Below are 68922 nucleotides of genomic sequence, written 5' to 3'. Positions count from 1 at the left end.
CCATCTCATCCATGCATCCATCTATCCATCCATCTATCAACCTACCCATCATGTACCATCTATTCACTCATCCATCCATCTCATCCATGCATCCATCTATCCATCCATTCATCTATCAACCTACCCATCATGTACCATCTATTCACTCATCCATCCATCTCATCCATGCATCCATCTATCCATCCATTCATCTATCTACCCATCACCTACCATTTATTCACCCAGCTATCCTTCTCATCCATGCATCCATCTATCCATCCATTCATCTACCTACCCATCATCTACCATCTATTCACCCATCCATCCATCCATCTAATCCATGCATCCATCTATCTACCTACCCATTATCTACCATCTGTTCACCCATCCATCCATCTCATCCATGCACCCATCTATCCATCCATTCATCTACCTACCCATCATCTACCATCTATTCACTCATCCATCCATCTCATGCATGCATCCCTCTATCCATCCATTCATCTACCTACTTAACCATCACCTGCTATCTATTCACCCATCCATCCATCACATCCATGCATCCATCTATACATCCATCTACCTACCTACCCATCTATTCACCCATCCATCCATCTCATCCATCTCATCCATGCACCCATCTATCCATCCATCCATCCATCCACCTACCTACCCATCATCTACCATCTATTCACCCATCCATCACATCCATACATCCATCTATCCATCCATTCATCTATGTACCCATCACCTACCATCTATTCACCCAGCTATCCATCTCATCCATGCATCCATCTATCCATCCATTCATCTATCTATCTACCCATCACCTATCATCTATTCACCCATCCATCCATCTCATCCATGCATCCATCTATCCATCTACCTACCTACCCATCATCTACCATCTATACACCCAGCCATCCATCTCATCCATGCATCCATCTATCCATCCATCCATTCATCTACCTACCTATTATCTACCATCTATTCACCCATCCATCCATCTAATCCATGCATCCATCTATCTACCTACCCATCATCTACCATCTGTTCACCCATCCATCCATCTCATCCATGCATCCATCTATCCATCTATTCATCTATCTATGTACCCATCATCTACCATCTATGTACCCATCATCTACCATTTATTTACCCATCCATCCGTCTCATCCATGCACCCATCTATCCATCCACTCATTTATCTACCTACCCATCATCTACTATCTATTCACCCATCCATCCATCTCATGCATGCATCCATCTGTCTATCCATTCATCTACCTACCTACCCATCATCTACCATCTATTCACTCACCCATCCATCTCATGCATGCATCCATCTATCCATCCATTCATCTACCTACTTAACCATCATGTACCATCTATTCACCCATCCATCCATCCATCCATCTATCCATCCATCCATCTACCTAAGTACCCATCAGCTACCATCTGTTCACCCAACCATCCATCTAATCCATGCATCCATCTATCCATCCATTCATCTATCTACCTACCCATCATCTACCATCTATTCACCCATCCATCCATCTCATCCATACATCCATCTATCCATCCATTCATCTATCTACCCATCATCTACCATCCGTTCACCCATCCATCTCATCCATGCATCCATCTATCCATCCATTCATCTACCTGCCCACCATGTACCATCTATTCACCCATCCATCCATCTCATCCATGCATCCATCTATCCATCCATTTATCTATCTACCCATCATCTACCATCAGTTCACCCATCCATACATCTATCCATCCATTCATCTATCTACCTGCCCATCATGTACCATCTATTCACCCATCCATCACATCCATGCATCCATCTATTCATCTTCCTACTGACCCATCATCTACCATCTATTCACCCATGCATCCATCTCATCCATACATCCATGTATCCATCCATTCATCTACCTACGTACCCATCATCTACCATCTATTCACCCATCCATCCATCCATCCCATCCATGCATCCATCTATCCATCCATTCATCTATCTACGTACCCATCATCTACCATCTAGTCATCCGTTCATGCATCTCATCCATGCATCTATCTATCCATCCATCCATCTTCCTACCTACCTATCATCTACCATCTATTCACCCATCCATCCATGTCATACATGCATCCATCTATCCAACCATCCATCTACCTACCCATCACTTACCATCTGTTCATCCATCCATCCTTCTCATCCATGCGTCCACTTATCCATCCATCTTTCTAGCTACCTACCCACCCATCATCTACCATCTGTTCATCCATGCATCCAGGAGAACCGGAAAAGGCCCAGGTGATACATCCATCTATCCATCCATCTTTCGATCAAATCTTCTTCTCCCTGTCTGTCCGCCCTGCATTAAGTCTCTGTCTCTCTCCCCTCCCCTATCTGTGTGGGCCCCCTGGGCAAGGGTTCTCGGCTGCCTCTGCCCACCGTTCTGAGCTCCTGTTGCCTGCTGTGTCCCCTGTGTCCCGCTGAAGGATCGCCACCTGGCTGGCCAGGACTCCAGCTCTCTGCTCTCTCCCTCAGGGGCCGGCCTGCTGCTGGTGGAGATGCTCCTGGATGAGGAGAAGAGGGTGGCGCAGCGCGCCCTGATGCAGTCGCTGAACATGCTGGTGCAGACTGAAGGCAGGGAGCGGAGCCCGGGCGAGTATCAGTGCTTGCTGGAGCTGCACGGCTTCCACCAGGTGCAGGTGGTGCACTTGGGGGGTGTCCTGGATGCTATCTTGGCCACCAAAGTGGCCCCCTGAAATCCAGGCAGCATGTTCATTATAGGGATGTCCTCCCCCAGGCTGCAGGTGGACTGCCCGGTCCCCAAGTACCATAGGACAGTCACATAGGAGCGTGTAGTTGTGACTGAATAAAGAAAGCAAAAGCCTGTCCGTGCCTCCTCCGTAGGGGTTTTGATGAGAGAGAAGGCTGCATTTAGGGAGGAGGAGAGAGAGGCTGCATTTTGGGAGGAAGAGAAAGAGGCTGCATTTGGGGAGGAGGGGAAGGAGGCGGCATTTGGGGAGCAGGGGACAGAGGCTGCATTTGGGGAGGGGGAAGGAGGCTGCATTTGGGGAGGACAGGAGGCTGCATTTGGGGAGGAGAGGAGGCTGCATTCGGGGAGGAGAGGATGGAGGCTGCATTTGGGGAGGAGGGGAAGGAGGCTGCATTGGGGAGGAGGGAGGAGATGGAGGCTGCATTTGGGGGGGAGGGGGAACAGAGGCTGCATTTGGGGAGGAGGGGAAGGAGGCTGCATTTGGGGAGGGGGGAAGGAGGCTGCATTTGGGGAGGAGGGGAACAGAGGGCACATTTTGGGAGGGGGAAGGAGGCTGCATTTGGGGAGGAGGAGAAGGAGGCTGCATTCGGGAAGGAGGAGATGGAGGCTGCATTGGAGGAGGAGGGGAAGGAGGCTGACTTGGGGAGGAGGGAGGAGGTGGAGGCTGCATTCAGGGAGGAGGGGAAGGAGGCTGCATTCGGGGAGAAGGGGAAGGAGACTGCATTCGGGGAGGAGGGGAAGGAGGCTGCATTCGGGGAGGAGAGGAAGCAGGCTGCATTTGGGGAGGGAGATGGAGGCTGCATTTCGGGAGGAGAGGAAGGAGGCTGCATTTGGGGAGGGGGGAAGGAGGCTGCATTTAGGGAGGGGGGAAGGAGGCTGCATTTGGGGAGGGGGGAAGGAGGCTGCATTTGGGGAGGAGGGGAACAGAGGCTGCATTTGGGGAGGAGGGGAAGAAGCCGGCATTTGGGGAGTGGGAACAGAGGCTGCATTTTGGGAGGATGAGAAGGAGGCTGCATTCGGGAAGGAGGGGATGGAGGCTGCATTGGAGGAGGAGGGGAAGGAGGCTGACTTGGGGAAGAGGGAGGAGATGGAGGCTGCATTTGGGGAGGAGGGAAAGGAGGCTGCATTCGGGGAGGAGGGGAAGGAGGTGGCATTTGAGGAGGAGGGGAAGCAGGCTGCATTTGGGGAGGAGGGGAAGCAGGCTGCATTTGGGGAGGAGGGGAAAGAGGCTGCATTTGGGGAGGGAGGAAGGAGGCTGCATTTGGGGAGGAGGGGAACAGAGGCTGCATTTGGGGAGGAGGGGAACAGAGGCTGCATTTGGGGAGGAGGGGAAGGAGGCGGCATTTGGGGAGTGGGAACAGAGGCTGCATTTTGGGAGGGGGAAGGAGGCTGCATTTGGGGAGGAGGAGGAGGAGGCTGCATTCGGGAAGGAGAGGATAGAGGCTGCATTGGAGGAGGAGAAGGAGGCTGACTTGAGGAGGGAGGGAGGAGGTGGAGGCTGCATTCGGGGAGGAGGAGAAGGAGGCTGCATTTGGGAAGGAGGAGACAAAGGCTGCATTTGGGGAGGAGGGGAAGGAGGTGGCATTTGGGGAGGAGGGGAAGGAGGCTGCATTGGGGAGGAGGGGAAGGAGGCTGCATTGGGGAGGAGGGGAAGGAGGCGGTATTTGGGGAGTGGGAACAGAGGCTGCATTTTGGGAGGGGGAAGGAGGCTGCATTTGGGGAGGAGGAGGAGGAGGAGGCTGCATTCGGGAAGGAGGGGATAGAGGCTGCATTAGAGGAGGAGAAGGAGGCTGACTTGGGGAGGAGGGAGGAGGTGGAGGCTGCATTCGGGGAGGAGGAGAAGGAGGCTGCATTTAGGAAGGAGGAGACAAAGGCTGCATTTGGGGAGGAGGGGAAGGAGGTGGCATTTGGGGAGGAGGGGAAAGAGGCAGCATTTGGGGAGGGGGGGCCAGAGGCTGCATTTGGGGAGGAGGGGAAGGAGGCTGCATTGGGGAGGAGGGGAAGGAGGCTGCATTGGGGAGGAGGGGAAGGAGGCTGCATTGGGGAGGAGGGGAAGGAGGCTGCATTTGGGGAGGAGGGGAAGGAGGCTGCATTTGGGGAGGAGGGGAAGGAGGCTGCATTTGGGAAGGAGGAGACAAAGGCTGCATTTGGGGAGGAGGAGAAGGAGGCGGCATTTGGGGAGGAGGGGAAGGAGGTGGCATTTGGGGAGGAGGGGAAGGAGGTGGCATTTGGGGAGGGGGGGCCAGAGGCTGCATTTGGGGAGGAGGGGAAGGAGGCTGCATTTGGGGAGGAGGAGAGAAAGGAGGCTGTATTGGGGGAGGAGGGGGAAAAGGCTGCATTTGGGGAGTGGGGACAGAGGCTGCATTTGGGGAGGGGGAAAGGAGGCTGCATTCAGGGAGGAGGGGATGGAGACTGAATTGGGGGAGGAGGGGATGGAGGCTGCATTTTTAGAGGAGGAGATGGAGGCTGCATTCAAGGAGGAGGGGATAGAGGGACAGCCAGGGATAACTGTTCAGCCCAGCGGATGTCCTGGGAGCCAGCAGCCTTCCAGAGTAGCTGGTGGGGACTCCTGGGGAGAGCGGTGGGGACAGGGCTTTCTCCTACCTCCTAGCAGGCCGACGGCTGCTGTGACGGTGCCGTCTACCAGGCAGGGTCTCAGTCCTCCACACTCCAGCCTGCTTCTTCCCATCTTCTGCACGATTTCCAGTGTGTTTCCTCCGTGGGACGCCATTGCTGCCGCTCACCCCTGGACGCCCACAGGCCATGGAGTGGCAGTTCTCTGGGCGGCTTCCATCTCTCCTGCCTTGGTGCAGAGACTGTCACGAGCGGGACCTCCCCAGTCCCTGCTGCAGGGCTGAAATGCGTCTGTAAAACCCCCCCGAGCCCAGGCAGGCCAGACTCACACCCGCCCCGTGAGGCCCACCTGGGCACACGCTCACTGCGGTTGTAGGGAGCTCAACGCATCCACGTTTTCCCCGTGCTCTGCTCCCAGTTCCTGCTGCCAGGCTGTGTCCCGACCCTCAGACCTCAGTTCGCCCTCTGGTGCCCACACAGCCTCCTTTCCTCCCTGGCCCCCCACCAGGGAATGGCTGGGCCAACCTGGGGCTGGGTTGGGGTGGAGCCGTTTAACTCACAGCCTTGACCTCAAAGAGGCACCGAGGTTCAGGCGGCATCTGCAAAGTGGGGAGAACCGGAGCAGGCCCAGGTGCTGTTTCAACGGCGCATGCACCCAGCTTATCCGTTCCTGGGCTGGACGTCAGTCTGTGTTACATTTCAGCTGCTTCCATTTTTATGAGACGGATTCTGGAGTTTCGCTCTTCTTGCCCAGACTGGAATGCAGTAGTGCAATCTCGGCTCACTGCAACCTCCGCCTCCCGGGCGGCCTATTTCAAGGTGCAAGCCCCGCCTCCCAGGCGGCCTCTTTCAAGGCGCAAGCCCCGCCTCCCGGGCGGCCTATTTCAAGATGCAAGCTCCGCCTCCTGGGCGGCCTATTTCAAGGCGCAAGCCCCGCCTACTGGGCGGCCTATTTCAAGGTGCAAGCCCCGCCTCCTAGGCCTATTTCAAGATGCAAGCTCCGCCTCCTGGGCGACCTATTTCAAGGCGCAAGCCCCGCCCCCCGGGCGGCCTATTTCAAGGCGCAAGCCCCGCCTCCTAGCCGTATTTCAAGGTGCAAGCCCCGCCCCCCGGGCGGCCTATTTCAAGGCGCAAGCCCCGCCTCCTAGCCGTATTTCAAGGTACAAGCCCCGCCTCCCAGGCGGCCTATTTCAAGGTGCAAGCCCCGCCTCCTGGGCAGCCTATTTCAAGGTGCAAGCCCTGCCTCCCGGGCGGCCTAGTTCAAGGTGCAAGCTCCGCCGCCCGGGCGGCCTATTTCAAGGCACAAGCCCCGCCTCCTAGCCGTATTTCAAGGTGAAAGCCCCGCCTCCCAGCCGTATTTCAAAGTGCAAGCCCCGCCTCCCAGGCAGCCTATTCAAGGTACAAGCCCCGCCTCCTAGCCATATTTCAACGCGGAAGCCCCGCCTCCTAGACGTATTTCAAGGTGCAAGCCCCGCCTCCCAGGTAGCCTGTTTCAAGGTACAAGCCCCGCCTCCTACCCGTATTTCAAGGTGCAAACCCCACCTCCCGGGCGGCCTATTTCAAGGCGCAAGCTCCGCCTACTGGGCGGCCTATTTCAAGGCGCAAGCCCCGCCTTCTAGGCCTATTTCAATATGCAAGCCCCACCTCCTAAGCCTATTTCAAGGTGCAAGCCCCGCCTCCCGGGCGGCCTATTTCAAGGCACAAACCCCGCCTCCTGGCCGTATTTCAAGGTGCAAGCCCCGCCTTCTAGCCGTATTTCAAGGTGCAAGCCCCGCCTCCCGGGCGGCCTATTTCAAGGTGCAAGCCCCGCCTCGTAGTCGTATTTCAAGGCGCAAGCCCCGCCTCCCGGGCGGCCTATTTCAAGGCGCAAGCTCCGCCTCCCGGGCAGCCTATTTCAAGGTGCAAGCCCCGCCTCCTAACCGTATTTCAAGGTGCTAGCCCCACCTCCCAGGCAGCCCATTTCAAGGTACAAGCCCCGCCTCCTAGCCGTATTTCAAGGTGCAAGACCCGCCTCCCGGGCGGCCTATTTCAAGGCGCAAGCCCCGCCTCCCGAGCGGCCTATTTCAAGGCGCAAGCCCCGCCTCCTGGGCGGCCTATTTCAAGGCGCAGGCCCCGCCTCCTAGCCGTATTTCAAGGCGCAGGCCCTGTCTCCTAGCCGTATTTCAAGGCGCAAGCCCCGCCTCCCAGGCTGCCTATTTCAAGATACAAGCCCCGCCTCCTAGCCGTATTTCAACGCGGAAGCCCCGCCTCCTAGCCGTATTTCAAGGCGCAAGCCCCGCCTCCCAGGTAGCCTATTTCAAGGTACAAGCCCCGCCTCCTACCCGTATTTCAAGGTGCAAACCCCGCCTCCCGGGCGGCCTATTTCAAGGCGCAAGCCCCGCCTCCCGGGCGGCCTATTTCAAGGTACAAGCCCCGCCTCCTAGCCGTATTTCAAGGTACAAGCCCCGCCTCCTAGCCATATTTCAAGGTGCAAGCCCCGCCTCCCGGGCGGCCTATTTCAAGGCTCAAGCCCCGCCTCCTAGCCGTATTTCAAGGTGCAAGCCCCACCTCCCAGGCAGCCCATTTCAAAGTACAAGCCCCGCCTCTTAGCCGTATTTCAAGGTGCAAGCCCCGCCTCCCGGGCGGCCTATTTCAAGGCACAAGCTCCGCCTCCCGGGCAGCCTATTTCAAGGTGCAAGCCCCGCCTCCTAGCCGTATTTCAAGGTGCTAGCCCCACCTCCCAGGCAGCCCATTTCAAGGTACAAGCCCCGCCTCCTAGCCGTATTTCAAGGTGCAAGACCCACCTCCCGGGCGGCCTATTTCAAGGCGCAAGCCCCGCCTCCCGGGCGGCCTATTTCAAGGCGCAAGCCCCGCCTCCCGAGCGGCCTATTTCAAGGCGCAAGCCCCGCCTCCTGGGCGGCCTATTTCAAGGCGCAGGCCCCGCCTCCTAGCCGTATTTCAAGGCGCAGGCCCCGTCTCCTAGCCGTATTTCAAGGCGCAAGCCCCGCCTCCCAGGCTGCCTATTTCAAGATACAAGCCCCGCCTCCTAGCCGTATTTCAACGCGGAAGCCCCGCCTCCTAGCCGTATTTCAAGGCGCAAGCCCCGCCTCCCAGGCAGCCTATTTCAAGGTACAAGCCCCGCCTCCTACCCGTATTTCAAGGTGCAAACCCCGCCTCCCGGGCGGCCTATTTCAAGGTACAAGCCCCGCCTCCTAGCCGTATTTCAAGGTACAAGCCCCGCCTCCTAGCCGTATTTCAAGGTGCAAGCCCCGCCTCCTAGCTGTATTTCAAGGTGCAAGCCTCGCCTCCCGGGCGGCCTATTTCAAGGCTCAAGCCCCGCCTCCTAGCCGTATTTCAAGGTGCAAGCCCCACCTCCCAGGCAGCCCATTTCAAAGTACAAGCCCCGCCTCTTAGCCGTATTTCAAGGTGCAAGCCCCGCCTCCCGGGCGGCCTATTTCAAGGTGCAAGCCCCGCCTCGTAGTCGTATTTCAAGGTGCAAGCCCCGCCTCCCGGGCGGCCTATTTCAAGGCACAAGCTCCGCCTCCCGGGCAGCCTATTTCAAGGTGCAAGCCCCGCCTCCTAGCCGTATTTCAAGGTGCTAGCCCCACCTCCCAGGCAGCCCATTTCAAGGTACAAGCCCCGCCTCCTAGCCGTATTTCAAGGTGCAAGACCCGCCTCCGGGGCGGCCTATTTCAAGGCGCAAGCCCCGCCTCCCGGGCGGCCTATTTCAAGGCGCAAGCCCCGCCTCCTGAGCAGCCTATTTCAAGGCGCAAGCCCCGCCTCCTGGGCGGCCTATTTCAAGGCGCAGGCCCCGCCTCCTAGCCGTATTTCAAGGCGCAGGCCCCGTCTCCTAGCCGTATTTCAAGGCGCAAGCCCCGCCTCCCAGGCTGCCTATTTCAAGATACAAGCCCCGCCTCCTAGCCGTATTTCAACGCGGAAGTCCCGCCTCCTAGCCGTATTTCAAGGCGCAAGCCCCGCCTCCCAGGTAGCCTATTTCAAGGTACAAGCCCCGCCTCCTACCCGTATTTCAAGGTGCAAACCCCGCCTCCCGGGCAGCCTATTTCAAGGCGCAAGCCCCGCCTCCCGGGCGGCCTATTTCAAGGTACAAGCCCCGCCCCCTAGCCGTATTTCAAGGTACAAGCCCCGCCTCCTAGCCGTATTTCAAGGTGCAAGCCCCGCCTCCTAGCTGTATTTCAAGGTGCAAGCCTCGCCTCCCGGGCGGCCTATTTCAAGGCTCAAGCCCCGCCTCCTAGCCGTATTTCAAGGTGCAAGCCCCGCCTCCTAGCCGTATTTCAAGGTGCAAGCCCCGCCTCCTAGCTGTATTTCAAGGTGCAACCCTCGCCTCCCGGGCGGCCTATTTCAAGGCTCAAGCCCCGCCTCCTAGCTGTATTTGAAGGTGCAAGCCCCACCTCCCAGGCAGCCCATTTCAAAGTACAAGCCCCGCCTCTTAGCCGTATTTCAAGGTGCAAGCCCCGCCTCCCGGGCGGCCTATTTCAAGGTGCAAGCCCCGCCTCGTAGTCGTATTTCAAGACGCAAGCCCCGCCTCCCGGGCGGCCTATTTCAAGGCGCAAGCTCCGCCTCCCGGGCAGCCTATTTCAAGGTGCAAGCCCCGCCTCCTAGCCGTATTTCAAGGTGCTAGCCCCACCTCCCAGGCAGCCCATTTCAAGGTACAAGCCCCGCCTCCTAGCCGTATTTCAAGGTGCAAGCCCCGCCTCCTAGTCGTATTTCAAGGTGCAAGCCCCGCCTCCCGGGCAGCCTATTTCAAGGTGCAAGCCCCGCCTCCCGGGCAGCCTATTTCAAGGCGCAAGCCCCGCCTCCCGGGCGGCCTATTTCAAGGCGCAAGCCCCGCCTCCCAGGCAGCCTATTTCAAGGTGCAAGCCCTGCCTCCCGGGCGGCCTAGTTCAAGGCGCAAGCTCCACCTCCCGGGCGGCTTATTTCAAGGCACAAGCCCCGCCTCCCGGGCAGCCTATTTCAAGGTGCAAGCCCCGCCTCCTGGGCGGCCTATTTCAAGGTGCAAGCCCTGCCTCCCGGGCGGCCTAGTTCAAGGCGCAAGCTCCACCTCCCGGGCGGCTTATTTCAAGGCACAAGCCCCGCCTCCTAGCCGTATTTCAAGGTGCAAGCCCCGCCTCCCAGGCAGCCTATTTCAAGACGCAAGCCCCGCCTCCCGGGCGGCCTATTTCAAGGCACAAGCCCCGCCTCCCGGGCGGCCTATTTCAAGGTACAAGTCCCGCCTCTTAGCCGTATTTCAAGGTGCAAGCCCCGCCTCCTGGGCGGCCTATTTCAAGGTGCAAGCCCCGCCTCGTAGTCGTATTTCAAGGCGCAAGCCCCGCCTCCCGGGCGGCCTATTTCAAGGGGCAAGCTCCGCCTCCCGGGCGGCCTATTTCAAGGGGCAAGCCCCGCCTCCCGGGCGGCCTATTTCAACGCGCAAGCCCCGCCTCCTAGCCGTATTTCAAGGTACAAGCCCCGCCTCCCAGGCAGCCTGTTTCAAGGTGCAAACCCCGCCTCCCAGGCGGCCTATTTCAACGTGCAAGTCCTGCCTCCCGGGCAGCCTATTTCAAGGCGCAAGCTCCGCCTCCTGGGCGGCCTATTTCAAGGTGCAAGCCCCGCCTTCTAGGCCTAGTTCAAGGCGCAGGCCCCGCCTCCTAGGCCTATTTCAAGATGCAAGCCCCGCCTCCTAGCCCTATTTCAAGATGCAAGCCCCTCCTCCCGGGCGGCCTATTTCAGGGTACAAGCCCCGCCTCCTAGCCGTATTTCAAGGTGCAAGCCCCGCCTCCTAGCCGTATTTCAAGGTGCAAGCCCCGCCTCCCAGGTAGCCTATTTCAAGGTACAAGCCCTGCCTCCTAGCCGTATTTCAAGGTGCAAGCCCCGCCTCGTAGTCGTATTTCAAGGCGCAAGCCCCGCCTCCCGGGCGGCCTATTTCAAGGCGCAAGCCCCGCCTCCTAGACGTATTTCAAGGTACAAGCCCCACCTCCCAGGCAGCCTATTTCAAGGTACAAGCCCCGCCTCCTAGCCGTATTTCAAGGTGCAAGCCCCGCCTCCCAGGCGGCCTATTTCAAGGTGCAAGCCCCGCCTCCTAGTCGTATTTCAAGGTGCAAGCCCCGCCTCCCGGGCGGCCTATTTCAAGGCGCAAGCCCTGCCTCCCGGGCGGCCTAATTCAAGGTGCCCGCTGCACAGTTGGGAGTGGTTTTCTGCAATGGTCACAGGTGATCTCAGTAACACCCAAGTCACAAGCTGCTCCACCCTTACAGTTGCCTGGTATCACAAAAGAACATGTAGGTTGCTTTCTGCTTTAAGAAAACAGCTGAAATAGGCTGGGTGCAGTGGCTCACACCTGTCATCCCAGCACTTTGGGAGGCCGAGGCGGGCAGATCACCTGCGGTCAGGAATTCGAAACCAGCCTGGCCAACATTGTGAAACCCTGACTCTATAGAAAATAAAAAAATCAGCCGGGAGTGGTGGCGGGTGCCTATAATCCCAGCTACTGGAGGGAGGCTGAGGCAGGAGAATCGCTTTAACCTGGGAAGCGGAGGTTGCAGTGAGCCAAGATCGTGCCATTGTACTCCAGCCTGGGCAACAAGAGTGAAACTCTATTTCAAAAAAAAAAAAAAGAAAGAAAAAAGAAAACAGCTGAAATAGGCTGAGTGCAGTGGCTCATGCCTGTCATCCCAGCACTTTGGGAGGCCGAGGTGGGCGGATCACCTGTGGTCAGGAATTTGAGACCAGCCTGGCCAACATGGTGAAATCCTATCTCTACACAAAATACAAACACTAGCCGGGTGTAGTGGCAGGAGCCTGTAATCCCAGCTACTGGGGGGAGGCTGAGACAGGAGAATCACTTGAACCCAGTAAGTGGAGGTTGCAGTGAGCCGAGATTGTGCCACTGCACTTCAGCCTGGGCGACAGAGCGAGACTCCGTCTAAACAAATAAAAGAAAACAAAACTGACCTCTATATATTTTATTAATATAAATTATGTGTTCCATAAATTCTGTAAATTATGTGTTCTATCCGTGTACAGGCACGTGTGTAGAGGTGTGTGTTCGGGTGTGTATACATATATACACATACACACCCACCTGCACACACACACACAGACACAGTCATACATGTCACTGAATGACAGGGACCTGTTTAAATAAATGCATCCTTAGGCTATTCTCTGTGTGCCCATCACGGGCTGCACTCAAACATACCCCTGTGGCACACACAGCCTGCTACTCACCTGGGCTGCGAGGCAGGGCCCCCGGCTCCCAGCCTGCTACTCACCTGGGCTGCGCAGCAGGGCCCCCAGCTCCCGGCCTGCTACTCACCTGGGCTGTGTGGCAGGGCCCCAGGCTCCCGGGCTACAAACCTGGACAGCAGGTGAGTGTGCCGAGTGCTGCAGTCTGCTGTAATACAATGGTAGGGATTTCTGTGTCTACAAATAAAGGCACAGGAAAACTACAGTATTACCATCTCCTGAGACCTCTGCTGTCTAGGAAGGCCGTTGTTGACTGAAGGGTTGTTACCTGGCATGGGTGACTGTGTATAATTCTGGACAGACTCCGTTTTTCTTTCTTTCTTGAGACAGAATCTCGCTCTGTCACACAGGCTGGAGTGCAATGGCACGATCTCGGCTCACTGCAACCTCTGCCTCCTGGGTTCAAGCAATTCTCCTGTCTCAGCCTCAGAGTAGCTGGGATTACAGGCACCCACCACCACGCCCGCCTGATTTTTGTGTTTTTAATAGAGACGGTGTTTCACCATGTTGGCTAGGCTGGTCTGGAACTCCTGACCTCAGATAATCCGCTCACCTCGGCCTCCCAAAGTGCTGGGATTACAGGCACGCACCACCAAGCCCGGCTAATTTTTGTATTTTTAGTAGAGACAGCGTTTCACCATGTTGGCCAGGCTGGTCTGGAACTCCTGACCTCAGGTGATCCGCCCACCTCGGCCTCCCACAGTGCAGGGATTATGGGCATGCACCACCACACCTGGCTAATTTTTCTATTTTTAGTAGAGACGGGGTTTCCCCATGTTGGCCAGGCTGGTCTTGAACTCCTGACCTCAGGTGATCTGCCCGCCTCGGCCTCCTAAAGTGCTGGCATTGCAGGCGTGAGCCACTGTGCCTGGCCTGACTCCAGTTTTTGGTGTTTTTTTTTTTTTTTACAATTACACATGATGTCTCCACGGGAGGCCTAGATGGAGTAGGAAGAAAATTCGGCTTTGATGATGAAAGGGGGAGTCCGGTGCGGTGGCGCATGCCTGTGGCCCTCACCGCTTGGCAACCAAGGATGAGGCTTCCAGGCCCCTCCATCATACTGGCCTCGGCGTGGGGCCAGGTGGGACCTGACAGCAGCCAGGCCTCTGTCCCTCCTATCTCCCTCCTCCCTTCCCACGTCAGCCAGGCCCAGAGCTGTGGCGACAGCATCCCGGTCACCTTGGGCTGTGTCCATCCTCTGTCCTGTTCTGGGAAAGCAGGCAAAGTCCCTGCCTACAGGGTTCACCCACGTACCTGCAGGACGCTGTCTGTCTTAAGGCACGAAGCCCGGGGCCTCCGCAGGGCTCACAGGCGGCTTCTAGAGAAGATGCCCGCCACAGCTGCTCTCTGCTCCATCTCAGGTGACCACTGGCCATCTTGGAAGCAACCTGCTTTGATGGTTTTGAAGCCTGAAGCTCCTTCCTCTCCAGCCCCTGCCACCCGAGGCGGGGAATGGGGACAGGATGGAGACAGAGGCAGGCCCAGCCCTCTAGGAGTTCTAGGGGCTAGGGACAGATTCCCACCACTTGGGTGCCCAGCAAAGGCCCCATTCTGGATTGAAACGTTCATGGGTCCGAGAAGGTTCTGGGAGTCAGCCCAGGAAGAGGCTGGCATGGGGGGGCCTCTCGGTGGAGAGAACCAGAGGCACCTGCCCTAGGGGGAGCCCAGGCCCCCCTTCGTCTTGGCTGCTAGGAGTGGGCTGGGGGGCCACATGGTTGCAGCAGGGACCTCCGACGTGGCCTCCCTGTGTTCTGGTCCCCTCGCCATTTGCCCTTAAACCAAGGGCCCGCGGAGGGAGTCCCCCAGGTGGAAGGAAGCCGGATAAAGGGTCCCTGGGGCTTGTTCCTCTCCCCCTCCCTTCTGTGTCTGCTAGAACTTTTTTTTTTTTTTTTGAGACAGAGTCTCACTCTGTCACCCAGGCTGGAGTGCAGTGGTGTGATCTCGGCTCACTGCAACCTCTGCCTCCCGGGTTTAAGCGATTCTCCTGCCTTAGCCTCCGCAGTAGCTAAAATTACAGGCGCCCACGCCCAGCTAATTTTTTTGTATTTTCAGTAGAGACGAGGTTTCACCATGTTGGCCGTGCTGGTCTCGAGCTCCTGACCTCAGGCGATCCCCCCCACTCGGCCTCCCAAAGTGCTGGGATGACAGGCGTGAGCCACCACACCCAGCCCGTCTTTTTATTCATTGGAATAACTGTGCAAAAACAGCACCTCTGGACTCTGAGAGTCTGTGTGTAGCATGCACAGAACATCCCGAGGATTGTGATGATTTAAAAACCAGTGGGGTTAAAAGGCTGGGATTCTGTGCAGGGCAGCCTGGCGGGCTGGGTTCACCCACTCCCTCCTCCTACACTCAGCGAGCGCTGCGCTATGAGTGCCTGGTGCATACCAGGAGTGTCCGTCTGGCTCTAAAACAGCCTCTGGATTCATCTGGGGGCCGGGGCAGGGGAAGCGGGAAGACAACAGATCCTAAGGATGATGTTGAGTACACACTCCTCCCCATCTGCCCAGCTCGAAGGCCCACTTCCAGGGAATCTTTGCAGACAGCCCTTTTCCAGGGTAAAAGTCTTAGGGGGCTCTTCTCGGGGGAGAAGTCTTGGGGAGCCCTCTTCCAGGGGGCAGGTCTTGGGGGGCACCTTCAGGGGGGAAGTCTTTGAGGCAGCCCTCTTCATGGGGGAAGTCTTGGGGGGACCCCTTTACGCGGGGGCCTCTTGAGGAGCCCTTTTCAGGGAGGTGACCCTGGGAGTCCCTTTTCAGGCATGAGGTTTTGGGGAGCCCTCTTCAGCGGGAATGTCTTTTGGGGGCCCTCTTCTGGGGAAAGGGGTCTATCAAGCCCTCTCCTCCTGCAGCCTCATCAGCGCTCCCTGGACCACACTTTGTACAGGCAGAGCCTCGGCAATGATTAATTACAGAAGATGTGCTGCTGGCCCCACCCAACACACAGCCTGGCACCCCACCCCACCCCACACAAAGCCAACCTCACCCCTCCTCTGATTCCTTCCCGGCCGGCCGATGAAGCCTGAAGTCTTTCCGTTAAAACACCTCTGCTTCTGGGCGGGGCGCGGTGGCTCACACCTGTCATCCCAGCACTTTGGGAGGCCAAGGCGGGCAGATCACTTGAGGTCAGGAGTTCGAGACCAGCCTGCTTGGGCCTGGCACCCAGGATGTGCTCGGCAAATGCTTCTGGAATGGATGGATGAAACCCCGTCTCCACTAAAAACATAAAAATTAGGTGTGGTGGCACACACTTGCTATCCCAGCTACTTGGGAGGCTGAGGCAAAAGAAATGCTTGAACCTGGGAGGCGGGGATTGCAGTGAGCCAAGATCGCGCCACTGCACTCCAGCCTGGGTGATACAGCAAGACTCCATCTCAATAAACACACAAACAAAAACCCCACCTCTACTTCTATATTAACCCACCTACTTTTCTGACCCCCAAGGGGCTTTCTGGATGCAGATTCCAGGAGAGCAGCTGCTGGTCAGGCAGCAGTGATCTCTAAAGCCACGCAAGTAATTTTATCAGATGCTGGCAGAGGAGGGGTTCTCATGGCTGGGTGCCTGGCAGGCGGATCAGGGCTCATTCCTTTCTTCTCGGTCCTTGGAGGGGCAGGGTGGTGAGAGACACAGCTCTACCCCCACTACCCAGCAGCTGTTGTCTCTCCCACTCCCAATTCCCGGGTGTGAGGCCCACCTGATCCTCCTTTCCCAGGGAGGCCGTGTCCCCGGGTTCCGGGGCAGGTGGCCCCAAAGGCCTCCCAGATCATGCCCTAGTCAGGCATGGCGACTGTGTTGTTCCCTCCCAGATACGAGGGGCAAAGGAGATAGTGTCCAAGGCTAAGTCCCATGTGCAGCACTCTGTATGGAAAAACAGCCCCAATTAGCAATTCATTCATTCATCCATCCATCCATCCATCCATTATCCGTTCATTCCAGAAGCATTTGCCCAGTGAGCCCATCCATCTATCTATGCATCCATCCACCTACCCATTACCCATCCAATTATCCATCCATTCCAGAAGCATTTGCTGATCGAGCGCATCCATCCATCCACCCACCCATTCATTATCCATCCATCCATCCACCCATCCATTCCAGAATCATTTACCAAGGAAACACATCCATCTATCCATCCATCCACCCACTCATTATCCATCCATCTATCCATCCATCCATCCCAGAAGCATTTGCCAACAGAGTGCATCCATCCATCCACCCACCCACCCATTGATTATCCATCCATCCATTCCAGAATCATTTGCCAAGCAAACATATCCATCTATCCATCCATCCACCCACCCATTCATTATCCATCCACCCATACATTATCCATTCATCCCAGAAGCATCCATTATTCATCCATCCACCCATTATCCATCATCCATCCATCCATTATCGATCATCTGTTCATTATCCATTATCCATCCATCCATCCATCATCCATCCATTATCCATCTATCCATTATCCACCCACCCATCCATTATCCATCCATCCATCCGTTATCCATCCATCTATCCATTATCCATCCATCATCCATCCATCCGTTATCCATCCATCTATCCATTATCCATCCATCCATCCATTATCCATCCATCCATTATCCATCCATCCATCCATTATCCATCCATCCATCCATCCATTCATTATCCATCCATCCCTCCCAGAAGCATTTGCCAAGCACATCCTGGGTGCCAGGCCCAAGCAGGCAGGCATCCTCCTGGCTCTGAGAGGAGCTTGAGCAGAGCCCACAGACAGCACCACCCTGCTGGCAGGTCACCAAGCCACCAAGCCACCAAGCCAGTGCAGGCTGAGGGCTGAGCACACAGAGTGCCGTCTCAGTGTCTGGACATGGTTAGCTGTCCCCACCCGCATGGAAGGAACCTTCTTCTCTCCCCTAAGACAGGCTTTGCAGACTTGGAAAGGGAATGCCGTGTTCCAGGGATCAGGCCTGGAGCCCCGGCCGGAGCAGATGCGAACCAGCCTCATCTGGAAATAGCAGCTCTGGTCCCGGCCTCGCTGAGGCACTGAAAACCAGCACCAGGGCCCCATCCAGCCCGGCCTCGCTGAGGCTGGGAAACAAACACAGGTCTGTAAGGCGCAGCTCCCCCAGCAAACTCCCCACCACTGCCCAGCACCCACAGTGCTCCTGGCCTCTGTCCTCTACTCCAGGGCCCCTGTAGCGAGCCTGGTTTGGTCCTGGGTCCTCAGGGGACACTGTCCACCCCCGGTGCCATGGCAGAGCCTCAGGAATGTGCTTGGTCTCCACAGCCCTCCCCACAGCAATGTCCCAAGGTTAGACCTACCCATGCCTCAGTGACTTCTGAGACACTCGTCCCACCACCCAGCAGCCACTCTAGCTTCCAGAGCTGGCCCCAGCCTCGGCCGCCCTCCCCAGAGGTCAGGAAAAGCCTCAGGCAGGGCTCACAGCGGTGCCCAGGAGTCACCTCGCGTGACCCCGCTCTCCGGGGTGGGTTGCTCCTGCCTGCCCACAGCCAGGGACTGTCACCTTCTCAGTACACAAGGGAGAGAAAGGAAAAACAAGAGGGAGAAAGACACAGGTAGAGAAAAGGAAGGGAGAAGGAAAGAAAAAAGAAAGACACACGGAAAAAAAAGGAAGGAAAAGAAAGGAGAAAAGGGAGGAAGGAGGGAGAGCGGGAGGAGAGGGAAACAAAGGGAGAGACAGGGAAAGGCAGGAAACCAAAGGAAGCAGTGGGGAGGGAAAGAAGTATAAAGGAAGGCCGGGAAGGAGGGACGGGAGAAAGGGAGGAAAAGAGCAAAGAAGGAGGCAAGGGAGACAGGAAAGAAGAAAAAGGGGAGGGAGGCAAACGGGGAAAGGGAGAAAAAGAAAGGAAGAGAGAGGGAATGATGGAGAAAAACAGAAGGGAGGGAGGAGAGAAGAAAAAGGAAAAAGAGGGAGAGAGGAGAGAAGAAAGAGGCACGGAGGTAGGATAGAAAAAGAGGGAGGAGAGGCTGGGCGCTGTGGCTGACGCCTGTAATCCCAGCAACTTGGGAGGCCAAGGCAGTCGGATCACGAGGTCAGGAGTTCCAGACCAGCCTGGCCAACATGATGAAACCCCGTCTCTACTAAAAATACAAAAGTTAGCCGGGCGTGGTGGCGGGCGCCTGTAGTCCCAGCTACTTGGGAAGCTGAGGCAGGAGAATCGCTTGAACCTGGGAGATGGAGGATGCAGTGAGCCAAGATCGCGCCACTGCACTCCAGCCTGGGGAACAAGAGCCAGACTGTGTCTCAAAAAAAAAAAAAGAGGGAGGAGAGAAGAAAAAAGAAAAGGAGGCCGGGCGCGGTGGCTCAGGCCTGTAATCCCAGCACTTTGTGAGGCCGAGGCGGGCGGATCACCTGAGGTCAGGAGTTCAAGACCAGCCTGGCCAACATGGTGAAACCCCATCTGTCCTAAAAATTAAAAATTAAAAATTAAAAAAAAAAAACAATAGCCGGGTGTGGTGGCTGGTGCCTGTAATCCCAGCTACTTGGGAGGTTGAGGCAGAAGAATCTCTAGAACCTGAGAGGCAGAGGTTGCAGTGAGCTGAGATCACGCCACTGCACTCCAGTCTTGGTGACAGAGCAAGGCTCCATCTCAAAAAAAAAAAAAAAAAAAAAGGAAAATGGGGAGAAAGGGAGAAACAGAGAGGAAGGAAAGAGCAAGACAGGAAAGAACAAAAGGAAGAAAAAGAGAGGGACAAAGGGAGAGAGGAAAGATGAAAAAAAAACGGAAAAGAGACAGCTGGGCATGGTGGCTCACACACCTGTCATCCCAGCACTTTGGGAAGCGGAAGTGGGCGGATCCCCTGAAGTCGGGAGTTCGAGACCAGCCTGGCCAACATGGTGAAACCCCATCTCTAGTAAAAATATAAAATTAGCTGGGCGTGGTAGCGCATACCTGCAATTCCAGCTACTCGGGAGGCTGAGGCAGGAGAATCCCTTGAACCCGGGAGGCGGAGCTTGCACTCCAGCTTGGGCAACAAGAGCTTAACTCTGTCTCAAAAGAAAAAAAAAAAACGGAAAAGAGAGATGGGAGAAAGGGACGAGCGGGAGGGAGACAGGAAATAAAGAGGAAAAGGAAAAGGGAGGGAAGGAGGGAAAGGCAGAAAAGGGAGGAAGGGAAGGAAAGACGAAAAGGGAAGGAGAGACGGAAAGAGGGAGAAAAATACAGGGAGGGAGCAAAGAAAAAATAGAGGAAGGGCGGAGGGAGAAAAGCAGAAAAAGGGAGGGAAGAGAAAAAAGAAAAAGAGGGAAGAAAGGTAGCAAGAAAGGAAGGAGAGAGGGAGACAGAAATGAAAGAAAAAGGAAGGGAGGGAAAGGAAGGGAGAGATGTCAAGAGGGAGAAAAAGGAGGGAGGCGAGAAAGCAGCAAAAAGCAAAGGCAAAAGCAGGGATGGAAGGAGACGGGGAGAAAAGGGCGGGCGGGAGAGAGCCGGGAAGGGAAAGAAGCAGGGAGGTGGAAGCAGAAAAGGCGGGAGGGAGAAAAGGCGGGAGGGAGGGAGAAAAGGCGGGAGGGAGGGAAGGAGGGAGAAAAGGCGGGAGGGAGGGAGGGAGGGAAGGAGGGAGAAAAGGCAGGAGGGAGGGAGGGAGGGAGGGACAAAAGGAGGGAGGGAGGGAGGAAGAGCGGACTGGGAGGTCGGGAAGGAGGACCCCGGGCCGCAGCCCCCGCCGGGCAGACACGGGGAAATCGGGGAGCCCGGGCGGGTGGGCGCGGCCCAGGGAACCCCCAGCCCCAGCGCGGAGGGCACCGCGCGGTCAAAGAACGGAGGCCCAGAGACCGCCCCCCACCTAGGCCGGACGCGGAGGGCGGCGCGGGGTCACGGATCGGCAGCGGGACTCAGCCGCGCCCACGTGGAAGCCGCCGCAGGCTTCGCGAGGGGCCCCCCGGGTGCACGCGGGCAGGGGCCGGGGTGTCCCGACGCGCGACCCCGGAGAGTGTGAAAAGGTCGGAGCTGCCTGGAGGTCAAGGCTCAAGGGTCGGGGGTCGGGGCACCACATGTCGCGCATCCCAGCGGGGTCGCCGCGGCCTCCGGGAGAAAGCGGACGGCGCACTCGGAGCGAACGGGACATCAGGGTGGGCTTCTGACTCTGCAGACGCCCTCCCGCCCGCTCGGGTACTGGCAGCGGCGTGACCTTCACAAGGTCAAGGCTGCCGCGGAACCCCCAGCGGCCCCTACGGCGCATGGGCGGGGCCTGGCTCCCGGCATACCTAGGGGTGCGGGGCGGGGCGTCTACGGGGAGCGCAGCCAATGGGCGCGGTTCGCTGGAGTGCCGGGCGGGACGCAGCGGGATTCCCGGCAGCCCTCAGAGGCGAGGCACGCAGGCGGGGGCGGGGCGCGGCTGGGCGGTGCAGCCAATGGGCGCGGCGCGAGGAGACGCGGGGGCGGAGAGTGGGCGTGGCGTCGGCGTCTTAGCGGCTGCGCGGTGGCCGCTCCGTCTTTTCGGTCCCGGCGGCGGCAGGGCTGAACCAGCGACGCCCTCCATTCACTCTCCGCGCCCGCTTTCCGGCTGTCCGCCCGTTCCGCTGCCCGCCCCGCCACCATGACGGAACAGGCCATCTCCTTCGCGAAGGACTTCTTGGCCGGAGGCATCGCCGCCGCCATCTCCAAGACGGCCGTGGCTCCGATCGAGCGGGTCAAGCTGCTGCTGCAGGTGGGGACGCGGGCGCGGCCGCTCCGGGGACAAGGGGACGGGAATCAAGTGGCCGGACCGGGCGGGGACGTGGGCAGCAGAGCTTTGCAGGCGGGCGCCGGAAGTGGAAGGCCGCGATCGCTTTGTCCACGCGCCGCCGGCTTCCGGGGGCCGCGTCACGTGACCGCTGCCGCAGGGCGTGGCGACGTCTACGCGTGCGCACTGGGCCCGGCAGGCGGGGGAAATGCGGCACGGATTGGAGGGCGCATGCGCGATGAGCAGGGCCCATGGACGAACCCTGCGGCGGGCGGGCCTTGACCTTGAGCTCAATCCTGCGGGTCTCCCGGGCTGGGAGCAACCCTTCCGGCGGATGCCTGGCCGCCGTCTGCTCTTGCCCCCTCCACCGTGAAGGGCAATTCTAAGGCCAATAGGGCAACGAGCCTGCCCGCAGGTGTCCTGGAATAACCAGGATATGGTTATTGGTAGTTCTTACCCTTCTTAGCTCATTTGTGCAATTCTGATCCAGAGCAATGCATTTTTTGTCTTTTGGGAGAGGTTTATCGAAAGTAGCATGATGACTAGGAACATTGCTGCCAGGACGTCCTTGCTAACGTTGTACTCCCAGTGACAGCTCGGTGATGGGAATGAATAGGCTTGGCTGCAAAGACTGGTCACGCCCGCGATCCCAGCGCTTTTGAGAGGCCCGGGGAGGATCGCTTGAGGCCAGGAGTTTGAGAGCAGCCGGGGCAACATAGCAAGACCTCACCTCAAAAGAAAATTATTTTAACTTAACAAATCAGGACGTCCCAGTGCATTGAGAGGCCCGGGGAGCATCGCTTGAGCTCAGGAGTTTGAGACCAGCCTGGGCAACACAGCAAGACCGCATCTCTAAGATAATTTTTTAAACCTAGCAGGGTGGCATGTCCCGGGAGTTTGAGACCAGCCAGGACAACATAGCAAGACCCCATCTCTCAGAAAATTTTTAAAACTTAGCAAGCGGGGTGTCCCCGCACTTTGAGAGGCCCAGGGAGGATCGCCTGAGCTCAGGAGTTTGAGACCAGCCAGGGCAACATAGCAAGACCCCATCTCTAAGAAAAATATTTTAACTTAGCAGGGCGGGGCGTCCTAGCACTTGGAGAGGCCCAGGGAGGATCGTTTGAGCCCAGGAGTTTGAGACCAGCCAGAGTAACTTAGCAAGATCCCACATCTTAAAAAAATCTTTTTTTCTTGTTTTTTTTTTTGTTTTTTTGAGATGGAGTCTCTCCCTGTCGCCCAGGCTGGAGTGCAGTGGCATGATCTCGGCTCACTGTAGCCTCCGCCTCCTGGGTTCACGCCATTCTGCCTCAGCCTCCCTAGCAGGCGCCCGCCACCACACCCCGCTAATGTTCTGTATTTTTAGTAGAGACAGGGTTTCACCGTGTTAGGATGCTCTTGATCTCCTGACCTCGTGATCCACCCACCTCAGCCTCCCAAAGTGCTGGGATTACAGGCATGAGCCACCGTGCCTGGCTTAAAAAATTTTTTTAAACTTAGCAGGGCGGAATGTCCCAGCGCTTCGAGAGGCCCAGGGAGGATCACCTCAGCTCAGGAGTTTGAGAGCAGGTTGGTCATCGTAGCAAGACTCCATCTCTAAAAGTAATTTTTAAACTTATCGGAGCTTGATGGTTGTGCACCTGTATACCCGGGTACTCAGGAGACTGAGGCGGGAGGATGGCTTAATCCGGGAGTTGCAGGCTGCAGTAGGTAAGATCGCACCACTACAGTCAAACCCGGGTAGCAGCATGAGACCTTGTCTTTTTAAAAAAAGAAAGAGCCGGGCGTGGTGGCTCACGCCTGTAATCCCAGCACTTTGGGAGGCTGAGGCGGGCGAATCATGAGGTCAGGAGATGGAAACCATCCTGGCTAACACGGTGAAACCCCGTCTCTACTAAAAATAAAAAAAGTTAGCTGGGCGTGGTGGCGGGCGCCTGTAGTCCCAGCTACTCGGGAGGCTGAGGCAGGAGAATGGTGTGAACCTGGGAGGCGGAGCTTGCAGTGAGCGGAGATCTCAGCACTGCACTCCAGCCTGGGGCACACAGCAAGACTCCATCTCAAAAAAAAAAAGAAAGAAAGAAAATGAGGACAACTTACTAGTAACGCCCACAAGCTAGTTTTCTAAACAGGATGATGCACTCTGGCTGGGTATGGTGGCTCATGCCTGTAATTGCAGCACTCTGGGAGGCCAAGGCAGGAGGATCACCTGTGGTCAGGAGTTCGAGACCAACCTGGCCAACGTGGTGAAACCCCATCTCTATTAAAGATAAAAGTAAATTAGCCGGGCATGGTGGCAGGCACCTGTAATGCCAGCTACTCAGGAGGCTGAGGCAGGAGAATTGCTTGAACTCGGGAGGTGGAGTTTGCAATGATCCGAGATCACCCCATTGCCCTCCAGCTTGGTAAACAAGAATGACTTGTGTCAAAAAAAAAAAAAAAGGATGCACTCTGTAGCTGGATGTTTCTGGGTGGTTGGCCCTGGGTCCGGTCTGAACACCCTCTGCATCCCCCAGGTCCAGCACGCCAGCAAGCAGATCGCTGCCGACAAGCAGTACAAGGGCATCGTGGACTGCATCGTCCGCATCCCCAAGGAGCAGGGCGTGCTGTCCTTCTGGAGGGGCAACCTGGCCAACGTCATCCGCTACTTCCCCACTCAAGCCCTCAACTTTGCCTTCAAGGATAAGTACAAGCAGATCTTCCTGGGGGGCGTGGACAAGCACACGCAGTTCTGGAGGTACTTTGCGGGCAACCTGGCGTCCGGCGGCGCGGCAGGCGCGACCTCCCTCTGCTTCGTGTACCCGCTGGATTTCGCCAGAACCCGCCTGGCAGCGGACGTGGGAAAGTCAGGCACAGAGCGCGAGTTCCGAGGCCTGGGAGACTGCCTGGTGAAGATCACCAAGTCCGACGGCATCCGGGGCCTGTACCAGGGCTTCAGCGTCTCCGTGCAGGGTATCATCATCTACCGGGCGGCCTACTTCGGCGTGTACGATACGGCCAAGGGTACGTGTGGCTGCCGTCGCAAAGTCCCACAGATGGGCTCAACACACAGGCGTTCCCCCGGGGTCCCGTGGGCTGAAGGTCCGAGATAGGGTGTGGGCAGGGCTGGTTCCTCCTGAGGCCTCTCTCCTGGACCTGGAGATGCCGTCTTCTCCCTGTGCCCTCACAGGGTCGTCCCTCTGTGTGTGTCTGTGTCCTCTTCTCTTCTTATGAGATGTCTTAGTCCATCTCAGGCTGCTATCACAGAATACCATAGACTGGGTGACTTACAAACAACAGGCATTGATTCTCCCACAGTCCTGGAGGCTGGAAGTCTGAGATCCAAGTGTGGACTGGGCTGGTTCCTCCCAGTGCCTGTCTCTTGGGCTTGTAGACTCTGTCTTCTCCTTGTGTCCTCACAGAGTCGTCCCTCTGTGTGTGTCTGTGTCCTCATCTCCTCTTGTTATGAGATGTCTTAGTCCATCTCAGGCTGCTATCACAGAATACCATAGACTGGGTGGATTGTAAACAACAGACATTGATTCTCCCACAGTCCTGGAGGCTGGAGGTCTGAGATCCAGGTGTGGGCAGGGCTGGTTCCTCCTGAGGTCTCTCTTCTGGGCTTGGAGACTTCATCTTCTCCCTGTGTCCTCACAGGGTCATCCCTCTGTGTGTGTCTGTGTCCTCATCTCTTCTTATGAGATGTCTTACTCCGTTTGAGGCTGCTGTCACACAATACCATAGACTGGGTGGATTGTAAACAACAGACATTGATTCTTCCATAGTCCTGGAGTCTGGAAGTCTGAGATCCAGGTGTGGGCAGGCTTGTTCCTCCTGAGGCCTCTCTCCTGGGCTTGTAGACACCGTCTTCTCCCTGTGTCCTCACGAGGTCGTTCCTCTGTGTGTGTCTGTGTCTTTATCTGCCCTTCTTATGAGGTGTCTTAGTCTATTTCAGGCTGCTATCACAGAATACCATAGACTGGGTGGCTTAGAAACAACAGACAGTGATTCTCCCACAGTCCTGGAGGTTGGAGGTCTGAGATCCAGGTGTGGGCAGGGCTGGTTCCTCCTGAGGCCTCTCTCCTGGGCTTGGAGACACCATCTTCTCCCTGTGTCCTCACAGGGTCATCCCTCTGTGTGTCTGTGTCCTCATCTCTTTTTAGAAGGACACTAGGGTCATAGGATCAGGGCCCACCCTACTGACCTCCTTCAGTCTTACCTCTTTAAAGACCTTATATCCAAGTATAGTTGCATTCTGAGGTCCTGGGGTAGGGGTGGGACTTATGTGCATCTTGAGGACACAGTGTAACTCCCGTAGTAACTGTGACCCTTTAGAAGGTCAGGGCCCTATTCTCTTCCCCAAACAGACCTAACCCCGGCCTCTGGGACTGTCTTGCTGGGCTCCTGTAGGTGGCAGGCGGACTTTTCCCCTCCTGGCCCTGCCCTGACCTTTGGTGTTGTAAACATCAGCTGGCACTGAGCAGCCACGTGGAGGGGGCACTGGTGGTCTTGGAAGAGCTCGGCACCAGCTCAGGTGGCCGTGAGCACACACTGGAGGCTGACCCTGGTCTCGGGTGGCCGTGCAGGCGCTGGAGAAGGTGACGTGCCGTTCCCCCGCAGGCATGCTCCCCGACCCCAAGAACACGCACATCGTGGTGAGCTGGATGATTGCACAGACCGTGACAGCCGTGGCCGGCGTGGTGTCCTACCCCTTCGACACAGTGCGGCGGCGGATGATGATGCAGTCTGGGCGCAAAGGAGGTACCCGCACGGGCTCGGGTGGCGGGGGACCCTTGCTAATGGGAAGGGGATCCAGGAGCTCCTTGGCCTGGGCCCGTGGGAGGCCAGAAACCATCAAAGGAGGCACTTCCAGGGCGTGTGAGACAGCAGTGTGTCCGAAAGTAACCTGGCTGTGTGGAAGGATTTTCCTGAATGATGGGCTTCTGGTCTTTCTGGGGGTTCATGGTCCAGGCAGCAGTTTCTAAATCCCCGCCTCCTAGAACCTCTGGTTGCATCCACACCCTCGATCCTGCCCTCTCTGCATGGACCCCAGGGGTGGAGATGGGGGACGCCCAGGGCGGGGCCTGAAGTCCTGTGTCCAGCCCTCCCTGAGACAGTGGCTTAGGAGGAGGGCTTGAGCTGGGGGAGCCTCAGGTTTCCCTCCTGTAATCAGAACTATGGCTCAGATGTCCGGGGTGTTATTTCTGTGAAACGTCTTTGTGGGTGCAGGTGGCGTCCGTGTCTTGAAGAGCTTGGTGGCGAGGCCCTCACTGTCACCCTGTCTCCCTGTCGTTGCAGCTGACATCATGTACACGGGCACCGTCGACTGTTGGAGGAAGATCTTCAGAGACGAGGGGGGCAAGGCCTTCTTCAAGGGTGCGTGGTCCAACGTCCTGCGAGGCATGGGGGGCGCCTTTGTGCTGGTCCTGTACGACGAGCTCAAGAAGGTGATCTAAGGGCCGCGGCCTCCTCCACACACACACACACACCAAGGGAACCAAGAGAACCACGTAGAATCGTCAACCGTGCGGACCATCGACCTTCGAGAAATTCCAGTTGTCTTTCTCCCAGCCGCATCCTGCCTGTAGACGGCCGGGGAAGGCTCTAGAAAAGGGGCGCGTTGCGATCCAGCCGTCAGCAGCCGATTCCATGTCTTGATCACGGGGTTGGAGGGAACCGTGGCGTCCCTGTGTGGGGCCCGTGGGTGAGACACTCCAATACTGAGACCTAGAGTCTAGACGCTTGTAGGACCCAAGTCGTGTTTTAAGTATTTATTTAAAACAAAAGAATCATGTTTTCCCATTTGTACTTAAGCGCTAGCCCCTGTTTTGCACAGCCGAGTATTGGCGAGTATGTTCTGTGTTGGGCCTCCTGCTGCAAAACAATAAACAGGACGCAGAGGGCCTCCTGCCTGGCCGCACACCTCTCCACAGGGCGGCCTGGGGTCTGGAGATGGGCGCTGGGCCCGTGGGACGCAGGTGGGGCCACGCTCTGCCCCTGTAGCTGGCCCACTTTCCTGGCCTGCGGTGCTGTCTCCTCCCCAGCATCCCCGGGGCACAGAGGGTCCCAGCTGGGAAGAGGTGGGGGGTAGATACCAAGGCTGGCAGAAGTGTAGCCGGGCTCCCTGGTAAATGCTGGAGGTTCCCAGGGCACCTGCACTTACTGTACCTTCTCTGAGAGCATTTGTATGACCACATGTCTCATATCTCTGGAGGCTGGAAGTTCCAGAAAACCAAGGCATGGTAGGTTCAGTCTCTGGTGAGTACCCAGTTCCTGGCTTCTAGATGGTGCCTTCTCCCTGTGTGTCCTCAGATGATGGAGGAAGAGGCCAGGGTGCTCTCTGGAGTCCCTTCTATAAGGGGACTGATCCCATCCATGAGACCTCATGACCCCCAAAGACCCCCCACTACCCAACGCCATCACTTGAGAGAGTGGCGTTTTCAGCCTGAATCTTGGGGAAACTGACACAGGCGTGACACCCTGCATTCGTCTTCACCTCCCGTAGCTCCCAAGGGCCACTCTAGCCCCCCTTCCTACATGAACAGTGGAGTCGGTTCAGAGTGGCAGCTGTGTGTCCGTGGGTTCACCCGTGAGAATCCACCACAAGGGGTACCCACCGCCAGGCATGACAGCTTCCTTCAAGCTCTTTCTGCGCAAACATTCATTGTGGGGCAAGAAAAGCCGTGTTGAATCTCTACCAGGCTGAACCTTGGGCCTTGGTGGTGTCAGCGCACGGCAGGGCCACGGACACTACAGCCCTGCGGTTCCAGAGCCGGCTCTCCCGGGCCCTCCAGAAATCCCAGCCGTAGTAAAAAGAATCTTTGTGTTTTGAGATGGAGTCTCGCTCTTGCCCAGGCTGGAGTGCAGTGGCGCAATCTCAGCTCACAGCAACCTCTGCCTCCGGGGTTCAAGCAATTCTCCTGCCTCAGCCTCCCAAGTAGCTGGGGCTACAGGCATGCACCACCACATCCGGCTGATTTTAGTATTTTTAGTGGAGATGGGGTTTCACCATGTTTACCTACCAGGCTGCTCTCGAGCTCCTCGCCTCAAGTGATCTGCCCGCCTCAGCCTCCGAACATGGTGGGATGACAGGTGTGAGCCGCCGTGCCTGGTCCGAAAGGCAGACACTACATCTCTGCACTTTGCCAGGTAGAAGCCCTCATTTGTGTCCCGATGATGAAATCAGAGATCAGGAAAGCTCGGTGAGCCCCGTCTTGGTCACGTGACTTGGCTTGAAGGCAAGTGGCAAAACAGGACCGTCCACCATCAGCCCTGTGGGTCCTGCACACCCTCCACAAAACAGCCGCGACCCACGGGGACCTGGGCTCCGAGTTCCTGCCTGGAGCTGTGGTTGCTGCTTCATTCACTCTTGGATATATTTTCATTCCTGATACTTAATAGCTTTTTTTATTTTTATTTTATTAATTTTTTTAGACGGAGTCTTGCTCTGTCCCCCAGGCTGCAGTGGAGTGGTGCATTCTCAGCTCACTGCAACCTCCGCCTCCTGGGTTTAAGCGATTCTCCTGCCTCAGCCTCCCGAGTAGCTGAGATTACAGGCACCTGCCACCATGCCTGGCTAATTTTTGAATTTTTAGTAGAGATGGGGTTTCCCCATGTTGGTCAGGCTGGTCTCGAACTCCTGACCTCAGGTGATCCACCCTCCTTGGCCTCCCAAAGTACTGGGATTACAGGCATGAGCCACCGCGCCCGGCACTTAATAGATTTTAACCTAGTAATTGGGGCATGGTTTCCTCAGCGGATCAAGTGAAATCCTACCTGGTACACTGGACTTGGGGGGAGGGTTTCCAAAGTTAAAATTCAAAGACCAGCAAATGCACTTTGCTTGATTTTTTTTTTTTTTTCTTGTAGATGGAGTCTCTTGTCACCCAGGCAGGAGTGCAATGGTGTGATAACCAACTCAATGCAACTTCTGCCTCCCAGGTTCAAGCCATTCTGCCTCAGTCTCCCACGTAGCTGGGATTGCAGGTGCCTGCCACCACACTCGGCTGATTTTGTTTTATTGTTTGTTTTTGAGACAGAGTCTCACTCTGTCGCCTAGGCTGGAGTGCAGTGGTGCAATCTCGGCTCACTGCAAGCTCCGCCTCCCGGGTTCACGCCATTCTCCTGCCTCAGCCTCCCGAGTAGCTGGGACTACAGGCGCCCGCCACCATGCCCAGCTAATTTTTTTGTATATTTAGTAGAGACGAGGGTTTCACGTTGTTAGCCAGGATGGTCTCGATCTCCTGACCTCATGATCCGCCCACCTCGGCCTCCCAAAGTGCTGGGATGACAGACTCACGTGAGCCACTGTGCTTGGCCAGTCCTGCACAATCTTGAAATGCTGAGGCTCTTAGCAAGCTGAGTGTTGGAGATTACTTCATAGAAAATAATACATGGTGGCATAGCTGTTTTTAAGAGAATCCTGCCTCGTGGGTACTATCAAAATCACAGCTCTGGTTGGGCATAGTGGTTTACCTCTGTAATCCCAGCACTTTGGGATGGTGAGGCAGGTGGATCACCTGAGGTCGGGAGTTCAGGACCAGCCTGACCAACATGGAGAAACCCCATCTCTACTAAACATACAATGTTAGCCAGGCGTGATGGTGCCTATCTATAATCCCAGCTACTCTAGAGGCTGAGGCAGGAGAGTTGCTTGAACCCAGGAGGCAGAGGTTGCTGTGAGCTCAGATTGTGCCACTGCACTCCAGCCTGAGTGACAGAGCGAGACTTTGTCTCAAAAAAAAAAGGGGGGGGGCATGGGGGGCTGGACTCGGTGACTGACGCCTGTAATCCCAACATTTTGGGAGGCGGAGGTGGGCAGATCACATGAGGATAAGAGTTCCAGATCAGCCTGGCCAACATGGTGAAACCCCCGTCTCTACTAAAAACACAAAGCTAGCCAGGCGTGGTGGCACGTGCCTGTAATCTCAGCTATTCAAGAGGCTGAGGCAGGAGAATCACTTGAACCCAGGAGGCAGAAGTTGCTGTGAGCTGAGATGGTGCCACTGCACTCCAGCCTGGGTGACAGAGCAAGACTGTCTCCAAAAAAAAAAAGGGCCAGGCACGGTGACTCACGCCTGGAATCCCAGCACTTTGGGAGGCTGAGGTGGGTGGATCACCTGAGGTCGGGAGTTTGAGACCAGCCTGGCCAACATGGAGAAACCCCGTCTTTACTAAAAATACAAAAAATTAGCCGGGCGTGGTGGTGCACGCCTGTAATCCCAGCTACTCAGGAGGCTGAGACAGAAGAATCACTTGAACTTGGGTGGTGGAGGTTGCTGTGAGCTGAGATCACGCCATTGCACTCCAGCCTGGGTGACAGAGCGAGACTCTAAAAAAAAAAAAAACACAAAAAAAATTCATAGGTCCTTCCTGTGGATTTATCGGTTCAACCCGCAGACGTTGGGACTGTCCCCAGGGGCTGGAGTTGGGCTGGCGGGCTCTCTCCTTGCCAGCCTACCTGCTGCCTGGATTCCTTCTCCCTGCTTTCCTGCGCCAGGCTGCCTGGCCTCCCCCACCACACACAGGCGACGCTGATACCTCCTTTCACCTCCTTTCCTGCAGCTCCAAGTACCCCTGTTTTCGGTTTGGCCCTCACACCCAGCAGAGGCCTAGTCGGGAAGACCCCAATGGGGAGACAGGGCCGGGGGAGGGGGTCAGAAGTCAAGCCAGCATCCATCCAACTCTGGGGAATGAGGGCGGGGACACAGAGGTCAGGCCAGGATGGGGAGAAAAGAGCCCAGGCTGGCCTCGGAGTGTGAGCGTGACTGGACTTGCCAGGGCAGATCCCAGAGCCCCCGCCGGATGTGGGCAGCTCCTCACGTCTGTGGGTAAAAAGGTGTGTGGACACAGCATGTTCAGGGACATCAGAGTCTACCTGGCTACATGAGCCCTGTAAGGTGGCTTAGAAAGAGACAGGCCGGGTGCGGTGGCTCCCGCCTGTAATCCCAGCACTTTGGGAGGCGGAGGTGGGCAGATCACGAGGTCAAGAGATCGAGACCAGCCTGGCTAACATGATGAAACCCCGTCTCTACTAAAAATACAAAAATTAGCCGAGTGTGGTGGCAGGTGCATGTAGTCCCAGCTACCCAGGAGGCTAAGGCAGGAGAATTGCTTGAACCCTGGAGGTGGAGGTTGCAGTGAGCTGAGATGGCTCCATTTCACTCCACCCTGGGTGACAGGGAGACTCCGTGTCAAAAAAAAAAAAAAATCCATGCAGCCAGCGTCATGTGTACAGCCGGGGGCCGGAGAGGACAGGCAGGCCAGGCCGGGCATCTGGCACTCTCGGAAAGCAGCAAAGCTGATGTGTTTCTCAGAAGTCCTGGAGGAGCTAGTTATAAAACACTGGAAGCTGGGCGCGGTGGCTCACGCCTGTAATCCCAGCACTTTTGAGAGGACGAGGCAGGCAGATCACCTGAAGTCAGGAGTTCAAGACCAGCCTGGCCAACATGGTGAAACCCCATCTCTACTAAAAATACAAAAATTGGCCAGGTGTGGTGGCAGGTGCCTGTAATCCCAGCTACTCCGGAGGCTGAGGCAGGAGAATTGCTTGAACCCGGGAGGCGGAGGTTGCAGTGAGCTGAGATTGCATCACTGCACTCCAGGCTGGGTGACAGAGCGAGACTCTATCTCCAATAAAAAAAACCGTGGAAACGGTCTCTCTAGTAGTGTTGGAGGAACGGGGCTGAATCCAGAGACGGGGGCCAGTGAGTGGGTAAAAAAAAATCACTTTATCATGAAATAAACACACAAAGTTCTGTTCTTTCCTCTTCCTGGCAGCTTCGGACTAAATTACACAGGCATCTGCCATGCCCAGCACCCATTAGGAACGTCCATTCCTGGGCTGTGTGCACAGGTCCAGCAGCCAGTCTGTGCAGGCGCCTGGCCCGGCCAGGGAGATTGAGACAGGCCCTGAACCCCAGTCTCAAGTTTTCTGCACGACCTGTACTTCAGTCACCAGACACTCCTCCAGGCCGGCTTTGCCCGCCTCCCAGACCACCTGCAGAGACGAGAGGAGGAGGCAGGGTGAGTCGGTCACCCCCAGGTAACAGAGCCCACGTCCTGATCCGCGGGGGCCTGTCCCATCTCATGCTCTGCGGGCCAGGCGTGGTGGCTCACACCTGTAATCCCAGCACTTTGGGTCGGGCGCGGTGGGTCACGCCTGTCATCCTGGCACTTTGGGAGGCCGAGGCGAGCAGACCACGAGGTCAGGAGATCCAGACCATCCTGGCCAACATGGTGAAACCCCATCTGTACTAAAAATACAAAATTAGCTGGGCGTGTTGGTGCATGCCTGTAATCCCAGCTACTTGGGAGGCTGAGGCAGGAGAATCACTTGAACCTTGAACCGGGAAGGTGGAGGTTGCGGTGAGCCGAGATTGCAGCATTGCACTCCAGCCTGGGCAACAAGAGCAAAACTCCATCTAAAAAAAAAAATCTGCTCTGCCCTGGTGTGCAGGGCACGGAGACGGCCCGTGATCACGGTGGGGTTGGAGCCCAGTGTCCCCCCACTCCCTTCATCCTGCAGCTTTTCCCAGCCGCCCACCAGCACCAGCAGACAGGTGTCCAGCCTCCTAGTCCAGGCCATCTCACTCTTGTCGCCCAGGCACAGTGCCGTGGCTCGATTGTAGCTCACTGCAGCCTCCACCTCCCGGGTTCAAGCGATTCTCCTCCCTCAGCCTCCCGAGTAGCTGGGATTACAGGCGCCTGCCACCACGCCCGGCTAATTTTGTATTTTTAGTAGAGACGGAGTTTCTCCATGTTGGCCAGGCTGGTCTCGAGTTCCTGGCCTCAAGCGATCCGCCCGCCTGGGCCTCCCAAAGTGGCCACCACGCCCCCAGACCCGTCCCACGGCAGAGAAAAACAACATACCAGCTTGTTGTCTTCGAAGCTGTCACCAATGGGGTCTTTCACGTGAGGGATGCGGGGAAAGAGTCTCTGCATCACCAGATACCTCGGAGGAAAGAGAAATGGCCCAGCTCTGAACACAGCACCGACCAGCTCATCATCCGGGACACAGCATGTCCAGGACAGTCCAGGACAGGAGGTGCCAGGATGGAGCAAAAGACTTAAGTCACCTACTGGAGGGGTCTCTATTTTCCCGGCCCCCGAGGCCCTGACACGCCGCCGACAATCATCGTAGGCAGGCGTTGGTGTCTAATAAGGAGCAGGGCGCTGGTACCGGAGCCACCCAGGGGTGCAGCTGCAAAGACAGACCCTTGGTGCCTCAGGTCACTGAGTTTACGACCTGAGACAGCTTGCAGCAAGGGCCTCCTCCCCCTCTTCCTCCCCCCTCCCTCTCCCCATCCCTCTCTCCTTCCCCCCTCCTTCTCCCTCCTTCCCCCTCCCCTCTCCTCCTCCCCCCCTCCTCCCCCTCCCCACTCCTCATCCTCCCCTCCTCCTCCCCCTTCCCTGTCCCCCCTCCTCCCCCTCCCCTCTCCTCCTCCCCCTCCCCTCTCCTCCTCCCCCTCCCCTCTCCTCCCCCATCCTCCCCCTCCCCTCTTCTCCCCCTTCTCCCTCCTTCTCCCCTCCCCCCTCCTCCCCTTCCCCCTCCCCCTCCCCTTTTCCCCTTCCCCTCCCCCTCCCCCTTCCCCCTACCCCTCCCCCTTTTCCCCTTCCACCCCCCTTTTCCCCTTCCCCCTCCCCCCTCCCCCCTTTTCCTCTTCCCCCCTCCCCCCTCCCCTTTTCCCCTTCCCCTTTTCCCCTTCCCCTCCCCCTTCCCCTTTTCCCCTTCCCCTTCCCCCCTCCCCTTTTCCCCTTCCCCCTCCCCTTTTCCCCCTTCCCCCGGGAGACAGAAGTCACCATGGCACCCATTTGAACCTCTGATGCCCAGCAGGAAGGAAACAGGGCCTGGCTGGTCATGGTGGCTCAGGCCTGTAATCCCAGCACTTTGGGAGGCCGAGGCGGGCAGATCAACTGAGGTCAGGAGTTCAAGACCAGCCTGACCAACATGGAGAAACTCTGTCTCTACTAAAAATAGAAAATTATCCAGGCATGGTGGCACAAGCCTGTAATCCCAGCACTTTGAGAGGCCAAGGCAGGTGGATCACATGAGTTCAGGAGTTCGAGACCAGCCTGACCAACATGTAGAAACCCCATCTCTTTTAAAAATACAAAATTAGCCTGGCGTTGTGGCAGGTGCCTGTAATCCCAGCTACTCAGGAGACTGAGGCAGGAGAATCACTTGAACCCAGGAGGTGGAAGTTGCAGTGAGCTGAGATGGCGCTACTGCACTCCAGCCTGGGCAACAAAAGTGAAACTGCTTCTCAAAAAAAAAAAAAAAAAAAAAGGAGACAGAACCTGGGGTGACCCAGCTGGTGACTGAAAACCAGAGTTGGTCTGCATGACAGATCCTGGCCCATCAAGTAGACAGCTTTGACGTTAGCCCAGGCCCCTTCCCGACCAGAAAGCATGGCCTTCCGCCCTCTGACTATATCAGGCCCGCTGGGCAGGGCAGGGGAGGACTGCAGCTAGCAGAGAGGACTTGGTCCCTGGTCTTTTGTGAATAATTATCAAGGGCCCAGCTGCGGTGGCTCACGTCTGTAATCTCAGCACTTTGGGAGGCCGAGGCAGGGGGATCACTTGAGGCCAAGAGTTCAAGACCAGTGTGGCCAACATGGTGAAACCCCGTCTCTACTAAAAATACAAGAATTAGCTGGGGGCAGTGTTGCACACCTGTAATCCCAGCTACTCGGGAGGCTGAGGCAGGAGAATTGCTTGAACCTGGGAGGTGGAGGCTGCGGTGAGCCAAGATCGTGCCACTGCACTCTAGCCTGGGTGACAGAGCAAGACTCAAAAAATAATAATCATCATAACAATAATGATAATATGGGCCAGGCGAGGTGGTTTACGCCTATAATCCCAGCACTTTGGGAGGCTGAGGCAGGTGGATCAGCTGAGGTCAGGAGCTCGAGACCAGCCTGGCCAACAGGGCAAAACCCCGTCTCTGCTAAAAATACAAAAATTAGCTGGGTGTGTTGCTGGGTGCCTGTAATCCCAGCTACTTGGGAGGCTGAGGCAGGAGGATCACCTGAACCCAGGAGGCAGAGGCTGCAGTGAGCCGAGATCACGCCACTGCACTCCAGCCTGGGCCCCAAGAGCGAGACTCCGTCGCAAAAATAATAATAATAATTCTCAGGATAGTTCTGTGAATAACTTTCAGGGTCACACTGGAAACAAACGACGCCTGCGGATGCCCTCGAGGGCTCACCTTCTGCAGATCAGGAAGATACACACCAGGGCCAGCAGCGTCCCCAGCGCGATCAGCAGCGACGTCCGCCAGGCACGCGTGTTTGCGCCTTCCTCCTGGTCGCACTCTGGGGGGAAAGGACGAGAGGGTCACAGACCAGGGACCGACCTGGGGGGACCGGGGACTGTAAGCTCTCCCCGGGGCCCTGGGAAGCAGAGAGGCGGCTGCCACATGGGGTGGCCTCCGGGGGGCACACCACGGTAGTGCCACCTGCGGGCCACCTGAGTACCGGGACCCGGAGCGACGTCTGGACCTCTCAGCCCCAGCCTGGAACCCTAAGGGAGCTGAAAGACCACCAGGGATCCCTGTCTGCCTGGTGCTCAGGACACGGGGAGCGCCAGGGACTTCCACTGTGCCTAGCAGGCCGGCAGGTGCTTTGGGTGTGGGCAGCGTGGAGGGGCAGCAGAGGTAGCACTGGTGTGCTTGCTTTGAACTTGATTTTGTATTTATCATGGAATTTGTGTGTGTGTGCATGCGTGTGTGTGTGTGTACATTAATTTTTTCCTTTTCTTTTTTTTTTTTTTTTTGAGACAGAGTCTTGCTCTGGTGGCCAGGCTGCAGTGCAGTGGTGCGATCTCAGCTCACTGCAACCTCCACCTCCCGGGTTCAAGAGATTCTCCTGCCTCTGCCTCCCGAGTAGCTGGGACGACAGGCGCCCGCCACCACACCTGGCTAATTTTTGTATTTCTAATAGAGATGGGGTTTCACCATCTTGGCCAGGCTGGTCTTGAACTCCTGACCTCAAGTGATCCACCCGCCTCGGCCTCCCAAAGTGCTGGGATGACAGGCATGAGCCACCGTGCCCGGCCTATTTCTTTTCTTTTCTTTTCTTTTTTTGAGACAGAGTCTTGCTCTGGAGTGCTGTGGTGCAATCTCAGCTCACTGCAACCTCTGCCTCCCGGGTTCAAATGATTCTCCTATCTTAGCCTCCCGAGAGGATTGCTTGAGCCCAGGAGGTTGAAGCTGCAGTGAGCCGTGATCACGCCACTGCCCTCCAGCCTGGGCAATAGAGACAGACTCTGTCTCCAAAAAAAAAAACAAAAAACAAAAAACAAGGATACATCTATGACCTCACCCCCAGAACCTATGACGATAACCTTATTTGGAACGAGGGTGGATCTGTTTGCTGGGACTGCCATAAAAAAGTCCCACAGCCTGGTGGCTTCAGAAAAAAGGAATTTGGCCAGGCGCGGTGGCTCACGCCTATAATCCCAGCACTTTGGGAGGCCAAGGAGGGCGGATCACCTGAGGTCGGGAGTATGAGACCAGCCTGGCCAACATGGTGAAACCCCGTCTGTAATAAAAATACAAACATTAGCCGGGCACGGTGGCGGGCACCTGTCATCCCAGCTACTCGGGAGGCTGAGGCAGGAGAATGGTGTGAACCCGGGAGGCGGAGGTTGCAGTGAGCCCAGATCGCACCAGTGCACTCCAGCCTGGTGACAGAGTGAGACTCCGTCTCAGAAAAAGAAAAAGAAAAAAAAAAGAAAGAACAAAGGAATTGATTCTCCCACAGTCCTGGAGGCTGGAGGTCTGAGATCCCGGTGTGGGCAGGGCTGGTTCCTCCTGAGGCCTCTCTCCTGGGCTTGGAGATGCTGTCTTCTCCTTGTGTCCTCACAGGGTCGTCCCTCCGTGTGTGTCTGTGTCCTCATCTCTTCTGAGGTGTCTTAGGCCATCTCAGGCTGCTATCACAGAATACCATAGACTGGGTGGCTTACAAACAACAGACACTGAATCTCCCACCGTCTTGGAGGCTGGAAGTCTGAGATCCAGGTGTGGGCAGGGCTGGCTCCTCCTGAGGCCTCTCTCCTGGGCTTGGAGACGCCGTCTTGTCCCTGTGTGCTCACAGGGTCGTCCCTCTGTGTGTGTCTGTGTCTTCATCTCCTCTTCTTATGAGGACCCCAGTCCTGTTAGGTTAGGGCCCACCCTACTGACCTCATTTTACCTTAATCGCCTCTTTAAAGACCCCAACTCCAAACACAGTCACATTCGGAGGTCCTGGGAGATCAAAGCTTCAACACACAAATTTTGAGGGAATACAATTCAAGCGATTCTCCTGCCTCAGCCTCCGTGGTAGCTGGGGTAACAGGCATAAGCCACAGCACCCGACCTGATTTTTGTATTTTTAGTAGAGACAGGGTTTCTCCATGTTGGTCAGCCTGGTCTTGAACTCGTGACCTCAGGTGATCTACCCACCTCAGCCTCCCAAAGTGCTGGGATGACAGGCGTGAGCCACTGTGCCCGGCCAGAAGTTCTACTCTGAGGCGATCCTTTTGTTTTGTTGTTGAGATGGAGTCTCGCTCTGTCGCCCAGGCTGGAGTGCAGTGGCGCGATCTCGGCTCAATGCAACCTCCGCCTCCTGGGTTCACACCATTCTCCTGCCTCAGCCTCCCGAGTAGCTGGGACTACAGGCGCCCGCCACCACACCTGGCTAATTTTTTACATTTTTTGTAGAGACGGGATTTCACCGTGTTAGCCAGGATGCTCTCGATTTTCTGATCTTGTGATCCGCCCGCCTCGGTCTTTATTACAAGGCACAGGGGGTGTCTGTCAGTGGGACGACCTTGTTTCCCCTCCACGTTTCCTCTCCTAAGAGCAAGGCGTGAGGTCACCATCAGGTTCAGGGTCCTTTTGGGGATCACAGAAACTGGGGGAGTGAATCTCCTCTCCTTTGCAGGCAGAACACCAAGAAACAATGAAGAGCTGGTGACCCGTAGGCAGGCGGGCAAGGGGGGTGGCCTGTGTTCCCATGACCCAGGATGGCGCACCCCGCTCACCCCACTCACCGAAGCGCTGGGGGGTGCTCCAGGCGCTCAAGAATTCATACACTGTTTCGCGGGCTCTTATTTGCACTGTGTACGTTCCAGGATTGAGCAGCTGGAAGGAGGTTCTGTCTCTGACCTGTGGTTTAAAAGAAAATAAACAAGGAAAGAGGGGCCAGGTGTGGTGGCTTATGCCTCTCACCTCAGCACTTTGGGAGGCCGAGGCAGGTGGATCACCTGAGGTCAGGAGTTCGAGACCAGCCTGGCCAACATGGTGAAACCCTGTCTCTACTAAAAATACAAAAATTAGCCGGGCGTGGTGGCGGGTACCTGTAATCCCAGCTACTCGGGAGGCTGAGGCAGGAGAATCGCTTAAACCTGAGAGGTGGAGGTTGCAGTGAGGTGAGATCGTGCCACTGCACTGCAGCCTGGGCGACAGAGTGAGACTCTGTCTCTAAATAAATAAATAAATAAAATAATAAAAGAAGAAAAGGGGCTGGGCGCCTATGGTTCATGCCTCTCACCACAGCACTTTTGGAGGCTGAGGTGGGAGAACTGCTTAAGCCCAGGAGTTTGACACCAGTCTGGGCAACATAGCAAGACCCCATCTTTACCAAATAAAAAAAAAAAGGAAAAATTACCAGACGTGGTGACACACACCTTTGGTCCCAGCTACTAGGGAGGCTGAGGTGGGAGGATACCTTGAGCTTAGGAGTTTGAGACCAGCCTGGGCAACAAAGCAAGACCCCATCTCTACAAAAAAAAATTTTTGTTTTGTTTTGAGATGGAGTTTCACTCTTGTTGCCCAGGCTGGAGTGCAGTGGCACCAACTTGGCTCACTGCAACCTCCACCTCCCAGATTCAAGCGATTCTCCTGCCTCAGCCTCCCGAGTAGCTGGGATTACAGGCACCCACCACCACGCCCAGCTAATTTTGTCTTTTTAGTAGAGATGGGGTTTCTCCATGTTGGTCAGGCTGGTCTCGAACTCCCAACCTCAGGTGATCCACACCCCCCTCAGCCTCTCAAAGTGCTTAAGCCCAGGAGTTTGACACCAGCCTGGGCAACATAGCAAGACCCCATCTTTACCTAAAAAAAAAAAAAAGGAAAAATTACCAGACGTGGTGACACACGCCTTTGGTCCCAGCTACTAGGGAGGCTGAGGTGGGAGGATACCTTGAGCTTAGGAGTTTGACACCAGCCTGGGCAACAAAGCAAGACCCCATCTCTAGAAAAAAGTTTGTTTTGTTTTGAGACAGAGTTTTGCTCTTGTTGCCAAGGCTGGAGTGCAGTGGCACCAACTTGGCTCACCACAACCTCCGCCTCCCAGATTCAAGCGATTCTCCTGCCTCAGCCTCCCGAGTAGCTGGGATTACAGGCGTGCACCACCACGCCTGGCTAATTTTGTATTTTTAGTAGAGACGGGGTTTCACCATGTTAGCCAGGATGGTCTCGATTTCCTGACCTCATGATCCGCCCGCTTCGGCCTCCCAAAGTGCTGGGATTACCACTGTGAGCCACCAAGCCCAGCCAAATTTTTTTTTAAATGAGTTGACATGGTGGCAAACGCCTGTGGTTTCAGGTACTCGGACGCTGAGGCAGGAGGATCCCTTGAGCCCAGGAGGTGGGTGACAGAGTGAGAGCCTGTCTGAAATTAAAAACCAAAAAAAAAAAGTAGAAGAAAAGACCATTCATATTTGACGGGTACAAAAGAATGAGGCTGCATTGTGATTCCCCAAAATTCATGTGTTACAGTCGTAGCCCCCAGCACCTTACAGTGGGGCCTTATGATGAAATAGCTCGGCCGGGCGCGGTGGCTCACACCTGTCATCCCAGCACTTTGGGAGGCCGAGGCGGGCGGATCACAAGGTCAGGAGATCGAGACCACAGTGCAACCCCATCTCTACTAAAAATACAAAAAATTAGCCGGGTGTGGTGGTGGGCGCCTGAGGTCCCAGCTACTCAGGAGGCTGAGGCAGGAGAATGGCGTGAACCCAGGAGGCAGAGCTTGCAGTGAGCCAAGATGACTCCACTGCACTCCAGCCTGGGCGACAGAGCGAGACTCCGTCTGAAAAAAAAAAAAAAGGTAGAAGAAAAGACCGTTCATATTTGACGGGTGCAAAAGAATGAGGCTGCATTGTGATCTCCCAAAATTCATATGTTACAGTCTTAGCCCCCAGCACCTTACAATGGGGTCTTATGATGAAATAGCTCTTCATGGCAGATGTCATTAAGATGTAGATTGAGATGATGTCATTTTGGATCAGGGTGGACCCTAAATGCAATGACCAATATCCTTAAAAGCAGAGGAGACATGGCCGGGTGCGGGGGCTCATGCCTGTAATCCCAGCACTTTGGGAGGCTGAGGCGAGTGGATCACCTGAGGTCGGGAGTTCGAGATCAGCCTGACCAACAAGGTGAAATCCCGTCTTTACTAAAAATGCAAAAATTAGCTGGGTGTGGTGGCAGGCGCTTGTAATCCCAGCTACTCGGGAGGCTGAGGCAGGAGAGTCGCTTGAACCCGGGAGGCGGAGGTTGCAGTGAGCTGAGATTGCACCACTGCACTCCAGCCTGGGTGACGGAGCAAGACTCCATCTCAAAAAATAAATAAATAAATAAATAAATAAATTAATTAATTAAAAGAAGAGGAGACACAGATGCAGAGGAGAAGGCCATGTGGAGACGGAGGCAGAGAGTGGAGTGATATGGCCACAAGCCCAGGGACCCCAGAGTCCCCAGGAGCTGGGAGAGGCAGTAAGGATCCTCATTAGTCCGTGAAAATGGAGTAATACAGGAGGACAGACAGAGATACAAACAGACAGGGAGAGACAGAGAGAGAGACAGAGATACAAAGAGACACAGAGAGGGGAGACAGAGATGGAAAGAGAAAAACAGAGACAGAGAGAAAAACAGAAACGGAGACAGAGAGAGTGGGTGATGGACAGAGACAGACAGAAACAGGGAGAGACGGAGACAGACAGAGATACAAAGAGACAGAGAGAGGGGAGACAGAGAGAAAGAAAAACAGAGAAAAACAGAAACAGAGACATAGACAGAGAGAGACAGAGATAGAAACGGAGAGACAGAGAGAGACAGATACAAAGAGACAGAGAGAGGAAAAGAGAAAAACAGAGACAGAGAAAAACAGAAACAGAGAGACATAGAGAGACAAAGAGACAGAGAGAGTGGGTGATGTAGTTTGGCTGTGTCCCCACCCAAATCTCATCTTGAATTGTAGCCCTTATAACTCATATGTGTTGTTAGAGGGACTGGGTAGGACATAACTGAATCATGGGGGCAGCTTCCCACCCCACTGTTCTCGGGGTAGTGAATAAGTGTCACGAGATCTGATGGTTTAATAAGGGAAACCTTTCTCTCGGCTCTCATTTTTTTTTGTTTTTTCCTCGAGACAGAGTCTCGCTGTGTCGCCCAGGCTGGGGTGCAATGGCGCGATCTCAGCTCGCCGCAACCTCCGCCTCCCGGGTTCAAGCTATTCTCCTGCCTCAGCCTCCCGAGTAGCTGAGATTACAGGCGCCCGCCACCACCACGTCTGGGTAATTTTTTGTATTTTTAGTAGAGCTGGGTTTCACCATGTGGGCCAGGCTGGTCTTGAACTCCTGACCTCGTGGTCCGCCCACCTCGTCCTCCCAAGGTGCTGTGATTACAGGTGTGAGCCATCGCGCCCGGCGGCTCTCTCATTCTGTGTTGCCCGCTGACGTGTAAGACATGCCTTTGCTCCTCCTTCACCTTCTGCCGTGATCGTGAAGCCTCCCCAGGCACGTGGAACTGTGAGTCCAGGAACCCCCTTTTGTTTATAAATTACCCGGTCTTGGGTACGTGTTTATCAGCAGAGTGACAATGGACTAATGCACGGGGACAGACAGAGGCAGAGAAAGAAAGAGACAACAGAGAAATAATGGGAGAAAGGGAGAGACATAGAGACACAGAGACAGAGAGGGGAAGGGAGAGACAGAGAGAGAGCGGAAGGGAGAGAGAGAGAGGGGAAGGGAGAGAGAGAGAGGAAGGGAGAGAGAGAGAGGGGAAGGGAGAGACAGAGAGGGGAAGGGAGAGAGAGAGAGAGGGGGGAAGGGAGAGAGAGAGAGGGGAAGGGAGAGAGAGAGAGGAAGGGACAGAGAGAGAGGGGAAGGGAGAGAGAGAGGGGAAGGGAGAGAGAGGGGAAGGGAGAGAGAGAGAGGGGAAGGGAGAGAGAGAGGGGAAGGGAGAGAGAGAGAGGGGAAGGGAGAGAGAGAGAGGGGAAGGGAGAGAGAGAGAGGGGAAGGGAGAGAGAGAGAGGGGAAGGGAGAGAGAGAGAGGGGAAGGGAGAGAGAGAGAGGGGAAGGGAGAGAGAGAGGGGAAGGGAGAGAGAGAGGGGAAGGGAGAGAGAGAGAGGGGAAGGGAGAGAGAGAGGGGAAGGGAGAGAGAGAGGGGGGGAAGGGAGAGAGAGAGGGGAAGGGAGAGAGAGAGAGGGGGAAGGGAGAGAGAGAGAGGGGAAGGGAGAGAGAGAGAGGGGAAGGGAGAGAGAGAGAGGAAGGGAGAGAGAGAGAGGGGAAGGGAGAGAGAGAGGGGAAGGGAGAGAGAGAGAGGGGAAGGGAGAGAGAGAGGGGAAGGGAGAGAGAGAGGGGGGAAGGGAGAGAGAGAGGGGAAGGGAGAGAGAGAGAGGGGAAGGGAGAGAGAGAGAGGGGAAGGGAGAGAGAGAGAGGGGAAGGGAGAGAGAGAGAGGAAGGGAGAGAGAGAGAGGGGAAGGGAGAGAGAGGGGAAGGGAGAGAGAGAGAGGAAGGGAGAGAGAGAGGGGAAGGGAGAGAGAGAGGGGAAGGGAGAGAGAGAGGGGAAGGGAGAGAGAGAGGGGAAGGGAGAGAGAGAGGGGAAGGGAGAGAGAGAGAGGGGAAGGGAGAGAGAGAGAGGGGAAAGGAGAGAGAGAGAGGGGAAGGGAGAGAGAGAGGGGAAGGGAGAGAGAGACAGAGGGGAAGAGAGAGAGAGACAGTGAGAGGAGGAGATAGAGACAGGGAGAGGGCTAGAAAGATAAAAAGAGGGGCCAGGCATGGTGGCTCACCCCTGTAATTCCAGCACTTTGAGAGGCTGAGGCAGGTGGATCGCCTGAGGTCAGGAGTTCGAGACCAGCCTGGCCCACATAGTGAAACCCTGTCTCTACTAAAAATACAAAAAAAAAAAAAAAATAGTTAGCTGGGCATGGTGGCGAGTGCCTGTAATCCCAGCTACTTGGGAGGCTGAGGGAGTAGATTCGCTTGAACCTGGGAGGCGGAGATTGCAGTGAGCCAAGATCGTGCCATTGCACTCCAGCCTCGGCAACAAGAGAGCGAAACTGTTTCAAAAAGAAAGATGAAGAGAGGGAAGGAGAAAGGGAGAGAGATGCAGAGATACAGACAGAGAGACTGGGAGAGGGGGAGATACAGACGAGAGAGACAGATAGAGGGAGAATGAAAGAGGGAGAGACAGAGACACAGATGAGGACAGTGAGAGATAGAGGCAGAGAGAGAAAGAGAAAGAGAGGGAGAAAGGGAGAGAGATACAGAGACAGACACGGAGAGAGAGATGGGGAGACGGGGAGCTAGAGACAGGGAGAGAGAGAAAGATGGAGGGAGGGAGAAAGGGAGAGAGATACAGAGACAGACATGGAGAAACAGACAGGGACGGTGGGAGATAGAAACCAGGAGACAGAGAAAGATGGAGGGAGGGAGAAAGGGAGAGAGATACAGAGACAGACATGGAGAAACAGACGGGGACGGTGGGAGATAGAAACCAGGAGACAGAGAAAGATGGAGGGAGGGAGAAAGGGAGAGAGATGCAGAGACAGACAGACAGGAGGGGGGAGATAGAGACAAGGAGAGAAAGAAAGATAGAGGGAGGGAGAATGAGAGAGGGAGGGACAGAGACACAGAGACACAGAGAGAGATAGGGACGGGGAGATACGGACTGGGAGAGAGAGATGGAGGAAGAAAGGGAGGAAGATACAGAGACAGATACAGACAGGGAGGGGGGAGATAGAGACAAGGAGAGAAAGAAAGATAAAGAGAGAGAGGGAGAATGAGAGACGGAGGGAGAATGAGAGAGGGAGGGACAGAGACACAGAGAGAGACGGCAACGGGGAGATAGAGACAGGGAGAGAGCCAGAAAGATACCGGGAGGGAGAAAGGGAGGGAGATTCAGAGAGGGGGAGAGAGATAGAGACGAGAGAGAGAAAGAGAAAGAGAGGGAGGGAGAAAGGGAGACAGATTCAGAGACACAGAGAGAGAGATACGGGGAAAGAGATGGAGAGAGAGACGGGACAGAGAATGCCATGGTCCGGCTGTCTGTTCCTGCAGGTCCCAGACGGGGGCTGGTGGAGGGTCCTCTGTGTGGGATGCTTGTCTGAGGCCTGGGCCACCTGTCTGAATGCTTGTCTCTGCTGGGTAGAGCTATGGTTTGGTAGCTTGTTCCTGCTGGACTTGGGCTGCCTGGCCCAGGGTAAGGAATTTGGGGCAAATAGGTGGACCTCGTTTGGACAGCACCTGGCCAGCCATGGCATCTGGCTCTCACACCTTGGGAGGTGTCATCCCTGACTCTTCCTTTTCCCATCCCTCAATTTGGGGATGGGAAATATCCCAGTTTTGCAAGATCGCAGTAAGGGTGACACTCAGAGTCTGTCCAATGAAAGTCACTGAACAGTGAATAATAATAATAATATTTATTATTAATAATATTTTCATTATTTTATTAATAAGAGTTAATATTTTTATGATTTTATTATTAATAATAAAACTCACCCTTTGCAATGTCAAGTACAGCGGCTGGGGTTAGGGAACACTCACCTGTTCTGTGATTACAGGCTGCATCCTCTGCAAGACAAAAGTAAACAAACTTTTGAGTGTCTGGACCGTCCCTGACAGCCTCCTCCCAAACTCAAATTTCTCCCTCTAGAAAAACCAGCAAAACAGTGGGGGCTCTGGAAAGGCCTTCAGGCAGCAGTGGGGGCAAAATAATGAGCTTGGGGTAAATAGCACCTGACCAAAAGGTTTGTTTGTTTATTTATTTACGAGACGGAGTCTCGCTCTGTCACCCAGGCTGGAGTGCAGTGGCGTGATCTCGGCTCACTGCGACCTCTGCCTCCCGGATTCAAGCGATTCTCTTGCCTCAGCCTCCCGAGTAGCTGGAACTACAGGTGCCCGCCACCACGCACAGCTAATTTTTTGTATTTTTAGTGGAAACAAAGTTTCACCATGTTAGCCAGGATGGTCTTTTTTTTTTTTTTTTTTTTTTTTCAGACGGAGTCTTGCTCTTTTGCCCAGGCTGGAGTGCAGTGGCGTGATCTCGGCTCACTGCAAGCTCCGCCCTCCGGGTTCACGCCATTCTCCTGCCTCAGCCTCCCGAGTAGCTGGGACTACAGGCGCCCGCCACCACACCCGGCTAATTTTTTGTATTTTTAGTAGAGACGGGGTTTCACTGTGTTAACCAGGATGGTCTCGATCTCCTGACCTTGTGATCCACCCGCCTCGGCCTCCCAAAGTGCTGGGATGACAGGCGTGAGCCACTGCGCCCGGCCGCCAGGATGGTCTTGATCTCTTGACCTCATGAGCTGCCTGCCTCGGCCTCCCAAAGTGCTGGGATGACAGGCATGAGCCACCACACCCGGCCCAAAAGGTTTCTTATGGGCCACTGTGGCAAGACCTTGGTGGGAGGGGGCTTCGTGGGGCCTGTGGACAAACAAGACCCACTGTCCTCCCAGACTGCTTCCAGATGCACCCAGGGGTAGCCACAGACAGCCTATGCCAGGCTGGCGAACTAGGGGGGGTGCAACACCAGACTAGCTATGACTCTGCCTCTGGCTGCAGCTATGCCTGCTCCCTCAAATCAGTGAAAGAAAGAAAGAAGTCTGTGCTGTATTTCTTTTTTTTTATCTTGAGAAAGAGTCTCACTCTGTCGCTCAGGCTGGAGTGCAGTGGCGCGATCTCAGCTCACTGCAAGCTCCGCCTCCTGGGTTCATGCCATTCTCCTGCCTCAGCCTCCCGAGTAGCTGGGACTACAGGTGCCGCCACCACGCCCGGCTAATTTTTTTTGTGTTTTTAGTAGAGACAGGGTTCACCTTGTTAGCCAGGATGGTCTCAATCTCCCGAGCTCGTGATCCGCCCGCATCGGCCTCCCAAAGTGCTGGGATTACAGGCATGAGCCACCAGGCCCAGCCATTTATTTTCTTAAAAAAAAAAAAAAAAAAAAACCCAAACAGATTGGCTAAAAAATACTTGGTAATATAAAAGAAATTAATAGACCTAACGTTTTTGAGCAGATTTAGACTTACAGAAGAAATAATTAGTATTTGAGCATAAATAATAAATATATGGCTGGGCACGGTGCCTCACGCCTGTAATCCCAGCACTTTGGGAGGCTAAGGCGGATGGATCACGAGGTCAGGAGTGATCCTGACCAGCCGGGCCAAGATGGTGAAACCCCGTCTCTACTAAAAATACAAAAAAATTAGCCAGGCATGGTGGCAGGTGCCTGTAGTCCCAGCTACTCAGGAGGCTGAAGCCGAGAATTGCTTGAACCCGAGAGGCGGAGGTTACAGTGAGCTGAGATCGTGCCACTGCACCCCAGCCTGGGCGACAGAGCAAGACTCCATCTCAAAAATATAAAATAAAATAAAATAATATAAAATAAAATAATATAAAATAAAAAATATAAAATAAAATAAAATAATAAAATAAAATAAAATAAAATATAAAAACTAAATATAGCACATGGGCTGGGCCCAGAGGCTCACACCTGTCATCCCAGCACTTTGGGAGGCCGAGGCGGGTGGATCACCTGAGGTCAGGAGTTTGAGACCAGCCTGGCCAACATGGTGAAACCCTGTTCCTACTAAAAATACAAAAAATTAGCTGGGCATGCTGGTGGGTGCCCGTAATCCCAGCTACTCGGGAGGCTGAGGCGGGAGAATCACTTGAACCTGGGAGGCAGAGGTTGCAGTGAGCCAAGATTTAAGCCACTGCACTCCAGCCTGGGTTACAGAGCCAGAGTGGCTCAATAAATAAATAAATATTTATGTTCAACTAATCCAACGAACTGTGGATCAGAAATATTTGGGAAGCTTGCACTGAATCTGTAGATCACTACAAAAGAAAAAAGAAAGTTCAAGAAGAAATAAAAATAACCACATAACAATAGAAATAACAAAAATAAAAAACAACAGACCGCATACAGTCTCAAACTTTTTTTTTTTTTTTTATGAGACGGAATCTCGCTCTGCCACCCAGGCTGGAGTGCAGTGGTGCGATCTCGGCTCACTGCAACCTCCACCTCCTGGATTCAAGTTATTCTCCTGCCTCAGCCTCCACAGTGGCTGGAACTACAAGAGTGTGCCACCATGCCCAGCTAATTTTTTTTCATATTTTTAGTAGAGACGCGGTTTCACCGCGTTAGCCAGGATGGTCTCGATCTGTGGCCTCCCAAAGTGCTGGGATTACAGGCGTGAGACACCGCACCCGGCCTTTTTTTTTTTTTTTTTTTTTTTTTTTTAAATGATCCGTGCCTTCTGTGGCGTTATCACAGGAGATTTTTGCCCGTTCCAAGGCCCCAGAGTGTGACTTACCAAAAATAAGGGATGTTCACGGGGGGTACGGGGGCGAGGGGTGTGAAAATTTACCTTTTGTATCTGAAGCTCATAGCGAAATTTGCGATTGAAATGACTTCTCATTTTCCAGTGCATGAAGGAATGTGTCTTATTACACTTTGCAGTCATGTTGGGTGGAGTTAATATCTCTAGCAATGAGAAAAACACTTTTAGGAGTACAAGAAATCAATTCTTTTTCTTTTTTTCTTTTTTTTTTTTTTCTGGAGATACTTCAAATTACTTCTCCTATGCATTTGGAGGGGGGAGAGAAAAACACCAGAAAGGAAGAGGGAACAAAGAAACTCCACAGGCAGAGACACAGGACTGAGCTGTGCTGGGGGCACTGGGAGGAGTGAGCCTTGGCGTTGCACCCTCGGAGCCCCACTGTCCTGGGAGCAGCCTTCAGAACCACCCTTTTGCTCCCTGCAGTACCAGGAGCAGCCTTCAGAACCACCCTTTTGCTCCCTGCAGTACCAGGAGCAGCCTTCAGAACCACCCTTTTGTTCACCGAAGTATCAGGCATTCAGCTTTTCTGAGGACTGGCAGCTGCACGTCTTTGTCCCTGCCCCCTGCGTCTCTCGGCTCAGCCCCGCTGGGCAGCCTGCCCCACTCCCCACCCCTGCCCAGGGCGAACCCCTACTTCCCAAGCCCCTGTGCCCGCCTGCGGCGCACTGGAGCCTTGGAGGCCCTCTCTGCATCATTCAGGATGGGTCCCTGGAGTCTGGAGACTCCCACACTTTGACTTGTGCACATCCTCCTGGAGCTTCCACTTCCTGGCCCCTGCCTGGCTGCTCACCTCCCCCACCTCAGCCCCCCAGGGGATGTCCCGCCTCTCCCAGTGGCCCAAGACATCCTCCTCTTCCCAGGAACCCCAGGAACTTCCACATCCTCAGGTGTGACCCGACTACCAGCCCAGCCCTGTGTCTCCGGCTGTCTGTCTGGGTCTCCCCTGGGCCCCTGGAAGGAAGTCCAGCCCTGGCCCCCTCCTCCTTCTCCCCCTCCTGCTGGTCTTTCTCCCCTCCCCTCCCCTCCTCCCCTCCGCTCCTACTGTTCCTCTGCCTCCTTTTTCTACCCCTCCACCCTCCTCCCCCTCCTTTTCCTCCCTCTCCTCCTCCTCCTTTTTCCTCCCCCTCCTGCTCCCCTTCCTCCATCCTCTCCCCTCCTTCTCCCTCCTCTCTTTCCTCCTCCCCCTCCACCCTCCTCCTCCTCCTTTTCCTCCCTCTCCTCCTCCTCCTCCTCCTCTTTCTCCTCCTCTCCTCTTGCTCCTTCTTCCTTCTGCTCCTCCTCCTTTTTCCTCCCCCTCCTGCTCACCTTCCTCCATCCTCTTCCCTCCTCCTCCCTCCTCTCTTTCCTCCTCCCCCTCCACCCTCCTCCTCCTCCTCCTCCTCTTTCTCCTCCTCTTCTCTTGCTCCTTCTTCCTTCTGCTCCTCCTCCTTTTTCCTCCCCTTCCTGCTCCCCTTCCTCCATCCTCTCCCCTCCTTCTCCCTCCTCCCTCCGCCTCTCCCCTCCTCCTCCCTCCTCCTCCCTCCTCCTCTCTCCCCTCCTCCCCCTCCACCCGCCTCCCTGTCCTCCTCTTTCTCCTCCTCCTCCCCCCTTCTCCCTCCCTACCTCATCACCCTTTGACCCCACCTTCTCTTCCTCCCCCTCCTCCTCTCCATTCTCCTCCCTGTCTCCTTCTCCCTCTTCCTCTTCTTTCTCCTCCACCCTCTCCTCTTCCTCCTTTCTTCCTCTTCTTTCTTCTCCTCCTCCTCCTCCCCTCCCCATCTCCACCTCCTCCCCCTCCTCTTTCTCTGTTTTCTTCTCTTCCTCCCCTCCCCATCTCCACCTCCTCCCCCTCCTCTTTCTCCATTTTCTCTTCCTCCTCCCCTCCCCATCTCCACCTCCTCCTCTTCCTCTTTCTCCATTTTCTCTTCCTCCTCTTCCTCTTTCTCCATTTTCTCTTCCTCCTCCTCCTCCCCTCCCCATCTCCACCTCCTCCTCTTCCTCTTTCTCCATTTTCTCTTCCTCCTCCTCCTCTCCTCCCCATCTCCACCTCCTCCCCCTCCTTTTTCTCCGTTTTCTTCTCTTCCTCCTCTTCCTTCCCTCCCCATCTCCACCTCCTCCCCCTCCTTTTCCTCTGTTTCTTCTTTTCCTCCTTCTCCTTCTCCTCCCCCTGCTCATGCTCTTCCTCTCCTCCCTTCTCTTCTCCTTGTCCTTCTCCTCCTCTTCCTCATTTCCCCCTCCTCTTCTGAAGCATCCGAGCACCCTGCCCGAGGGGTCAGGGCACGTCAGCTCTGGGCATATTGACATTCTCACCACCGAGTTCCCCGGAGCTCGGGTATCATGGACTGAAAGTGTGTGTCCTTCTGTCCCAAATTCCTACGTTGAAGCTCTAACCCCTGGTTGGACGGTGTTAGAAGGTGGGGCCTTTCGGAGGTGACTGGGGTGGGCTGAAGTTATGAGGGTGGACCCCCATGATGGGGGGGTCCCATGACCCATGATGGGACCCATGATGAGGGATTCCATGACTGATAATGGAACCCATGATGAGGGATCCTATGACTCATGGTGGAACCCATGATGGGTGGGTCCCATGACCCATGGTGGAATCCATGATGGGGGTCCTATGACCCATGATGAAACCCATGATGGGGGATCCCATGACTCATGATGGAACCCATGATGGGGGGGTGTCCCATGACCCATGATGGAACCCATGATGGGGGGGGTCCCATGACCCATGATGGGACCTATGATGGGGGATCCTATGACCCATGATGGAACCAATGATGAGGGATCCCATGTGGAACCCATGATGGGGTCCCATGACTCATGATGGAACCCATGATAGGGGGTCCTATGACCCATGATGGGACTCATGATAGGGGGTCCCATGACCCATGATGGAATCCATGATGGGGGGGGTCCCATGACTCATGGTGGAACCCATGATGGGGGGGTCCCACGACCCATGATGGAACCCATGATAGGGGGTCCTATGACCCATGATGGGACTCATGATAGGGGGTCCCATGACCCATGATGGAACCCATGATGAGGGATCCCATGACTCACAATGGAACCCATGATGGGGGATCCCATGACTCACGATGGAACCCATGATGGGGAATCCCATGACTCATGGCGGAACCCATGATGGGGGGATCCCATGACCCATGGCGGAACCCATGATGCGGGGATCCCATGACCCATGATGGAACTCATGATGGGGGGTCCCATGACCCATGACGGAACCCATAATGGGGGATTCTATGACCCATGATGGGGGTTCCCATGACCCTTGATGGAATCCATGATGGGGGATCCCATGACTCATGGTGGAACCCATGATGGGGGGGGTCCCATGACCCATGATGGAATCCATGATGGGGGGTCTCATGACCCATGATGGGACCTATGATGAGGGATCCCATGACTCATGGTGGAACCCATGATGGGAGATCCCATGACTCATGGTGGAACCCATGATGGGGGGGTCCCATGACCCATGATGGAACCCATGATGGGGGGTCCTATGACCCATGATGGGACCCATGATGGGGGGTCCTATGACCCATGATGGGACCCATGATAGGGGGTCCTATGACCCATGATGAAACCCACGATGGGGGTTCCCATGACCCATGATGGGACCCATGATGGGAGATCCTATGACCCATGATGAAACTCACAATGGGGGTTCCCATGACCCATGATGGGACCCATGATGAGGGATCCTATGACCCATGATGGGACCCATGATGGTGTTAGTGCCCTTCTAACAAGAGACCCCAGAACTTCATCTCTGTCTCTCTCTCCACCACATGAAGACACAGTGAGAAGATGACCCTCTCTCCAAGCCAGGAAGAGACCTCCCGAGGAGCCCAGCCAGCCAGCACCCTGACCTCCAACGTCCAGCCTCTGGAAATGTGAGAGGCCAACGTCTGTGTTGGGAGCCACGTGGTCCCGTGGGATCTGGCGTGACGCTAAAGCCGTGGTATCACAGAGCTGAGGGTGGGAGGGAGTGTCCTGGGCTACTCACCAATCTGTGAAAAGACGACAAACTTATCTATGCAGGGGATACTGAAGGCTGCGCTCCTGCCCCTCACCAGGATGTGGGAACTTTGAGAACCGCTGGAGAGTCGAGAGATGTCATCGAAACGACACCCGATACGTGTTCCCCGAGCATCCGTTTTGTAGTGAAGACACTCGTACTGTTGATGCCTGCTGTGGTAAGCGGTAAGGTTGGGGTATGACCCCATGCCGATGGCACCCGCATCAGGGACAGCCCGGCCTGCCCAAGGGCACACCTACTTGGCAATGTTCAAGTACAGGTCGTACTGGACATCAGCGGGGGCCGCTGGGCCTACTGCCCAGCTGCAGCTCAAGAAATCCACATCGTGAATCCAGCAGGTCAGATTCTCCGCACCTGCCCGAGGCTTCCCACCTGGGTTCACAAACATGAAAGAAAACTTGAATCGGGGCTGGGTGCAGTGGCTCACGCCTGTCACCCCAGCATTTTGGGAGGCCAAGGCGGGTGGATCACCTGAGGTCAGGAGTTCGAAACCCCTGTCTCTACTAAAACCCCGTCAGGAGTTCGAAACCTCGTCTCTACTAAAAATACAAAAATTAGCCATGTGTGGTGGCACGCGCCTGTGATCCCAGCACTTTGGGAGGCCGAGGCGGGTGGATCACCTGAGGTCAGGAGTTCAAGACCAGGCTGGCCAACATGGTGAAACCCCGTCTCTACTAAAAATACAAAAAATTAGCCGGGCGTGATGTCGGGCCCCTGTAATCCCAGCTACTAGGGAGACTGAGGCAGGAGAATTTATCGAGCCTGGGAGGCAGAGGTTGCATGGAGCCAAGATTGCGCCGCTGCACTCCAGCCTGAACAACAGAGTGAGACTTCGTCTCAAAAAAAACCAAAACAAAAAACAAAAAAAAAAACAAAGCCAGGTGTGGTGGTTCATGCCTGTAATCCCAGCACTTTGGGAGGCCAAGGCAGGTGGATCACCTGAGGTCAGGAGTTCGAGACCAGCCTGGCCAACATGGAGAAACCCCATCTCTACTAAAAATATAAAAAATTAGCCAGGTGTGATGTCAGGCTGCTGTAATCCCAGCTACTAGGGAGGCTGAGGCAGGAGAATTTCTTGAACCTGGGAGGCAGAGGTTGCATGGAGCCGAGATCACACCACTGCACTCCAGCCTGGGCAACAGAGTGAGACTTCATCTGAAAAACAAAAAAACTCTAATTGCTTTTTAGAGTGCCTTTTGTATTTTGAGACCATAGTGGATACACAAGCCATTGTAAAAAATAATAATAATACAGAAAGATCCTGCATATTCTTTTATTTATTTATTCATTTATTCATTTTTACACAGAGTCTCGCTCCGTCGCCCAGGCTGGAGGGCAGTGGCGCAATCTCGGCTCACTGCAACCTCCGCCTCCCAGGTTCAAGCGATTCTCCTGCCTCAGCCTCCCAAGTATCTGGGACAACAGGCGCCCGCTACCACACCCAGCTAATTTTTGTATTTTTAATAGAGATGGTGTTTCACCATGTTGCCCAGACTGGTCTCGAACTCCTGACCTCAAGTGATCCACCCGCCTCAGCCTCCCAAACTGCTGGGATTACAGATGTTTTTCTTTCACTCAGTGTGTGTGTGTGTGTGTGTGTGTGTGTGTGTAAGACAGAGTTTCGCTCTTGTTGCCCAGGCTGGAGTGCAATGGCTCACCACAACCTCCACCTCCCAGGTTCAAGTGATTCTCCTGCCTCAGCCTCCAGAGTAGCTGGCATTACAAGCATGCACCACCACACCCGGCTAATTTTTGTGTTTTTAGTACAGACGGGGTTTTACCATGTTGGCCAGGCTGGTCTTGAACTCCTGACCTCAGGTGATCCACGGGCCTCGGTCTCCCAAATTGCTGGGATGACACAGGCGTAAGCCACCGTGCCTGGCCAATCAAGATTTTTTTCTTTCACGGTTTTTTGTTTGTTTGTTTGTTTTTTGTTTTTTGAGACAAGGTCTTGGTCGGTCGCCCAGGCTGGAGTGCAGTGGTGAGATCTCAGCTCACTGCTGCCTCGATCTCCTGGGCCCAAGTGATCCTCCAACCTCAGCCTGCTGAGTAGCTGAGATTACAGGCAAGTACCCTAGTTTCACTCTTGTTGGCCAGGCTGGAGAGCAATGGCGTGGTCTCGGCTCACTGCAACCTCCGCCTCCCGGGTTCAAGCGATTCTCCTGCCTCAGCCTCTTGAGTAGGTGGGATTACAGGCACCCGCCACCACGCCCGGCTAATTTTTGTATTTTTAGTAGAGACGGGGTTTCACCATGTTGGTCAGGCCGGTCTCGAACTCCCAACCAGGTGATCCACCTGCCTTGGCCTCCCAAAGTGCTGGGATTATAGGCATGAGCCACGGTGCCCAGCCTCCCCAAGGAGCACTTTTACAGCCAGACCCACCTCTCTCAGCTCTTGCTCCTGCTTATATCCCTGCAAACCAGGAGACTGTTTTCTGTTTGTAAAATTTTGCCATTTCAAGACAGTTGTATAAATGAAATCACTCTGTGTGTCACGCTTTGGAGTGGTCTTTTTTTTCTAACACAGCATAACTCCCTGGAAATCCATTAAACTTAAAAATAATTAACTTGAGGCCGGGCACAGTGGCTCCCGCCTGTCATCCCAGCACTTTGGGAGGCTGAGGCGGGTGGATCACAAGGTCAGGAGTTCGAGACCAACATGGTGAAACCACATCTCTAGTAAAAATACACAAATTAGCTGGGCATGGTGGCGGGTGCCTGTAATCCCAGCTACTCGGGAGGCTGAGGCAGGAGAATTGCTTGAACCCGGGAGCCGGAGGTTGCGGTAAACCGAGATCATGCCACTGCACTCCAGCCTGGGGGACAGAGTGAGATTCTGTCTAAAAAAAAAAAAAAAAGTGTTTAAAAAATTAGGTGGGCATATGGTGGCACATGGCTGTAGTCCAACCTACATAGGAGGCGGAGGCAGAAGGATTGTTTGAGCTCAGGAGGTCAAGCCTGCAGTAAGCTGTGATTGCACCACTGCACTCCAGCCTCGGCAACAGAGCAAGACCCTGTCTGGAAAGAAAGAAAAGAAAGAAAAGAAAAGAAAAGACAAGAAAAGAAAAGAAAAGAGAGAAAGTGAGAAAGGAGAGAGAGAGAGGGAGGGAGGGAGGAAGAAAGGAAGAAAGGGAGAAAGAAAGGAAGGATGGAGGGAAGGAAAGAAAAGAAGAAGGGAAAGAAGGAAGGAAGGAGAGAAGGAGAGAAGGGAGTGAGGCAGGGAGGGAAGGAAAGAAAAGAAAAAAAGGAAGAAGGAAGGAAGGAGAGAGAAAGAAAGGGAGGAGGGAGGGTGGGAAGAAGGGAGGAAAAGAAGGAAAAGAGAAGGAGGGAAAGAAGGAAGCATTGAAGAAAAGAGAAGGAAAGAAGGGAGAGAGGGAAAGAGAAAGAAAGAAAGAGATGGAGGGGAAGAAAGAAAGAGAAAGGGAGGGAGGGAAAGAGAAAGGAAGAAGAGAGAAAGAAAAAGAGAAACAAAGGTAGGGAAAGAGAAAGAAAGAGAAAGAAAAAAGAAAGAAAAGAGAGAGAAGAAAGAAAGAGAAAGAAAAAGAAAAAGAAAGAAAGAAAAAGAGAAACAAAAAAGACACAGCAAAGGAGGGCGGGAAGTAGAGAGGGAGGGAGAGAGGGAAGGAGAGAGGGAGAGAGGGAGGGAATAGAGAGAGAATAAACAAACAATGAACATTGTTCTCACTGTTCTCAGGGAAGAGGATCCACGTGGAGAACGGTGGGTTGGCCACTCGGACGGTGTAGTTGGTCACTTCACATAAGGAAATTGCTCCGAACTGGCAATAGCTATTGTTCATTGCCTAAGAGAGACATAGGAATACGATGGCTGCTGAGACACCGTGCTTAATTTGATGCTAATGATGATCAGATTTTTATTTGAGGCAGAGTCTCGCTCTTGTCGCCCAGGCTGGAGTGCAGTGGCACGATCTTGGCTCAGTGCAACCTCTGCCTCCCAGATTCAAGCGATTCTCCTGCCTCAGCCTCCAGAGTAGCTGGGATTACAGGCGCCCGCCACCACGCCCGGCTAATTTTTATATTTTTAGTAGAGACGGGGTTTCACCATGTTGCCCAGACTGGTCTCGAACTCCTGGCCCCAGGTGATCCATCTGCCTCAGCCTCTCAAAGTGCTGGGATTACGGGTCTGAGCCACTGTGCCCGGCTAATTTTCGTATTTTTAGTAGAGACGGGGTTTCACCATGTTGGCCAGGCTGGTCTCGAACTCCTGACCGCGTGATCCACCCACCTCAGCCTCCCAAAGTGCTGGGATTACAGGCGTGAACCACCGCGCCCAGCGTGGGGTTTGGTTTCCCACTATTCATAGCTTAGCCTCATTTCACTTTCATATCCACCTTGTCCAGTGCGTGCCATCTTAGATATCCCGCGGATGGGGAACCAGACCCTCCAAAGTCACTTCAAATCCCACAGTTGACTTTGGGGCAGAAACCAGGTAGTCATGACACCAGCGATGGAAGCACTATTGGTTCTGAGATTCCTGCAGAAGACGGAAACGTCTTGTTTGTCAACAATAGAGAGTCTAGGCTGGGCGCGGTGGCTCACGCCTGTAATCCCAGCACTTTGGGAGGCCGAGGCGGGCGGATCACGAGGTCAGGAGATCGAGACCATCCTGGCTAACACGGTGAAACCCCGTCTCTACTAAAAATACAAAAAATTAGCCGGGCGTCGTGGCGGACACCTGTAGTCCCAGCTACTCGGGAGGCTGAGGCAGGAGAATGGTGTGAACCCGGAAGGCGGAGCTTGCAGTGAGCCCAGATCGTGCCACCGCACTCCAGCCTGGGTGACAGAGCGAGACTCCGTCTCAAAAAATAATAAATAAATAAAATAAAAATAAAAAACAATAGAGAGTATGATTTACCTGCATCGAATAGTCGGCGTCTTTGACACACTCAATATCGGTCACATTTCTGTTAAGGTCCCAGGCCAACTGCTGAGCCTTTGCTTTCATCCTTAGGTTCGTGATTGGTGGGTTTGGATCTGAAATGGTGACAGGTTGGAGTTAGAAGAGATACAGAAGAATCTTAAAACAGCACTGTAAGGGGTATGGTTTTTGTTGCCCGTGGAGTTAGCCAATACCTTTGGGAGGTGGAGTTCTTTTATTTTATTTTTTTAAATATTTTATTTTTTTGAGATGGAGTCTCGCTTTGTCACCTAGGCTGGAGTGCAGTGGTGCAATCTCGGCTCACTGCAACCTCTACCTCCCGGGTTCAAGTGATTCTCCTGTCTCAGCCTCCCGAGTAGCTGGGATTACAGGAGCCCGTCACCACGCCTGGCTAATTTCTGTATTTTTAGTAGAGATGGGGTTTCACCATGTTGACCAGGATGGTCTCGATCTCCTGACCTCGTGATCCGTCTGCCTCAGCCTCCCAAAGTGCTGGGATTACAGGAGCCCGTCACCACGCCTGGCTAATTTCTGTATTTTTAGTAGAGATGGGGTTTCACCATGTTGACCAGGATGGTCTCGATCTCCTGACCTCGTGATCCATCTGCCTCAGCCTCCCAAAGTGCTGGGATTACAAGCATGAGTCACCACACCCAGCTGATACGCAACAATCTTAAAACAGCATTGTAATGGGTATTTTTGTTTGTTTGTTTGTTTTGAGATGGAGTCTCACTCTGTCGCCCAGGCTGGAGTGCAGTGGCGCGATCTCGGCTCACTGCAACCTCCGCCTCCCGGGTTCAAGCAATTATCCTGTGTCAGCCTCCCGAGTACCTGGGATGACACGTGCCCACCACCACACTCAGCTAATCTTTGTATTTTTACTAGAGATGGGGTTTCACCATGTTGGCCAGGCTGGTCTCGAACTCCCAACCTCACATGATCTGCCTGCCTCAGCCTCCCAAAGTGCTGGGATGACAGGTGTGAGCTACTGAGCCTGGCTGGGAAGTGGAGTTCTATGTAGACAGGAGACTTCTGTGAGCTGGTAGAAGTCACAAAGCGAACAGGCGTGGTGGCTGATGCCTGTAATCCGAGCACTTTGGGAGGCCAAGGCGGGCGGATCACGAGGTCAAGCAATCGAGACCATCCTGGATAACACAGTGAAACCCCATCTCTACTAAAAATACAAAAATTAGCCGGGCGTGGTGGCGGGCGCCTGTAGTCCCAGCTACTCGGGAGGCTGAGGCAGGAGAATCACCTGAACCCAGTTGGGGAGGTTGCAGTGAGCCAAGGTTGCACCACTGCACTCCAGCCTGTGCGACCGAGTGAGACTCTGTCTCAAAAAAACACAAAAAGGCATAAGTCAATAATGCCATATTGATCTAATCAGCCTTCCCTATAAGGGTGATTTTATCACATTCCCAAAGGTGTGGGATGTGGGGAGAGAGGGGAAACTCAACCAAACAGACCAATTATGCTGTTCTTGTGGTGTAAAGTATACCTTTTATAACCAGGTGTGTCATACGTGTTATTTTCAAGAACCGAGAACAAATTGTGGTTTAGGAATGTCACACAAAGGCCGGGTGCGGTGGCTCATGCCTGTAATCCCAGCACTTTGGGAGGCCGACGGGGACAGATCACTTAAAAGTCAGGAGTTCGAGACCAGCCTGGCCAACATGGACAAACCCCATCTCTGCAAAAATACAAAACTCAACCAGGCGTGGTGGCGGGCACCTGTAATCCCAGCTACTCGGGAGGCTGAGGCAGAAGAATCACTTAAACCCTGGATGTAGACGTTGTAGTGAGCTGAGATCACGCCACTGCACTCCTGCCTGGGTGTCAGAGCAAGACTCTGTCTCAAATTAAAAAAAAAAAAAAGAAATTTCACACAAAGTCTCCTATATAGACTCTGATTTTTGAAATGGCAGGTTGCAAATTGCAAAAGAATGTATTTTTCTTTTCTTTTCTTTTCTTTTTTTTGAGACGGAGTTTTGCTCCTGTTGCCCAGGCTGGAGTGCAATGGTGCAATCTTGGCTCACTGCAATCTCCGCCTCCCAGGTTCAAGCAATTCTCCTGCCTCAGCCTCCTGAGTAGCTGGGATTATAGGCATGCGCCACCACACACAGCTACTTTTGTATTTTTAGTAGAGACGGGGTTTCGCCCTGTTGGTCAGGCTGGTCTCAAACTCCTGACCTCAGGTGATCCACCCGCCTCAGCCTCCCAAAGTGCTGGGATGACAGACGTGAGCCGTCACCCCCGGCCAGTAAAAGGCAATATTCTATCACATTTTGCTGGTCACCCAAAGCTAGAAACATACATCAGCTATTTCTCAGGGGTTTATCTCTGATCAGCCACTTAGAAAACTTGAGGAAATGACTTTATAAACTGTAAGGATCTTGAGTGGTTATCAAGGTCAACAACCTTGGTTTGATAAGCAGGAGCAAAGCATAAGAATATCTAGACTTCTGGCATTATTTTCTCCTAACTTAAAAGGATAATTTATCCCTTAAAACAAACTCTCTGGGAAAAAAATTCTTATAAGAAATTCATTCATTCATTCATTCATTCATTCATTCATTCATTCAATCATCCATTCATTTTGAGATGGAGTCTCGCTCTGTCACCCAGGCTGGAGTGCAATGGCGCGATCTCAGCTCACTGCAACCTCCGCCTCCTGGGTTGAAGTGACTCTCCTGCCTCAGCCTCCCAAGTAGCTGGGATTACAGGCACCCACCACCATGCCCAGCTGATTTTTGTATTTTTAGTAGAGATGGGGTTTCACCGTGTTGGCCAGGCTGGTCTCGAACTCCTGACCTTGTGATCATCTGCCTGCCTTCGCCTCCCAAAGGGTTGGGATGACACAGTTGGGCACAGTGGCTCACACCTGTAATCCCAGCACTTTGGGAGGCCGAGGAAGGCAGATCACCTGAGGTCAGGAGTTCGAGACCAGCCTGGTTAACATGGTGAAACCCCATCTCTACTAAAAACAGAAAAATTAGCTGGGCGTGGTGGCAGACACCTGTAATCCCAGGTGCTTGGGAGGCTGAGACAGAATCAGTTGAACCCAGGAGGTGAGCCATGGTCAGGCTATTACACTCCAGCCTGGGCAACAAGAATGAAACTCTGTGTCAAAAAAAAAAAAAAAGAAGTTAAAGAACGAAAAGCAAATTAAAGTTAAAAGAAATTCAAGGTAAAGTGAAACCCTGCAGTAATAGACAGTAAAAACCAATGAAAAAAAGGCTGGGCGCTCTGGCTCACACCTGAAATCCCAGAACTTTGGGAGGCCAAGGCAGACGGATCACTTGTGGTCAGGAGTTCGAGACCAGCCTGACCGACATAGTGAAATCCCGTCTCTATCAAAAATACAGAAATTAGCCAGGCATGGTGGCACGCAACTGTAATCTCAGCTACTTGGGAGGCTGAGGCAGGAGAATCGCTTGAATCCGGGAGGCAGAAGTTGCAGTGAGCCGAGATCACACTATTGCACTCCAGCCTGGGCAAGAGAGTAAGACCCTGTCTCCAAAATAAAAAAAAAAAAAAAGAAAAAGAAAATGAAAAGGTAAGATAAACAATGACGCAAACTGAAAATTGTTACTGGTGCTGTTGATCGCAGCGGGTGAGTTTCATCAAAACACCTCACACGGCGTCTGTGTCACAATCAGGTCCCTGCCCGTGAGGCCGTACTACCGTTTTGCAAGATGCTGCATTACAGGGAACTTGGTGACGGGTACAGGGATGTCCCTGAGTCATCGGCACGCTGACGTTGTGTGTCTGTCCCGCCTCCCCGCCACCCAGATGGCACGTGGATTTTTTTCTCCAGCTCTTACCCTCCTTCGTTTGCAGGAGACAGAGCATAGCGCTCAGGAGCAGCGTGAGCCAAAGGAGGAGCATTGGGAACGCAGCTCTGGAACGCAGGACAGAGGTGCCTGCTGGAGGAGAGACGAGAGTCAGGCAGCGGGGACTGGCTGTGAAACTGGGTTGCGGGTAATGAAGGATGCTTGCCCCTTCCGGAGCCTGGTGCTCACAGCAGAAGGAGCTGCTTCTGGAGGGAAAGCGGTGGTGAGTGTGCATATGTGTGTGTGCAAATGCGCCTTTGCACACGTCATGCACGTCGGAGTGTGCCTGTACATGTGTGCATTGTGTGCACGAATATCCATGTGTGTATACATGTGTCTATGTGTGTGTGCTTGCACATGTGTGTACATTTTTGTGCCCGTATCTGTGTGCACACATATGTGTTTGTGGGTTTTCTTGTGTGTGTGACGGAGTCTCGCCCTTGTTGTCCAGACTGGAGTGCAGTGGCACGATCTCGGCTCATTGCAACCTCTGCCTCCTGGGTTCAAGCGGCTCTCCTGCCTCAGCCTCCTGAGTAGCTGGGATTACAGGCACACACCACCACGCCCGGCTAATTTTTGTATTATTTATTTATTTATTTTGAGACAGAGTTTTGCTCTTGTTGCCCAGGCTGGAGTGTAATGGCGCGATCTCGGCTCACCGCAATCTCTGCCTCCCGGGTTCAAGCGATTCTTCTGGCTCAGCCTCCCAAGTAGCTGGGATTACAGGCATGCGCCACCACGCCCAGCTAATTTTGTATTTTTAGTAGAGACGGGGGGCTTCTCCATGTTGGCCAGGCTGGTCTCGAACTCCTGACCTCAGGTGATCCACCCACCTCAGCCTCCCAAAGTCCTGGGATTACAGGCGTCAGCCACTGCGCCCAGCCTACTTTTTTTTGTATTTTTTAGTAGAGATTTCACCATGTGGGTCAGGCTGGTCTCAGACTCCTGCCTCAGGTGATCCGCCCGCCTTTTCCTCGCAAAGTGCTGAGATTACGGGTGTAAGCTACCATGCCTGGCTGTGTTTGTGTGTTTTCACGCATGCAGATACACACAGTGTTTGTGTGTTTGAATGCATATGTATCTGTGCGTTGCATTCCATGTGTACACACATGCATACACAAATATACATGCATGAGAGTCTGCATGTGTGCGTGCGTGTATGTGCCTAGAAGTGCGTATTTATGTGCACGTATGCGTGAATGTACATGGGCACATGTGTGTGCCTGAGTGTGTATGTGTGCACGCATGCGTGACTGTACGTGGACACGTGTGTGTGCCTGTGTGTATGTGTGCATGCATGCGTGACTGTACGTGGACACGTGTGTGTGCCTGAGTGTGTATGTGTGCACTGATGCGTGAATCTACATGGACACGTGTGTGTGCCTGAGTGTGTATGTGTGCACGCATGCGTGAATCTACGTGGACACGTGTGTGTGCATGTGTGTATGTGTGCACGCATGCGTGAATGTACGTGGACACGTGTGTGCATGAGTGTGTATGTGTGCACGCATGTGTGAATGTATGTGGACACGTGTGTGCATGAGTGTGTATGTGTGCACGTATGCGTGAATGTATGTGTACAAATGTGTTTGCATGAGTGTGTACGTGTGCATGTATGTGCATTGTGTGTGTATGCATCTGTGTGTGTGTCAGCCTTTCCCTTTGAAAGAAGCCCTGCCGTCGGGGTGCGGTGGCTCACGCCTGTCATCCCAGCACTTTGGGAAGCGGAGGTGAGCAGATTGCCCGAGGTCAGGAGTTCAAGACCAGCCTGGCCAACATGGTGAAACTCCATCTCTACTAAAAACACAAAAATTAGCCGGGCGTGGTGGCGGGCGCCTATAATCCCAGCTACTTGGGAGGCTGAGGCAGGACAATCTGTTGAACCTGGGAGGCGGAGCTTGCAGTGAGCCGAGATCGCGCCACTGCACTCCAGCCTGGGCGACAGAGCGAGACTCTGTCTCAAAAAAAAAAAAAAAAAAAAAAAAAAGAGCTCCTGCCCTGGGGATTTAGCCCGTTCTTGGCTCGAGCTGTATCCACAAACCAGGAAAACACATCCTCTGCGGCACACCAGGAAGCTCAGATAACAAAGCAGTGGAAGGAAGTTTAATTACAATTATGAAATCAACACACAGAAATTCCTAAGTGGCTGCAGTTACCGTAACAAGGGGGTGCAGGACCTCAGCCTCCTGGGCTGGAACTTTCTGCCGCATCCCACACAGGCTGGTTCTTCTACACCGTGCTCTGGGGAGGCAGCTGTCTTCTTTTTTTTTTTTTTTTTTTTGTGATGGAGTCTCACTCTGTCACCCAGGCTGGAGTGCAGTGGCACGATCTCGGTTCACTGCAACCTCCACCTCCCACGTTCAAGCGATTCTCCTGCCTCAGCCTCCCCAGTAGCTGGGATTAGAGGCGCCTGCCACCCCACCCAGCTAAGTTTTGTATTTTTAGTAGAGATGGTGTTTCACCATGTTGGTCAGGCTGGTCTCGAACTCCTGACCTCATGATCCACCCGCCTCGGCCTCCCAAAGTGCTGGGATTACAGGCGTGAGACACCGCCCCGGGCCGGAGTGGTAGCTTTCTTTGCCAGCTGGGGCAGGCGGCTGTGGAGTCTCCTAAGGGCCCTACTCATTTTTCTCTTTTATTTATTTATTTTTTGAGACGGAGTCTCGCTCTGTCGCCCAGACTGGAGTGCAGTGGTGTGATCTTGGCTCACTGAAACCTCTGCCTCTTGGGTTCATGCCATTCTCCTGCCTCAGCCTCCCGAGTAGCTGGGACTACAAGCACCCACCACCACGCCCGGCTAATTTTTTGTATTTTTTGTAGAGACGGGGTTTCACCATGTTAGCCAGGATGGTCTCGATCTCCTGACCTCGTGATCCGCCCCCCTTGGCCTCCCAAAGTGCTGGGATTACAGGCGTGAGCCACCGTGCCCAGCCAGGCCCCACTCATGTTTCTGAAACACCCTTAACACCTCTGTTAGCAGCAGTGAAAAGAATCCAGACTCTTCCTTCTAGGTAATGGCACCTCGGGGACCGTCTTGGGGCTGCCACGCAAAGAGATTTTCCTCTTCCACCCTGCCATGGGGTGCCTGAGAGCCTCATGTGCCTCGGGGACCACCCCTTCCCCAGGGGGAAAAAATCTCCCAGGGCCCATCAGGAGGTCTCACCTGGAGGATCCCAGGCTGGGAATCAAGGCTTAAAATCTCCCTACTGGTCGGTTCAGGGCTGTTTCCAGGCTCTGTCATTCAAGGGTCTCTGCTGGAGGTGCTCAAAGTCTCCTGACTCATTGCCAAGAGCCTTGGGGCTTCCGGGAAATTAAGCATCTCCACAATGCCAGCGTCAAGGATCCCACAAGCAGCAACTTTTTACACAAATGGAATGTGATACACCAGGAGTCAAAGGTGCGGTGGGTCACGCCTGTAATCCCAGCACTTTTGGGGGCTGAGGTCAGAGGATCACCTGAGGCCAGGAGCCAGGAGTTCGAGACTATCCTGGCCAACATGGTGAAACCCCGTCTCTACTAAAAATACACAAATTAGCTGAGTGTGGCGGTGCACACCTGTAGTCCCAGCTAGTCGGGAGGCTGAGGCAGGAGAATGGCGTGAACCCAGGAGGCAGAGGTTGCAGTGAGCCGAGATCGCGCCACTGCTCTCCAGCCTGGGCGACAGAGTGAGACTCTGTCTCAAAAAAAAAAAAAAAAAAAGGGAAATGCTTGTAACTGAACAAGGGGTATCAGGGAGAAGGGATTGGAGAGGATCCTGCATTGCTTATCAGCTGAAGGCATTTACTTGGGTGAAGTCTCAAAATCGTACAGGGACTGGGGTGTGGTGGGGAGGCAGTGAGATGCATTTTTTGTTCTGTTTCTAGAGATGGGTCCTGCTCTGTTGCTCAGGCTGGAGTAGAGGTTCAATCATAGCTCATTGGAACCTCGAACTCCCGGGTACAAATGATCCTCCCAGCTCATCCTCCTGAGTAGCTGGGACTATAGGCGTGCAGCACCGCGCCCAGCTAATTTTTTATTTATTTTTTTTTTTGAGATGGAGTCTCGCTCTGTTGCCCAGGCTGGAGTGCAGTGGTGCAATCTCGGCTCACTGCAACCTCCGCCTCCCGGGTTCACGCCATTCTCCTGCCTCAGCCTCCTGAGTAGCTGGGACTACAGGCACCTGCCACCATGCCCGGCTAATTTTTTGTATTTTTAGTAGAGACGGGGTTTCACCGTGTTGGCCAGGACGGTCTTGATCTCCTGACCTCGTGATCCGCCCGCCTCGGCCTCCCAAAGTGCTGGGATTACAGGCGTGAGCCACTGCGCCCAGCAATTTTTAAATTCTTTTGTAGAGACAAGGTCTCACTATGTGGCCCAGGCTGGTCTCAAACTCCCAAAGTGCTGGGATGATAAACATGAGTCTCAGTGCCTGGTCCTCAAATGCCAAATTTAATGGGCTGTCCTCAAACCCATCACCACCATAAGTAATGTTTTTCTGTGTGTTTTGTCTTGAGATGGAGTTTCACTCTTGTTGCCCAGACTGGAGTGCAGTGGCACAATCTCGGTTCACTGCAACCTTCGCCTCCCAGGTTCAAGCGATTCTCCTGCCTCAGCCCCCCGAGTAGCTGGAACTACAGGCACGTGCCACCACGCCCAGCTAATTTTTGTATTTTTAGTAGAGACGGGGTTTCCTTATGTTGGTCTGGCTGGTCTCGAACTCCTGACCTCAGGTGAACCGCCCACCTTTGCCTCCCAAAGTGCTGGGATGACAGGCGTGAGCCACTGCATCCGGCCTAACGTCTTTTAAAGAACCAAATGGCTTTAGCATCAGTGGACCTTGCTTGTCTCCAAATTATAAATGGAAGGGGTGAGCCTTGAAAAAGCTGAGCCCTTTGAGGCTGGGGACGGGACTGAGGGCAGCAGGGAAAAAGTGAAATGAGGTTCCAGAGGCCTCGGAGCCCCTTCCTGCCTGGGCAGAGGGACCACAGCCCACCTCCAAGGCAACAGGCCATCTCTAGAGTCTCCTTTCGGACAGAGTCTGTGTTCAGCTCAGCCAAGAGACCAGGGGGTGACTGCCCATATTGGCCTTGCTGTCCAAAATGTGCTGGGCACATGACGCACGGTCACACTTGCCTGTAGGGGCCGTGGTCCAGGAAGATGCCTGAGTAAGAACGTTGGGAAATCTGTGCTCTTAACATTTATTGATTAATATTTTCATTGGTCAGGCACGGTGGCTCACGCCTGTAATCCCAGCACTTTGGGAGGCTGAAGGGGGTGGATTGCTTGAGGTCAGGAGTTCGAGACCAGCCTGACCAACATACAAAACATACTAAACATACAAAATCTCTACTACTCTACTAAACATACAAAGTCTCTACTAAACATACAAAAATTAGCCAGGCGTAGTTGCGGGTGCCTGTAGTCCCAGCTACTCAGGAGGCTGAGGCAGGAGAATTGCATGAACCCAGGAGGTGGAGGTTGCAGTGAGCCGAGATCGTGCCACTGCACTCCAGCCTGGGCGACAGAGTGAGACTCTGTCTCAAAAAAAACCCACCACTTCTATCTTCTAGAACATTGTCATCACCCCACAAGGAGACCCCACACCCATTAAAGACCCGTCCTTCCCCCTCTCCAGCCTGTGGCAGCCACTCATCCACTTTCTGTCTCTGTGTATTTGCCTGTATCTGGACATAGGGAATAAACAGAATCATACAGACACTATGTATCTTTTTGTATCTGGCTTCTCTCAGGAAGCATGATGTCCTCAGCGTTCACCCACATTGCCATCTGTGGCAGAGCCTTGTTCCTTTTCATGGCTGTGTAATATTCCACTGTGTGGATGAATCACATTATATTTCTCCATTCATCTATAGATGGGGGTATGAGGGCTGTCTCCACCTCTTGGCTACTGTGAATAAAGCTGTATGTTCCTTTTCATGGCTGCGTAATATTCCACTGTGTGGCTGGACCACATTATATTTCTCCATTCATCTATAGGTGGGGGTATGGGGGCTGTCTCCACCTCTTGGCTATTGTGAATAAAGCACTTGTTCCTTTTCATGGCTGTGTAATACTCTACTGTGTGGCTGGACCACATTATATTTCTCCATTCATCTATAGATGGGGGTATGAGGGCTGTCTCCACCTCTTGGCTACTGTGAATAAAGCACTTGTTCCTTTTCATGGCTGTGTAATATTCCACTGTGTGGCTGGATCACATTATATTTCTCCATTCATCTATAGATGGGGGTATGGGGGCTGTCTCCACCTCTTGGCTATTGTGAATAAAGCACTTGTTCCTTTTCATGGCTGTGTAATATTCCACTGTGCGGCTGGACCACATTATATTTCTCCATTCATCTATAGATGGGGGTATGAGGGCTGTCTCCACCTCTTGGCTACTGTGAATAAAGCTGTGTGTTCCTTTTCATGGCTGTGTAATATTCCACTGTGTGGCTGGACCACATTATATTTCTCCATTCATCTATAGATGGGGGTATGGGGGCTGTCTCCACGTCTTGGCTATTGTGAATAAAGCACTTGTTCCTTTTCATGGCTGTGTAATATTCCACTGTGCGGCTGGACCACATTATATTTCTCCATTCATCTATAGATGGGGGTATGAGGGCTGTCTCCACCTCTTGGCTACTGTGAATAAAGCTGTGTGTTCCTTTTCATGGCTGTGTAATATTCCACTGTGTGGCTGGACCACATTATATTTCTCCATTCATCTATAGATGGGGGTATGGGGGCTGTCTCCACGTCTTGGCTATTGTGAATAAAGCACTTGTTCCTTTTCATGGCTGTGTAATATTCCACTGTGTGGCTGGACCACATTATATTTCTCCATTCATCTATAGATGGCGGTATGAGGGCTGTCTCCACCTCTTGGCTACTGTGAATAAAGCTGCTAGGAGGGACCTGAGGTTTCACCAGCCGTGTGGAACATTCTGAGTCCCGCCAGCCTTTGAAAACCACTGAGAAACACTACAAGCAGGCTGGGGTCCCAGCCCCAAAAGCGGCTCCCCGGCTGGCACTCAGCTCGCCCTGGGCGTGAGCTCGTTGACTAGCTAAACCAGCGCTTTCTAATAAACGGAGAACTCCAGCCACGTGCAGGTGTTTACATTTTCTAGCAAGCACACCAAAAAAGCAGAAAGCACAGTCAAATTACTCCTAATGCTATCACCTTTATAAACCCGAGGCATCTAACTTACAAACGATGAACGAGATCGCAAACGTCTTTCTTTGGTACCGGGTCGTTCAATGTGTGGTGTGGTGCCCACGGACAGCAGGTCTCAGCAGAAACCTGTTACGTGCCAATGCCCCGTGTCTGCCAGTATGGATTTGGGAACCCACAGTCCATTGACTCCCCTGCCTGCCCCCTTTTTCCCTCATCCCACCCTGGAGAGGGGACCTTACCTTAAATGCAGATCAAAGTGCTGTGTGGAAGAAACAGCCTTCGTGCCTACAGTCGAGAAGATCTGGGGTGTCCTGATCCTAGGATGTTTCCGATATCTTCCCGTGTGTGCTGAAAGCAGCTTTCCCCGAAGAGAAACCGAAGGTTGTACTCCTTGATTGAGCTGTTTTATAACCTCCAGCCGGGGCCCCACCCCTGAAACTCAGACCCAATAAAGATCTGGCAGTGGGGAGGGGTGGGAGCTGTCAGAGACCCCCTTCTCTCCCACGGGTTGGGATCAGCAGCTTCGTAACCATGAACCTGACCTTCCTTGAAAGAAAGACTCTTTCTTTGAAAATTGTCATGTTCCAGTTCTCATTTTTTTTTTTTTCTGCAAGTGTTTCTGTTTGCTATAATTAGAATTCTTGCTGGCTATTCAGGCAGGGTTGGGCAACTTCCTGACATAGTAAATTCAGCCTTGGAGGCGTGAATGCTGGTGTCCAGGGGCTCCTGCCTGTGTTTCCTCCCTGTCCCGTGGGAAACAGCACCCAGACAGGGAGGTGGCCCCCGGTCTTAGATGACGGATCTTATTAAAGATATGTTAGTGGCCGGGTGCGGTGGCTCACGCCTGTCATTCCAGCACTTTGGGAGGCCGAGGCGGGCAGATCACTTGAGGTCAAGAGATTGAGACCAGCCTGGCCAACATGCTGAAACCCCGTCTCTATTAAAAATACAAAAATTAGCCCAGCGTGGTGGTGAGCTCCTGTAATCCCAGCTACTTGGGAGGCTGAGACAGGAGAATTGCTTGAACCTGGGAGGTGGAGGAGGTTGCAGTGAGCCAAGATCGCGCCACTGCACTCCAGCCTGGGTGATAGAGCAAGACTCTGTCTCAAAAAAAAAAATCTTAGTGGTCAGGCGTGGTGGCTCACACCTGTCATCCCGGCACTTTGG

General features: G+C 54.2%; 3 protein-coding genes and 1 long non-coding RNA gene across 10 annotated transcripts in view; 3 read left to right on the top strand and 1 right to left on the bottom strand.

Annotated features, from left to right (window-relative positions):
- Positions 1-2893, top strand: part of ASMTL (acetylserotonin O-methyltransferase like) — a 51661-nt gene extending 48768 nt beyond the window's left edge. For all 4 annotated transcript variants that reach the window (XM_054473296.2, XM_054473298.2, XM_063660939.1 and 1 more), the window contains one exon: positions 2543-2893. In XM_054473296.2, coding sequence (XP_054329271.1) covers positions 2543-2763 — 221 coding nt within the window. In that variant the 3' untranslated portion in view covers positions 2764-2893. The remainder of the gene's footprint in view (positions 1-2542) is intronic.
- A 4701-nt stretch (positions 2894-7594) lies between these two features.
- Positions 7595-7861, top strand: LOC129025659 (uncharacterized). Its single transcript, XR_008497350.1, has 3 exons — positions 7595-7652; positions 7685-7754; positions 7819-7861. It is a non-coding gene; the product is annotated as an uncharacterized LOC129025659 (long non-coding RNA).
- A 12914-nt stretch (positions 7862-20775) lies between these two features.
- SLC25A6 (solute carrier family 25 member 6) lies at positions 20776-27108 on the top strand. Its single transcript, XM_054473295.2, has 4 exons — positions 20776-21216; positions 23742-24228; positions 25825-25965; positions 26503-27108. The coding sequence occupies exons 1-4, from the start codon at positions 21106-21108 to the stop codon at positions 26658-26660; spliced, it is 897 nt and encodes a 298-aa protein (XP_054329270.1). The 5' UTR covers positions 20776-21105; the 3' UTR covers positions 26661-27108.
- A 4807-nt stretch (positions 27109-31915) lies between these two features.
- LOC129025656 (interleukin-3 receptor subunit alpha) lies at positions 31916-68279 on the bottom strand. 4 transcript variants are annotated; one of them, XM_054473291.1, is made up of 12 exons: positions 67995-68279; positions 60588-60689; positions 56740-56858; positions 55552-55666; positions 52107-52239; positions 51835-52019; positions 47847-47962; positions 45019-45045; positions 38239-38353; positions 35414-35519; positions 33076-33157; positions 31916-32203 (listed from the first exon to the last, which is right to left on the bottom strand). In XM_054473291.1, exons 2-12 carry the CDS (start codon positions 60649-60651, stop codon positions 32129-32131), a joined length of 1137 nt encoding a protein of 378 aa, XP_054329266.1. In that variant the 5' UTR covers positions 60652-60689; positions 67995-68279; the 3' UTR covers positions 31916-32128. The 4 variants fall into 4 exon arrangements, with proteins under 4 accessions (XP_054329266.1, XP_054329268.1, XP_054329267.1 ...); XM_054473293.1 differs by having other exon boundaries at positions 51835-52016; XM_054473292.1 differs by having other exon boundaries at positions 60588-60686.
- Positions 68280-68922: the final 643 nt, after the last annotated feature.

This window comes from Pongo pygmaeus, chromosome Y (genome assembly GCF_028885625.2).
Source record: "Pongo pygmaeus isolate AG05252 chromosome Y, NHGRI_mPonPyg2-v2.0_pri, whole genome shotgun sequence".
Lineage (NCBI taxonomy): Eukaryota > Metazoa > Chordata > Mammalia > Primates > Hominidae > Pongo > Pongo pygmaeus.
The sequence above is the reverse complement of the archived record's forward strand: the minus strand, read 5'-3'. Positions and strand labels throughout refer to the sequence as shown.

Excerpts from the sequence above, each read along its gene's own strand:
- SLC25A6 (XM_054473295.2), top strand. The coding sequence starts at position 21,106 with ATGACGGAACAGGCCATCTCCTTCGCGAAGGACTTCTTGGCCGGAGGC. Across the intron at positions 21,217-23,741 it reads GGGTCAAGCTGCTGCTGCAG|GTCCAGCACGCCAGCAAGCA; the intron begins GTGGGGACGCGG and ends TGCATCCCCCAG. Across the intron at positions 25,966-26,502 it reads GCAGTCTGGGCGCAAAGGAG|CTGACATCATGTACACGGGC; the intron begins GTACCCGCACGG and ends CTGTCGTTGCAG.
- LOC129025656 (XM_054473291.1), bottom strand. The coding sequence starts at position 60,651 with ATGCTCCTCCTTTGGCTCACGCTGCTCCTGAGCGCTATGCTCTGTCTC. Across the intron at positions 52,020-52,106 it reads CTGTACTTGAACATTGCCAA|CAGGCATCAACAGTACGAGT; the intron begins GTAGGTGTGCCC and ends CGCTTACCACAG. Across the intron at positions 32,204-33,075 it reads GCTTCGAAGACAACAAGCTG|GTGGTCTGGGAGGCGGGCAA; the intron begins GTATGTTGTTTT and ends TCGTCTCTGCAG.